The sequence below is a fragment of the Mytilus galloprovincialis genome, chromosome 12 (genome assembly GCF_965363235.1).
Source record: "Mytilus galloprovincialis chromosome 12, xbMytGall1.hap1.1, whole genome shotgun sequence".
Lineage (NCBI taxonomy): Eukaryota > Metazoa > Mollusca > Bivalvia > Mytilida > Mytilidae > Mytilus > Mytilus galloprovincialis.
The window spans coordinates 49,769,484-49,825,337 of NC_134849.1; the positions used below are offsets into that span (position 1 = coordinate 49,769,484).

General features: G+C 31.7%; 2 protein-coding genes and 1 long non-coding RNA gene across 3 annotated transcripts; 1 reads left to right on the forward strand and 2 right to left on the reverse strand.

The window, feature by feature from the left end:
* Positions 1 to 5,626: 5,626 nt before the first annotated feature.
* LOC143053694 (uncharacterized) lies at positions 5,627 to 31,163 on the forward strand. The gene is made up of 6 exons (XM_076226482.1): positions 5,627 to 5,747; positions 8,092 to 8,115; positions 8,647 to 8,751; positions 11,100 to 13,952; positions 14,438 to 14,478; positions 31,074 to 31,163. Exons 1-6 carry the CDS (start codon positions 5,627 to 5,629, stop codon positions 31,161 to 31,163), a joined length of 3,234 nt encoding a protein of 1,077 aa, XP_076082597.1.
* Positions 31,164 to 33,843: 2,680 nt separating this feature from the next.
* Positions 33,844 to 44,017, reverse strand: LOC143053696 (uncharacterized). The gene is made up of 4 exons (XM_076226483.1): positions 41,149 to 44,017; positions 36,338 to 36,375; positions 35,536 to 35,581; positions 33,844 to 34,272 (listed from the first exon to the last, which is right to left on the reverse strand). Exons 1-3 carry the CDS (start codon positions 44,015 to 44,017, stop codon positions 35,570 to 35,572), a joined length of 2,919 nt encoding a protein of 972 aa, XP_076082598.1. The 3' UTR covers positions 33,844 to 34,272; positions 35,536 to 35,569.
* A 787-nt stretch (positions 44,018 to 44,804) lies between these two features.
* On the reverse strand, positions 44,805 to 47,299 carry LOC143054095 (uncharacterized). Its single transcript, XR_012971564.1, has 3 exons — positions 47,015 to 47,299; positions 46,576 to 46,599; positions 44,805 to 44,915 (listed from the first exon to the last, which is right to left on the reverse strand). It is a non-coding gene; the product is annotated as an uncharacterized LOC143054095 (long non-coding RNA).
* Between the last annotated feature and the right edge of the window lie 8,555 nt (positions 47,300 to 55,854).

Sequence of the window (55,854 nt, forward strand, 5' to 3'; positions counted from 1 at the left end):
CTGAAAATAACAATGTTCATAACTGTATTATTTTTTCTGTCTATGTACGCGGGTTATTTAAAGTGTCCACATTTTTTATGTTATTTCGAATAAGCAGAAAAAAATATTATAGTCATTTCTTATAATTTAATTCTTAATTTCATTTTAACCCGAGTAAATCATGAAGAAATGTTGATGACGTCATGTTCACATGACAAAATTATGTCTATGGGATGATAAACAAAACGACGTCAGCCAATCAGAAGACGAGTTACATCCAAAGTTAAATTATATAAATATAATGGCAATTCAGTTTGCACTTAAATCAATCATTTATTCATTTATTCATTCATAGTTGTACAAACCAAATAGTCAATTTCTATTTATTGAGGAACAGATCTTGTATATTCTAAGATATTTAGCATTGAGTGTAGGTTCATCGCAAGTGATATATATATACACCTCGACAAAAGTTAAGCAACTAAATGTTTTTGCTTCTATTTTTTGTTATATAATTGTATTTGATACTGCTTTGTTTCCATAAATTTCGTAAATTTATTTCTAATCGACAGGTAAGAATTCAAGAAAAGATTTTAATCCTAGGTATCTTAAAAACAGGTTTTCCAAAGCTACATGCATGTTTTTCATGCAAGTTTCGTTAAAAAAAATGTAAGGTGTTTCGCGTGCTTTTTTGTCAGTGTATACAATAAATATTCGTATGCCCCTTTCGAAAGTTTAAAATTGCACAGAAATGACTAGTCATTGGTATGCCCACTACTGGTTTGAGTCATCGCAGAATATCTGTTTAATTTGGTGTTGCACACAGATTCATTACGAGCAGCCTTGATTGAAGAATGGCGAGGAATTACTGTTAGAACATTACGTTGCTTAGTTCAAAGCATGAGACGAAGTGTGAATTACTAGTAATTTTTCCAGAAGGGTGGAGAATATACTCGCTACTGACATACATTGTATTTAAATGTATTCACAAATTGTCACTCTCGAGTTTTGAAAAGAATTTTGTGTAAAGTGCAGAGCACATTTGTCAAATATTTCGGTATAAATTGAAACATTATCTTGTATTTTTGTTTGCCACTTTGAAACCTAATGCCCAAAATGAAATAGTAAAACATTCATTTATAACAACACTCCAAACTTTCCTTCGTCAGTTACCATTCTGTATGTTACCTTATAAAAACACTCAAAACTGTCCTTCGTCAGTTACCATTCTGTATGTTATCTTATAAAAACACGAATTCCGTTCATTGTATCGATATTTCGATTAGTTATAAATTCAGTAAAATATGATTCTAAAAAAATAGCAGGTGTTGCTTAACCTTTGGAGTATTGTATATTTAAGAGTGTTGATATTTTGGTATGAGTATGCTATACGTATACGTAAATGCTTTCCAAATCTACAAGAACTGGTGTGAACTGAAGTTTCTAGGTTTGAAAAGCTAACGAATGTTTGGTTAAACGTTAAAAACAAATAGTTCTTGAATTTTTTGCTGTAAAATGATTATCTTACAGTATCAGGGGTTTTAATGTATTTTGATACCACACTATTATAAGAAATCAGCTGTATATATCTCCCAATTGATACGATATTCCCGTGCTTGCATTTCCTATCATGATTTTCTTGATAGAGGGTTGCTGCTCACAAGAAAGCTATTAAACCAAAAGTTCCAAATGGTGAAGTTGAAATCATCCCTTCGTAAATTTTACGGACGCCATCACGAGTTGGTTGACCGTTATGGAATAACCGTATCACAAATGATATCGGATATGTTCCTTACGTCGTAACTACAATCCCCTTCCCTTTCCTGAATGTACCGAATTAGACTATTTACCGGATTTGTTATCACTGCTTACCCTTCCGGAGCACCTGAGATCACCCCTAGTTTTTTGGTGGGGTTCGTGTTGTTTATTCGTTAGTTTTCAATGTTGTGTCGTGTGTGCTGTTGTTTGTTTGTCTTTTTGACTGTCCTTTTGGTATCTTTCGTCCCTCTTCTGTATATTTTTGGAAATTGAAATAGATGTGAGTAAATTAAAACCTCTTATTAAAATGATAATGGGTTATCTCAAGGTTGTAACTAGATAGACAAACGATTCTTTTACATTTATGTAGACCAAATTATCGTCTAAAATTATAAATTCAAATCAATGCTTTTTCTCTCCTCCCCTGTTTTGTTTTAAATTAAAGTGAGTCTACGTGAAGAAACAGATACTGCCAAAACTAAGTTTTAATCAAAAGAAAAAAAATGAAAATAGTAAGAACACATGTTTTAGGCACTCATAATCATCTCCTGTACAAAACTACCAACAATTATACACTATATGACAAAGTACTCTTTGCACAGAAATATTTGTAATGTTTGGGAATTTTCTGTCATCAAAGGTTTCAAGAAGGTCCAAATATCACCTCTCTTATGTAACATTTATTTTCCTTCATATCCAAGAGACACCTTTGCTTGAATTTTGTCTACACATCCTTTTTTTTTTTATGTAAAAATGATTTTAAACTTTTAAATTATATTGTTTTTTATTCAGTTTTATTCATATTTTGTTTTTGTAAGTATTGAGGTGTAATGAGTACGACAACAACGTGTCCAATGAATATAAATTTATCTGCAGATTTATATTATTTATTTTGCAGACTCACGAAACTGTCGATCGTGTGAAGCGACAAGTTGGTGCGTATTACATGATATTTACAAGAAATTAACCTGTAACTTTACTCTTTACAATTAATGTTTATTCAGCGACCAGTCAGCAACAATCTATAATTAAATTTAAAAGACTTTTGTTTTGATGCATGCTATTTGATAGTCTGTTTTAAAGCCATTTAAATCATATTTGGCGATCTTATTTTTTTTCACTTAAATTTGAACCTTTACTGGAAGACATTCATTAACCTAACTTTAAAACCTTATATTGCACAGAACTAAGACATGATTATTTAGAAGACACACCAATATGTATATGTACGTCCTAATAAATTTCTTTTTTATTATATTTGTTTTCGAAAATCCATAGAATCAAATTGATTTTTTTCTTTTAATATTTAGTATCGTTAATATACAAATGTAACCGTCGGTATCAGACAATAGAGTCTATATCTATATTTTGACTAGTAGTTATTATAAATTAGTACGCCAGACGGGCGTTTAGTCTTCATAAGACTCAGTATCGTGGCACGGTACTTGTCTATCCCAAATTCATGTATTTGGTTTTCATGTTATATTTGTTATTCTCGTGGTGTTTTGTCTGATGCTTGGTCCGTTTCTGTGTGTGTTACGTTTCGGTGTTATGTCGTTGTTCTCCTCTTATATTTAATGCGTTTCCCTCGGTTTTAGTTTGTTACCCCGATTTTGTTTTTTGTCCATGGATTTATGAGTTTTGAACAGCGGTATACTACTGTTGCCTTTATTCATGAATCAGTGACGCTCATATCAAAATATTTATAAAGCCAAACAAATATAAACATGTATTTGATAATTTGACTAGATTATCAACTAGGATTTGCTTTCACATGATATTTATCATATAAATAACCCCAATGTTATAACTAGATTTGATCAAATTTAAAATTTAAAAAGACATGAAAAAGCTGAACTGGAAGTGATTTTTTGAATTTCTTACTTTTTATTCCGTTGCTTGGCGTAATGATTATTTGTATTATTTGTATTTATGAATATATATGTACAAGTTAAATTAAGACTCGTTAATGTATCATACTGTTTATTTGTTTATTATACTATACATAATGTACACAATCATAGCACATCTTCTCATTTGAAGACCATCATAAAATAGATGATCATACCACATGTTCTTATTTGTAGACAATCATGATATAGATGATCATACCACATTTTCTTATTCGTAGACAATCATAATATAGACTATTGTATCACATGTTCTTATTTGAAGACAATCATAATATAGACGAGCATACTACATGTTCTTATTTGTATACAATCCTAATATAGACAATCATACCACATCTTCTTACTTAAGAAATAATCGATGCAAACTATACTTTATTGTAATTTTAACATGGGTAGCATTATATTCGTGATTTGGTTTTGCCCGAGCGATAGTGAGGGCTAAAATAACACGGAATATAATGCCTACTCATGTTAAAACTACAATAAAGTATAGCTTGCATCAATTATTTCGATTCTGATTAGGACAATTAAGGTAATTTCTTCGTCCGATGTGTATAAGGATAAAACGATTGTGTAGGCTCTTCCATGAATCTCCCTTTTTGTTTGTAAACAAGCAAATAGCTGGCACTGTGATTTTTCAGAGGGAGGAAGTTTTGAACAGCCAGCATGAACGGTTGTCGTATCTAGGTCAAATATGTCAATTTCGAAATGCAACACATTACAGTCATAATAAATGAATTAGTAACAACATGTGCAGCATTTAAGAGTTTGGAATTGTTTTAAGTTAATTAAGAAATAATTCATGGCAGCCGTAGATTTGTTTTCATTTAACCATGGGTTGGGCATTTATAATAGATTATTTTACCCTGAGCATTAGCGAGGGGTAAAATACTAATATAAAAGCCCAACCCATGGTTAATGAAAACAAATCTACGCCATGAATTATTTCGATTCTAATCGGACAAATTCGGTAATTTTATTAACTGTGAAAGCCCTATACATACAATACTGTTTTGGCTGTTCCGTTTTACCCAATTTTGATAATATTATAAATATTATATAATTCAAATATAATTACTTTTTTAATTGCATTTTTCACTTATACATTTTCTTCCAATGTAGTTTTATTCGTTCTGAGGCGTACACGAAGCTTTTTAATGAACGCCCGGTATTTACATTTGATTTTTTGTTTACGGAACTATGCTTGTGACGTCACCTTGTTTGGTTGACATGCCAAGACAATAACATCATTTCGCGGAATTTTCGTTTTATGAAATTTAACTATGAAAAATAAATTGAAATGAGCTGATTTGATTATTTTGCTGTAGAATAGTAAGAGATAAATATATTGTATCCGAATCTTGGCCTTCGTAAACTGGGGGTTTTGAAGTCGAAAATTCAGAATATCTGGTAGTTTAAATAAGTTGGTCGTAACGCGCAAAAGCCGTTTTTGTGTATTACTGCGTTTGCGCTAAAGGTAGATATATCGTGATTATACTGGTTAACGATAATAGGTCGTCATATTAGAATGAAATATATTAAATGCATGCCAATTTGATAAAATTCATTATTCTGCAGTAGTCAGTGTCAAAAATAATTATTGGATTTAGAGCAGGGGTTTATTCATAAAGCAAAAGAAGCACTTCATATTAGAATTGTAAACAATTATTATATGGACTATCATACCACATCATCTGAAATGTAGACAATTATAATATAGACTATCATACCACATCTTCCTATATATATATATATGTACAATCTAATATAGACGATCATACAACATCTTCTTATTGTTGTACAATAATTTTATACAAACAGTGGCTATTACCCGATGGCAAAGACATTGTGATCCTCCAGTTGCATTGACTTGTAATCCCGGACAGTACATGCATATAATAACAGCATTCTATGGAGATGTTGACTGTTCAAATCCAGGTGCTTTTTTTGTGACTAGTGAAGCTAGTTGTGGAAAAATGGTCGATATTAGCTATTGTGAAAAACAGACAACATGTGATATATCAAACTTTACCCAGTTTGATCCATCTATGTGTGGGACTGGATTAAGTGATAGTCTATTTGTGCACCATGATTGCTGTAAGTAAATTTGGTGTTCATTTTATTAAAATCTTGTTCCAAAAATTGTAAATCTAATATAAAGATGTATTTGATAATTAATAGGGAAAAAAATCAAATGTATCACCTACATCAGATTCGAATTTATGTCTGTTTTCTTCATCTTCAACCATGTTTTGTTTGTAAAATAATTGTGCACTGAGTTTGTTTTCGTTTCAGATTTTATATTGTAATGAGATTGTTAACTTTACCATATTATTCAAATCGAAGTGTTTACTAATTTTACCATATCTCATTCAAATTAAATCGGAGTGTCAACTTTCCCATATCTCATTCAAATCGAAATGTTAATTTTACCATATATCATTCAAATCGGAGTGTTAACTTTACCTTATCTCATTCAAATCGGAGTGTTAACTTAAACATATTTCCTTCAAATCGGAGTGTTAACTTTACCATATCTCATTCAAATCGAAGTGTTAACTTTACCAGATCTCATTCAAATCAGAGTGTTAACTTAAACATATTTCATTCAAATCGCAGTGTCAACTTTACTATATCTCATTCAAATCAGAGTGTCAACTTTACCATAGCTCATTCAAATCGGAGTGTTAACTTAAACATATTTCAATCAAATCGGAGTGTTAACTTTACCATATCTAATTCAAATCGGAGTGTTAACTTTACCATATCTCATTCAAATCGAAATGTTAATTTTACCTTATCTCGTTCCAATCGGAGTGTTCACTTTACCATATCTCATTCAAATCGGAGTGTTAACTTAAACATATTTCATTCAAATCGGAGTGTTAATTTTATCATATCTCATTCAAATCGAAATGTTAACATTCTCATATCTCGTTCAAATCGAAATGTTAAATTTACCATATCTCATTCAAATCGGAGTGTTAACTTCAATTTATGTCCTTCAAATCGTTGTGTTAACTTTCCTATATCTCATTTAAATCGAAATGTTAATCTGACCATATCTCATTCAAATCGAAGTGTAAACTTTACCTTATCTCATTCAAATCGGAGTGTTAACTTTACCTTATCTCATGCAAATCGTTGTGTTAACTTTCCTATGTCTCATTCAAATCGGAGTGTCAATTTTACCTTATCTCATTCAAATCGGAGTGTTAACTTTACCATACCTCATTCAAATCAGAGTGTCAGCTTCATTATCTCACATCTTAATTAGAGTGTAAAATTTATTATGTCACAGATCAAAGTGTAAACTTTTAAAATTTATGTTAGTTTGAATATGTCTTGTTCTATCAGTACTTAAAGGGACACTAGCTGTCAGATTCATGTTCCCCGATTTGACTCAAATTCTCGTATATGATTTATTACATACTAAAATGTATATCCAAATTACAATAAGTCGGAAATAAACAATAACAATGCAGGGACTCGATAATATATAGCAGCAGTTCATGTGTATTTTAGTCTAGACGACTTTTAATAAACAATCGAGATGACTCAGAAGATTTAGACTGCAGGCGGATGTATAAACATTTATATAAATTAATGTTAGCAACCAAATACAATTGAATTTTTTAAGGTCTGTTTGATTTCATGTAATCATCGTTTGTACATATATAATATTTGTTTTGTGGTTCCAATCAGTCAACGAAATGGTTCACCCTTCTATGTTTACATTATTTCCCTTTAATAGCTGAACACGCCTCGTACATACTTTGCCCATTTTAATCAAAAGGGATACATTGAATATCACATGAATACGGATTCACATGAGGTCAACACTAGGATTTCCTTCCCTAGGTGACCAATTGTCCATTCTATGTCACGACACTTTTCTTGAAAATACGGGGTTTGCTTAGAAACCTGAAAAATATTTTTTTTTTTATGTATACGTTTTCAAATTCTAAGCTAGAAAAGATTGTCAGAAAATATCAACGTTTTGAATTCGGCACAAAACTGTTGAAGGTTTGGTTAATCTCGCACTTCCCAATTTCAAAGCCCCATACACAATGTTGATTGTTTTTCTGACATTGGCCTACTATTTTTCAACATAACTTGAATATACCGTATAGAGGGTTATTTTCGCGGGTGTACAATTTCTCGATGATTTTCATTGAATAACGTATACAAATATTTTTACTGCAATTATTTTAGCGGATTGAAAACTTTTATCAATACCTTTGCATGTGCCGTTTTGAATTGGTGGAATTTTTTTTGGCGATTTTGTTCTATCCGCGAAAATAAGCGAAAATGTGCACCTCGCGAAAAAAAACCCGCTATACAGTACCCATATACAAACACTGTTATCTTTACTTATAAAAAATATAATAGCACTTAACACTAACTGAGAACGTACAGTTTGACATTTTCTTTGTTTCAGTAACACCAGTTCTAGAAATTCCAGGTAAGCGTTTCATACTGCAACACAATAATACATTTAATTAAGCTTTAAGGGACATCTGTTTTCAATAACATAAATCAGAATTGAAATCTCGCTAAAACTCTCTAAAATTTTGTTTTAAATCCTATGAAAGGGCAACATAGCAGAAAGCATTTCCACATTCGAATTTATGTTCTCCTTTATGCATATATCTTACAGGACTCATGTTAGGAAATCATAATGTCACAATAGAAATTGTGTAGAAATAGTGTACAATAGATTTAAATAATCTTAATAAAAGCGTTATCTCATGCAACTTGATTTATATAGGAATCTTCTTTCTAATATTTTTTTCTAAATTACAAGTTCCATTATTTGTACTTGTTTGAAATCTCATTTCTTAATTGTTAAAAGTCTATTGACACTAATTTAACAAGAAACGATAGACTTCGAAGGCAGAAAAGTTTGTGTTATAATGTACATTTATACTGATTTGGTCTAGTCCAAATCTCGAGTTTATACCTATATGTTTTGTACATGTTTCCCTATTATAAGGATCACCGGGACCACAAGGTATGCCAGGCATGAAAGGGTTGCTAGGTGATAAAGTGAAAGGATCAATAGGAGATAAGGGAAACACAGGAATAGTTGGCGCTAAAGGTATGTAAACATCCTGGTTCTTGGCGCTGAAGGTATGTAAACATCCTGGTTCTCGGCGCTGAAGGTATGTAAACATCCTGGTTCTCGGCGCTGAAGGTATGTAAACATCCTGGTTCTCGGAGCTGAAGGTATGTAAACATCCTGGTTCTCGGCGCTGAAGGTATGTAAACATAATGGTTCTCGGCGCTGAAGGTATGTAAACATCGTGCAGGCTCTCGGCGCTGAAGGTATGTAAACATCCTGGTTCTATTACTCGCATTTCTTGTATTTTGTATCCTAGTTCTAGGCGCTGAAGGTATGTAAACATCCTAATTCTATTACTTGCATTTTTATAATATAGACATATGATATATTCCTTGTACACAACTGACCATAACCGAAAGAATTAAGTATAATTCCTACCAAACTAGCTCAAATTAAACAGATTTTTTATAAAACCTAAATCCTTTATTAATCTGTGAAATGATTGTAAAATATTGATTTCGTCAAATCCTTGAATTTTAAAATCTCTTATTAGTTTACAAGAGCAAAAGGTGTTAAAACTGTATTTTTATAATTGTTTTATTTATCATTAATGTTTTTAGTTTGATTAAGCTCTACAACAATACACAAAAATATACACATTTGGTTTGTTATGATGTTATATTTTACTAAATTCCAATACAGTACTGTTAATTTAAATTTCACTCTTTGTATAATACATAAAATCCACCTTGTGACCATTTAACATACATATATTGTAATGTAAGCATTTTTAGTATAGATTTCGAACCTCTAACTTCTCGTTGGGATATTGTCACCCATAGAGTGTGACTGATCATGAGATATATGACCTTATGGTCTAAAAAAACGCATGAAACTATGAATTTGCAGCTTCTACCATAGGCAATTGTCGCAGAAAAACATTTGCTTTATATTAAGCACAAGGTACTTTAGTCGCATTTTGGAAAAATGTCAACAGGTCGCGAAATTCCGTTATATTTCGATTTTTGTTGTTGTCAACACCACTCAAACTTGTTTTGCCGTAAATCTAAGTTGATTTATCTACACAATGGTGTATAGGTTACACTCCACAGTTAGGTCTGTAGTTTCGCATTTTGGCCCCTGTGGATTTTTCAAATATGAGAGCTAGTGTGCAATAAAATTCATTTTTGGATAGCCGAGTATTAAAATAGCTTTCGTATTGGGTTTATATGAACATCAAGATTATTTAATGTATGTAATATAAGCTGTTTTCGGTATGACAGTCAGTATTGGCCTGTCCATACCATATTATTGTAATGTTTTTTTCCAACTTTTTGTCGCACGAACTTTGTGATTAGATTTTACGAAAAAATGAGGCGAAAGACAACCATTTTTTATTTGATCATAAGGAAGATTAATGTCAACAGTTTCTAAAAAGGCATCACTCAAAGGCATTGAAATTATAGTTTGGTCCAAATTTTGGGGGGGATATGTGACATGTTCACCCCCTTTTTGCAATATTTTATGGTAAATAAATGCAGAATGTTGCCATAGATACACATAAAAGGAATTATTTTTCACCCTTTTAACTTTCAAAATCAAATCTATGGAAAATACTGATTACATACACATGCACATATACAACACAAACAGCTAGGTTAATGTATTAGAAATCCAGGAATAGGAGATGATAAAACATTTCGTGGCTCATTTTTTTTTAACTGTGGAGCGCTACCATAATACGCATACCTTTGCTGTCGGAATCATCCGTAGCAGGCCTACCCATGCCTGAAAACCGTAATTATTTCGTCTACTCGATTGAAAATATAAACGCAGGTTTTATATTACCTTTTGGCTCATTTGCATTTGCAAAGTTCATATATCACTTAAACATAATTCTATCTGTATGGAAAATCTTTTGATAATAACTTAAGGCATAAAAGGAGCAGTCTAATTTGTATAAAGCTAACATTGCCGGCAATCTGAACCATCTGTGTAATTACTAATGGTACATATGTAATGGTTTTTTTTTTTAAATATATATGACTTGTAGCTACTACAGTCATATGGTTTGCTACGTTCAAGAGCAGTAGCATGTAAATACTGCTTTTATAAATAAGTTTTGAGTTGAACGATAGATAAACTGTTCTCAGATATAGACAAATTTCTTTTTTGTTTCATGAATAAGAAATAATCGACGAATCTAACTTCCTCGGATAACAGTAACTGAATTTGTCCGTTCGTTTGAGATTGGGTCATGTTGCACCTCAAATATTCATAAATCTTTTGATGTTTGGATGGATAATCCCTCCAAAATCTGTAATCCAGAAAACCTCTTTGGACACAATTCGTTAAGTGCAATTATAATTTACCTTTCTTTTAAGGAATAAAAGGACCAGACGGTTTGCAGGGTACAGTTGGCGATAAAGGTGACAAAGGTATTAAAGGAATGCAAGGAACTGAGGTGGGTCCACCTGGTACTAAAGGCAAAATGGGACAAAAGGGTTTTATAGGAAACAAAGGATTGAAAGGTTATAAGGGAATGCAAAACACTGGACAGAAAGGACACAAAGGAAAGAAAGGTTACAAAGGACAGAAAGGAAATCAAGGTTACAAGGGACGTAAAGGAGAAAAGGGATTCAAAGGATTGACAGGACACAAAGGGTACAAAGGGCAAAAAGGATATCAAGGTGAAAAAGGCGAAAAAGGATTTAAAGGCAAAAAGGGAGAGAAAGGTCAGAAAGGATACAAAGGACAAAAAGGATATAAAGGCTATAAAGGGAAAAAAGGATTCAAAGGGTTCAAAGGACATAAGGGTTCAAAAGGACACAAAGGAATGAAAGGAAACAAAGGAATCAAGGGACACAAAGGATACAAAGGTTTTAAAGGTAAAAAAGGAGTCAAAGGTTACAAAGGTCTAAAAGGTCATAAAGGGTTTAAAGGATTGAAAGGCAACAAAGGATTTAAAGGACGAAAAGGAGCAGAGGGATACAAGGGCAACGAAGGTCATAAAGGTTACAAAGGGCAGAAAGGGTATAAAGGTGGAAAAGGTACCAAAGGAGATAAAGGCATCAAAGGATATAAAGGATATAAAGGGGGAAAAGGAAGCAAAGGTCATAAAGGAAATAAAGGATTAAAAGGTTTTAAAGGAAAAAAAGGATTCAAAGGATATAAAGGACAAAAGGGATTTAAGGGAAGCAAAGGAAAGAAAGGAAAGAAAGGCTATGCAGGAAAAAAAGGTACAAAAGGACAAAAAGGATACTTTGGAAGCAAAGGAGTGAAGGGATACAAAGGATTCAAAGGACAAAGGGGATACAAAGGTATCAAAGGGGGCAAAGGTTATAAGGGTACCAAAGGTCATAAGGGATACAAAGGAAATAAAGGTATCAAAGGATTAAAAGGATACAATGGACAAAAAGGAACTAAGGGGTATAATGGACAGAAGGGATACAAGGGCGTAAAAGGAAATAAAGGTTATAAAGGTTTGAAGGGCCATAAAGGTTATAAGGGTTTCCTTGGACAAAAGGGGGATAAAGGCTTTAAAGGAAACAAAGGATACCTAGGTCAAAAAGGAGAAAAGGGGTATAAGGGGCTAAAAGGACAGAAAGGATACAAGGGTTATAAAGGACAGAAAGGCAATAAAGGGAATAAAGGCGTGAAAGGTTATAAAGGTTATAAAGGACAAAAAGGGAATAAAGGTTACAAGGGTCAAAAGGGAAATAAAGGATACAAAGGAATGAAGGGACTTAAAGGTTACAAAGGACAAAAGGGTTACAAAGGTTACAAAGGACAGAAAGGTAAAAAAGGACACAACGGACAAAAAGGTAACAAGGGATACAAGGGAATGAAAGGATACAAAGGAAGAAAAGGAATTAAAGGGTATAAAGGAACCAAAGGACTTAAAGGTTATAAAGGTGAAAAAGGACAAAAAGGATATAAAGGTTATAAGGGAATAAAGGGAGAGAAAGGTTACAAAGGACAAAAGGGGATCAAAGGATATAAAGGAATTAAAGGATATAAAGGTTACAAAGGACAAAAAGGGTATAAGGGAAACAAGGGAATAAAAGGATATAAAGGAATAAAAGGACAAAAAGGATCTAAAGGACTAAAGGGACAGAAAGGATATAAAGGCGGCAAAGGTACTAAGGGATATAAAGGCAACAAAGGACAACAGGGATACAAAGGATCCAAAGGACAAAAAGGTACTAAAGGATTCAAAGGACTGAAAGGTTATAATGGTAACAAAGGACAAAAGGGATATAAAGGAAGCAAGGGAGATAAGGGTTACAAGGGTTACAAAGGTCAGAAAGGAATCAAAGAAATCAAAGGTCAGAAAGGATACAAAGGCAACAAAGGCAACAAAGGCGTTAAAGGATACAAAGGTCAAAAAGGAACCATGGGTAGTAAGGGAACAAAAGGATACAAAGGTTTCAAGGGAGAAAAGGGTTACAAAGGGAACAAAGGAGAAAAGGGATATAGAGGAAACAAAGGAATGAAGGGACACAAAGGATACAAAGGACAAAAGGGAATTAAAGGTTACAAAGGAGAAAAAGGTTACAAAGGTTTCAAGGGTCAGAAAGGATATAAAGGTACCAAAGGCACAAAAGGTTATAAGGGATATAAGGGACAAAAAGGATATAAAGGAAACAAAGGACAGAAAGGATCAAAAGGTTTCAAAGGACAGAAGGGACATAGAGGTAACAAAGGAATCAAAGGATATAAAGGAAACAAAGGACTAAAAGGATATAAAGGACAAAAAGGTATCAAAGGATATAAAGGACTAACAGGTAGCAAAGGTTTTAAAGGACAAAAAGGAAATAAAGGGTACAAAGGAATTAAGGGATTAAAAGGTTTCAGAGGCCAAAAGGGATATAAAGGTTACAAAGGTCAAAAAGGATATAAGGGTAATAAAGGAGTGAAAGGCAGTAAGGGATATAAAGGACAAAAAGGATACAAAGGATTTAATGGGGGGAAAGGTGAAAAGGGTGATAAAGGGACCAAAGGATATAAAGGTTTCAAAGGCATGAAAGGATATAAAGGATATAAAGGTTCTAATGGACAGAAAGGTTACAAGGGAAATAAAGGATACATGGGCGATAAAGGTTACAAAGGACAAAAAGGAATAAAGGGATTGAAAGGATACAAGGGAGATTTCGGGAAGAAAGGATTTAAAGCAGTCAAAGCAGATAGAGGCCCCAATGGTTCTGTTGGAATAGAAGGTGGTCAAGGACTGATGGGTAAATATTACATACTAAATCATCATTTATTAGCTTTAAGGGACAATGGTGCTTTAAGTATTTACTTGTTAAAATAGAGTTTTATAATCCTGGTACCTTTGATAACTATTTAATGATTCACATAGATAAGATTTGGCAATGAGACAATTCTCCGTTCAAGTCACCATATTTGATAGTAAACCATTATAAGTCAAATTACGGTCTTCAACACGGAGCTTTGGCTCACACCAAAAACTATCAAGGGCAACAAAAAAAAAGACTAGTGTAAAACCATTCAAACAGGAATCTATATATAATCCAAAACGAGAAACACTTATGAACCACATCAACAAACGACAACCATCGAACATCAGGTTCCTAACTTAGGACAGGTGCAAACAAATGCAGCGGGTTAATACTTTTTAAAAGGTAACAACCTTTACCTGTACCTTAAACAAGAAGTTGAATATCACTTCTTTTAACTAATTTTCTACAACTTATTACAGGTGATCGGGGTGATAAAGGATTTAGAGGCGATAAAGGATTGGTAAAGTTTACAGCTTTTTATTACTTATCATATAGTATTGTACAATCAGACAAAATATTAATGATATGGACTATTTTCGATTAAGCTTTAACATGCTCTTAACGACATCACCACCCAGAGAAGGAGACTGCTAAACCAAAATCAATCTTATCAGATGAGTGGTAATACCTAAAATGTAATTAAAAAATGATAGCAAAAAGACAAAATTCCGCGCAAAATTGGAAACAGAATTGAAAAAAAAATTAAAACGAAAGGCACACAACTGTCATATTCCTGACTTGATAAAAGCATTTCCTTATGTAGAAAATAGTTGAATAAACCTGCTTCTTACTGATGATATTGGCAAACATTTGCTAAGCTCACAAACTTCAAAGCTAGCTAACAAGAAAATTACTATTTTTATCAGATTGATTTCTACTGATTTAATTATTTCTCTTATTACACTGAAGTGATTCTGCAGGATTGACATTGTCAGTAATTGCACTTTTATTTTTAATATACTGTAGATGATAATTAGTCTCGCTAAATATAAAATTAAAATAAAAAAAAACGACCATCTTTTTTTAAGTTTGAGGATTGCTGCATTGCTTATATTTAGTATTTGTTTTTTTATTTGACGAAGTCTCAAAACGAATCAATCAAGGATAAAACGTTAAGATAAATTTTCTATTTGTTTTGTTTTCGCTTTTTATATTGTCTGACTAATTTGATTGTTAGTCAGTTTTTACAGTGAACAGTTATAGGGGAAATTATAATTTGTATTTAACTGTGTCATACGTCAGTGATTGTGATTGTAAATATTCACACACGAACATTACCTAAACATTATAATAAGTATTTTTACTAGTTTGTTTAAGAAGAGGACTTACTGCTAAAAGCATTTGATGAAATTTTAAATCGTCTTTCTTTTAGGCATTATGTTGTCTGCCAATTTTCGACTATAGTTTTCATTGCAAACTTGGTAATTTTGCAATTTTGGTAGGCTAAAATAAAAACTTGCAAGAAAGTGTTAAGACTCGTCAGTTGTTTAAGTTGCCTTTTGATAACATATCAGATGTTTTATGGATTTATAACTTACAAGTAAAATAACAAAATTACCGAACTCTGAAGAAAATTCTAAACGGAAAGTCTCGAAGCAAATGATAAAATCAAAAGCTCAAACATATCAAACCAATGGATAACAACTGTCATATTCCTGAATTGTTACATGCATTTTCTTAAACCTGGTTGATTGCTAGCTAAACATCTATCATCCTGTTTAAAATTTGCATACAAATGTGAAGGTTAATAGTTATGAACTGCTCTTTTCATTTTCAACTGCATTCAAATTGATCAAAAATATCTCCATCGTATATAAACGTATCATTACGATGTGTACGATACTAAACTGGTATAGCTATCACGAGGTATGGTGGATAGACTAGTTTGGGAAGTAAAACACATACAAAAGCAACAAGGAAGACATAACAGTTCAATTACCGTAAGTCAATTTTGTCCGATGGACTGGCAGATCACACCTTAGAATTTATATCTATATCTTGTGAAATGACGAATTTTCATAACGTAAATTCTGTCGCAATTGATTTAAATTCACCAGCAGTGACACGTATCTGTAAGTTGTTTTATGAAATGTTAAGACATATAGCCTCGTAAACGATGCATTTATTTTTGAATAATAATTATACTACCCTTGTCATTAGTTTGTTTAAGTAACAATTCTTCTCGTCTCGAAGTTTCACCAATTGAGATTAAAAGAATTTGGTTGAAAATATGTCTGTCCTTCAGTTTCGTATATAGTTTGTCGGAGTTTCTCGCTGCATTGAAGACCTGTTGATGACCTTCTGCTGTTTTTTTCTTCCATGCATGGTCGGGCTGTTTTCTTATTGACACACTCCCCATTTCCATTCACAATTGAATGTTCAATTTAAGTACGACACAGCAACATCCAGTTGAGCACATTTGATGCATTTACCACAATTTAGTTAGGTATAATCAGACGAAATGGTGCAATTTTGGTACAAGACATAGTTTGTGGTCACTATTTATTTTTTATAACGTACGAAAAACGTAAGCATTATTAGTGACTTTTAACTGTTGAGATCACCGAATAGAAAATAATCAGAAAACAGAGGAACAACAGTTTATAATGTTCTTTATCTCAAAGTCGGAGCGGGACAATTGAATTAACCAAATTAGAACATGTTTTGGTGAAACAGCATGTATTTTATCTCAACTACTGGTTTGTTTTTATGGAAAACAAAACAAACAAACAAAACATGCGTTTAAATTTATTTGCAGAAAGCTGGATGACAATAGACAATAGACATCAGTTATAGTTTGTATATAGTAGGTAAAGTATTATATATGTTGTTTGCACCAAGAAGATGACATGTTTAAATATACCTGTTTTGATTATATGACATGCACTAATTTAATCGTTCGGCCATTTTAAAAAGTTTTAAGATTACAAATTAGATACATGCACCTTTTACTATAAGTTTCGTGCATTTTATATGATATTCTAAACATTACAAGCATACATTAACAGATCGATGATGTCGTATACGTATATTAAATTGATATCCACGTTGAACGCATATCTTTGGAAGGTTGCTATTGTCTTGGACATGTGATTTTGAATATTTTCAAAATCTTAAAATAAGATAGACGTTAGAACTTCTTATGAAACAGAAAACAGAAAACATTCAATGATAAAAAAAATTTGGACATGCAAAATGTGATTATTATCTTGTGCATTAAGAGAAGATTATTTATGTCTCTGTATTTAAGTGGTCGCTTTCAAATTCAATTGCTTTGAACACGAATTTGATATAACGTCGTTACCTTAAATTTCTATATTTTGGTAACATTTTATAATTGCCTGTGATGATGGCCCATTTTAGAGAGAAACAATAATGCAAGAACTACATCAAATTTCAAAGTTATGTTTCCGGATTATATAAATCGAACGATCCGAAAATGTTATATGTGTCCCACATAAAGCAAAGGTATAAAGTTAAGAATTTTGCTACAAAATCAACGAATATTATTTTTGGTTATCAGAATCGTTAATAAGATAATGATTTCAATTTTCACTTTTATAGATATAATCGGCATATCTCTAATATCAACCGTATTGACGATGATGTAAAGAACACAGATTACAGACATGGACATACAACTATACTTCAACTTCAAAATGGAGCACATTTATAGCTGAATTAACAACATTCCGACAAAGATAACAATTTCACTTTAATTATATTCCTACATGCTGTTATATAACAAGCAATTATTAAAAATAATAACCTATTATATGGTACTGAGCAGGATTTTGTTAAGTAGTTGAATAATGGTTAACATTTTTTTCTAATCCACACCATTGTTGATAACATTGGTGAAATAATGAAACAAATTTTCAATCACACTTTACTGCTCTTAGCGAAAATAAACAACTTGGACGGATGGATTTTGTTTTCAATGCAATCTCAGGTGTAGTAACCTGATGTATTTTATCGTCTTATTTTTGCCATCTTAACCTTCGGCTATTTGCTTGCTGCATTTTGATAAAATCAATTGTATAAATGTAAATAATAAAGCATTAAAATTATTGTTGGATTTTTTTTTATTATTATTAAATCTCGTAAAAAGTAAGCTAATTTTAGAAGAGGAAATTTTAATGGTATCATTGATTTTCTTTACTATCAATAGCTTTAAGTAATAAGTTAATTAACAAAAATAACGCAATCCAAGGAAAAAATCAAACCGGAAAGTCCCTAAAAAATGGCAAACTAAAAAGCTCAAACACATTCAACGAATGAAAAACTACAAGAATATTCCTAACTTGGCAAACGCATTTCCATATGTAGAAAATGGTGATTTAAATCTGATTTTATAACTAGCTAAACCTCTCAAAAAAGATTATTTCAGCTTCTCAATTGTGAACTTTCCATTTCTATGTAGCAACATTCCAACAGCGCCTGCATATGGAGTATATATCTCCAAATTGATACGATATTCCCGGGCTTGTATTTCCTATCATGATTTCCTTGAAAGAGGATTGCTACTCACAAGGAAGCTATTAAACCAAGAGTTTCAAATGGTGAAGTTGAAACCATCCCTTCTTAAATTTAACGGACGCCATCACGAGTTGGTCGACCGTTATGAAATAACCGTTTCACAGATGATATTGGATATGTTTCTTACGTCGTAACTACAATCCCCGTCCCTTTTCATGAATGTGAATATGTTGTTTGTTTCTTGTGTATAATTATTTGTCAGTTTGTCTTTTTAAATTTAAGCCATGGCCTTGTCAGTTTTTTTTCGATTGACGAGTTGACTGTTCCTCTGGTATCTTTCTCTAAGCAGTTTAACCTTTTTTTAACTGATTTTTATAAACCCGCTACATTCTGTATGTGCCTGTACCAAATGAAGGCAACAGTGATTAGATGTACTGCTGTTCAAAAGTCATAAATCGATTGAGAGAAAATAAATCTGGCATACAAACAAAAACCGAGAGAAACACACAAACTACAAGATGAAACAAAGGAACAACAGCGACACTGAAGTACAACAAAAACAAACGCCAACATACATGGAAATGTCAAGCCAAAAGCATGTAGTTCAGTGGTTGTTATTGTTTCATGTCAAATTATGTTTATGGTGTTTTGTTTTGTTATTGATTAGGTCGTTAGTTTTCTTAATTGAATGCTTCATATTTTTCATGTTTGGGTTTTTATAGCCTACAATACAGTTTAGGGTTTTGTAATTGTTGAATGGCGTTGCCTATTATTACTGACATCCACTCAATATAAACTTTCGTGGATAGTTGTACAAATGTATCATTAGCAATCATATCTCACCTTCTTATTCTTTATACATATATATATCTGGGGAAAACTCAGTTAAATAGTTTAACAGAAAATTAACATATTAATGATAGTTCATGGTCACCCCTGTGCTAGTGATACCCTCGGAATCGAAACGGCTACAAGAATATCGAGATATGGAGCCAAGTGGTGACAAAAACTCAACAAATATACCAGGCTTTTATTTTTATTTTGTCTACATAAGACTTATCTGTGGAGTTCAAATCAAAATGGACTAAAGCAAATCTAAAAAGACGATGCTTATTAGTAACACACCTACAAACTGTGTAATCAAATGTGTCTGTCATGCTGATAGAAGAAATTCAACATTTGGTATTAAGATATATACTATTCATGTAAGGCTTCTGATCTCTTTACAGTAGCTATGAAAGAATCAAAACAGCTGGAAAAAAATAGTAAACCTAAGTCTTTAGTGTTAATTACACTAATTGTATAGTTTTAAAAGTCATAAAAGATTGACGAACACCCTTATTTTGGATTTAAATAGAATTATTAAAAAGTTAAACAAAACAAGAAAGGAAAATCCACTGATTATTCAAATACCGATTTCATTTATCATTGTCCTTTAAACTCATTCAACTTCAACTTCCTCAGTTGACATAATGCGTAGTGACGCATGACTGAAAACTCCGTTGAAAGTCTTTTGTTTATAGGTTTCTTCGTATTGGAAACATTTCAATAAGGTTATGGACGGATATCACCAAACACATATGAACGTTTCTTTGCTATAAATCGATTGGTTAAAGTACAAACACATAGAAAATATGGTCTTTAGTATTAGTAAGTAATTCTATCGTACTCAGACAATTTTCTTATGTTTTGTTTTGTTTTGTTTTTTCTTTTATGGCCATTATCTAGCTTATCGACCAATTTTTGTCTTCTGCTGAGAGAACTTTTACCACTAACCCCTTTTGTAGAAAGTTAACCAGATATGCGCACTGGATGATGCTAGATAAAACTGCCCACACTGATGAAAAGAATTATCAAATTTCATCTACTCAATAATAGGAAAAGTTCATTGTAAACGTTGCATATTATGTATTTCTTTAAGTCATTTGAAACGAGTCGCTGGTAATTACAATGATCAGAAACTATTTTACCAGTGCATGCATATATACTGAAATGAGTTGTACGTTTTTGATTTATTTTTGTCGAATTCAAAGCAAAGTAAACAAACTGGGTGAAGCGTCGACGTGTACCAATATTGACCTTGAGAAACGCGTAAGGAGCACGCGAATAATACGTGAAAAGCTAGAAAATGTTTATTTTCTTATTTTCCATGTATTCGAGATAAATACATGTATATTGTTAATGTTTTTTTGAAACAAATTTAATGACATTCGGCCAGAATGAACAGAAAAATATAAGTAATCGATGTCAATTTATTTCAAGAGAGACATGTTACAGTTGAGCATTTTAAGTGAGTCACTATGGGCGTCACATCTTCAATAGTTTGAAAATTTGTTTGTTGTTTTCTTTACTTTGCAATCAATGCGATAGAACATTAATCCAGTGATTTTTCTGGTTAAAAATTGTATATTACCATTTATCCTTATTAGATATAAAGTAAAACAGCAAGAGGTGCAATTATTCATAAATGCTTTAGTCAGCGAAAAGAATATTTGAATAATAATAGATCTATAAGAGACATCATCGATAGTTAATAACATAAGCAACACGACGGGTGCCACATTATGAGCAGGATCAGCTCACCCTTCCGTTGCATCAGAGATCATCCCCAGTTTTTAGTGGGGTTAGTTTGGCTAAGTCCTAAGTTTTCTATGTTATGTCATCTGTACTATTATTTGTGTGTTTGTCTTGTAATTTTTAGCCATGGCGTTGTCAGTTTATTTTCAATCTATGAGTTTGACTGTCCCTCTTGTATCTTTCATTTCTCTTTTACTGATGTTCAAAACACTGACTTTCGTTTTGAAAAGAAAATCGAGGAAAACAAAACATGCAAAACTTATAAGTTAGTTTTATGAATTCCAAACCAAACAGGACGAAATAGAGTCACCGAATAGCAAATTAACAATAGCTTAACTTGGAAATAAAGGTTAAAGATCTTATTTCAGATATCCTTCAAATTTAATCAAATTTAAATCAATAGATCTTCTTGCATTCATCAATAAGTACCCCAAACTTAATCTCCAAAGATGTGATGGCATGTTTCTTGAAAACGTAGATCCAGTATTTGCAAATTAATATAAATTCACAAACATTCAAATATCTTATAAGGATATATATTAGACAGAACAAAATAATTTGATCCATTTTTACTCAATTTAGATATAATTGAAAAACATGGATCAATTACGCTATACGGACTGCATTTAGGTGTGTTCTTCCTGTACGTTGTATGCTCTAACTGAGTAATCAGGTAGAACACTAAAAACGACACTAAATGATATAAGGTTTTACGGTCATTATCAAGAATTGATTAACGATGCTAAGTGTCTCAAATCATTTTTGCGATCTAATATACCAGTAGTACTTTTGTGAGATTTTACCGATTATGTATTATTATAAATTGTGTGTTTTACCGATTGTTACATTTTGTCTGAGTTTGAATTTCCATTGCTTCATTTCTTCCGAATCGATATACGAGAGCTGAACATATCGGTATAATAATATTACCTTAAATTTTGATTTAGACATAGTTCATCAAATGTGTGATTTTTTTTCATCTTATCGAAATTGAAGATTCCACAGACAAAGGTATATTACATCTAAACAAAATATTTATATATATATACTGAATGATTTTGATAAAAGACAACGAATTGTAGGTCTCATTATATACGTATAAAACGTGCCAAACAATTCAAAATTAAAATAATTTAACACGTTTAGATCTTATATCAAAGATAAATAGCACATAATTGAGAGGTGAAAGAGCAGATTGTTACTCCGAAGAAATATTGTCAACCGATGTGAAGTACACTTAAGCTTAAGTTAATGTGGTTGACAGTTTTGACTTTTTTCAAACCCTTTACTACACGCCAACAAAATCTCTTCAAACCAAATTATTCTGATATAATAACACGGTCTATTGAAATGTGTGATTGCAAGATAATTTGCATCAAGTCATAAAAAGTCCTTTTTCTGTAATAAAAGAAGAAGATAGGTATTCTAGATACAGACACTGGAACTATAATGAGACAAATAAATCTTTTTAATTTCTCCTTAACATAAACTTTGAATTTTCTTCAAGAAAGCTTCCACAGTTTATAGTTATTCCTATCGACGACAAATGTGAACTCTTAGACCTGTTCCAGTTTTGTTTTGAGTCATAGTTTAACGCCAAACTCAGTAACTTTCTTTTAATACAAAACGTATTATCACGTATTGAGACCTTGATAATATGTTTTGCTTTTGATAATCGAGAATGATCTTATTATATCGCATAGTATACTGCTGACATTTGCAGAGGAAGCTGACTTTAAAATACACATAATAAAGAGAACAATCATTGTCCTGTTCTATATTAATATATTCAAGATTCTAATAAGAAGCTATTGATAAAATTCAACGAGGAAAAACCCTCTTAAAGCCAACTTCATAGGGTTTTCTCCGATTGTTATTTTGATCCAGGAAAATATATTACTTATTGACTTTATAGCGTTTTTGTACTTTTCGGGTTGTTTTTTTATTTTGGTGTGCTTCTTGTCGATATATTGAGTTAAACCCTTTCAATTTCAATTTTTTATGTTGTTCATATGTTGTGATTATATATCTTTGTCCAAAGGTTGAACGCTCCCACACATTTATAATCCCGCCTCATTATATATATGCCTTTCGGAAGCCATGACTATCTGGTTTAATGGCTGGTGTTAGTTGCTTACTGCCATATTTGTTTTTGTTAATTGTTTGAGCGTAGGTTGTTTGTCCCAGGTTTTGGTTATATTTGTATTGCTTAGTCTTAAGTTTCCTATGATGTGTTTTGTGTACTGTTGGGTTGTTGTTTTGGGGCTTTTTCTTATTATTTGCCATGACGTTGTCAGTTTATTTTTGACTTATGAGTTTGAATGTCCCATTGATATATTTGCCTCTGTTTGGCAATACATTCTGGTTTTTGCTTTATGTTGTGACTTATAAATGTTTATGTCATTGTTCTGTGGTCTTGAAATAGATGTCTCCTCTTTAATCATACAACAAGCTTTATTAATCATATGCTCTAATTGTTTGAAAAGCTGAACTGGAAGTCTGTTTGATTGATGGTCTTACTTGAATTATTTATTTGTGTCTAGTTAACAATGATATGTTCGTTATATACGGGCTTATGAGGTAAGCACTTTTGTAGTAATTCATTTCATTTGTCTTTAGATTTCATTTGTCTACAGTTTAAACTAGTATTTGTTATAGATTTATAAAAATGATGTATAAAAAGCATCAGATCTTTGATTATTTTATCAAATTTACTAAGGTGATCGAAAAATTATAGTTTTCTTCAAATCATGCTCTCCTTATTGTGACAGATAGTATATTGCCATATATATATGTCATTTGTGAGTTAATTGTATTGTTTGGTTGTCATATTTTTGTGAGATCAATAGTATCCAACAAATTTATTTTCAAAAATGTTCTGTACTTGAAAAGAAATACTGCTAAAAGGCAAATAAGCATTGGAAATCACAAGGCAAACAATTTGGAATTTTATCTACCTTTAGTTTAATTTATGGACTTTTTTTTTTACCTAGGTCTTAAGAATGACAACAGAATTACTGAAGTGCAAACGTTTTATTTAGATTGTCATATTTTGTCACGATTAAGCGTGTTTTTAAAGCTAGAACGTATCAAGAAAATTCTCGAAACAAATATTTCTGTGGTTAATTAGAAATGATCGAAAAAGCTTCAGAATCGAATATTATTAGTTACACAGTGTGGAATTGTCCTAATACGAGAATTTATCGGGTCAATAAAATTCATATCTGGTGAGGCGAAGCCAAACCCGATATGAATTTTATTGACCCGATAAATTCCGTATTAGGACAATTGAACACTGAAGATATACTTTAGAAAAGAATTGACTTCTTTTTGATAGGAAGAAAAGAGGGAGATGATAAAAACTCTTTGTATTTCTCTTAAATCATCTTAAAGTTGAAATGAGAGAGAGTAAAAATCAATTCAATACTTTTATTAGTCTAGCACCTTTATTCCTTGAAATAAAAAGCATTTACATATGTGGCATTGCTTTTAACGTATGTAGATTCAGATGTTGTTTAAAATATGTTCTATCAAGTTAATGGCCTTATCTATTTCTTCATTCGTATGAGATGGAAATTATTCAAGTTAATACGATTGTTTAAGACACAAGAAGAAAAAAGAAACAATTGTTATCTGTACTTTGTGATATGTTTAACTATTTTGATATGAGCGTCACTGATGAATCTTATGTAGACGAAGCGCGTCTGGCGTAATGAATTATAATTCTGGTACCTTTGATAACTATTTGCCTGGTTATTATTTATCGTGTTAATCAGATCATTGTCTTTAAGTACTTACATCAGAACAAAATAAAATTAGCTTCGAATTCTTTATTCTTTTTAAAAACAATTGATGATCTTGTTTGGTTTTTTTTTGTCAAAGTGTACAGCTAAGTTTCTAACCAACTTTAATGTATGAACTGTAAATAAGTAAAACAGAGTACAAAAGTACATGATAATAGATTAGAATGTGCGATCCATGTCTATATAGTTCTTTTTCGATCAGCCATATTATAAAATATTTTGTTTGTGGGTTTTTAATTATACAGCTGTGTTGATAATGATATAATGAACGCATGATATTCTAAAATGGATTAGAATAAAATTCATAATATATAATATTAATATATGATTATTTTGTTTTTTCTTTATTGCGATATCAGCATATTTTTGTTCTGGAATGTTTCATAGGATTGTAGTACATGTAATACCTAATTTTGTGCGTATCATTGAATTATGAGCAAATAATGTTGCTGAAGTCTGTTAGTCAGAATGAGTGAAATAAGATTTATAGAAACAGCCCTACGGAATATCCATTAGTTATTATTAAAAGGACAACAAATAAAAAGTAATTCATTGCAAAAATATCACCACCTACATGGATTGATAGTTATGCCTTTAAAAACTTTTTTATATCTGTCATGGCTTATAATTTTCGGTAAATATAATTAAAATGACTTAAAATGGGTCTTATATATTCGGTTTTTGGTGAACCAGGTATCCCTCACTTGAATTGAAAAATGTTAAAAATGTCAGTATCTATTACTATATGGAAAAGAAGATGTGGTATGATTGCAAATGAGACAACTCTCCAAATGAGACCAAATGACACATAAATTAACACTATGGGTCACCGTACGGCCTTCAACAATGAGCAAAACCCATACCGCATTGTCAGCTATAAAAGGACCCGAAATGACACATGTAAAATAATTCAAACGCGAAAACTAATAGTCTAATTTATGCACCAAAACTGAACAAAAACAAATATGGCGAGTTAAGCTTACTCCTGGATGAAATATTAACAACATGATCGATTTAAAACATTTAAATTCCATTGGCCCCATTATGGGTTTGTATATGCTTCTGCAAGTTATATAGTAACTTTTTATCGATCATACATCCTTTACTTTACTCCCCATTTTGTAGACAGGTGAGTATGAACAACCTATTACTGTGATGGATCACAGCAGACACACCTGCATGGTGAGAACAAATGGTAGATACCAACAGTTAAATGTGTTGAAAACAATACCGCCAATATGCAATGCTACATGCAGACAACCGACAATTACAAGAACATACGGTAGATACCAACAGGTGATTGGGTCTAAAACAATACCGTCAATATGCAATGTTACATGCAGACAACCGACAATTACAAGAACATGTGGTAGATACCAACAGGTGAATGTGACTAAAACAATACCGCCAAAATGCAATGTTACATGCAGACAACCGACAATTACAAGAACATGTGGTAGATACCAACAGTTAAATGTGACTAAAACAATACCGCCAAAATGCAATGTTACAAGCAGACAACCGAGAATAACAAGAACATACGGTAGATACCAACAGGTGAATGTGACTAAAACAATACCGCCAAAATGCAATGTTACATGCAGACAACCGACAATTACAAGAACATACGGTAGATACCAACAGGTGAATGGGTCATAAACAATACCGTCAATATGCAATGTTATATGCAGACAACCGACAATTACAAGAACATGTGGTAGATACCAACAGGTGATTGGGTCTAAAACAATACAACCAATATGCAATGTTACATGCAGACAACCGACAATTACAAGAACATGTGGTAGATACCAACAGTTAAATGTGACTAAAACAATACCACCAATATGCAATGTTACATGCAGACAACCAACAATTACAAGAACATGTGGTAGATACCAACAGTTAAATGTGACTAAAACAATACCACCAATATGCAATGATACATGCAGACAACCGACAATTACAAGAACATGTGGTAGATACCAACAGTTAAATGTGACTAAAACAATACAACCAATATGCAATGATACATGCAGACAACCGACAATTACAAGAACATACGGTAGATACCAACAGGTGAATGTGACTAAAACAGTACCGCCAAAATGCAATGTTACAAGCAGACAACCGACAATTACAAGAACATGTGGTAGATACCAACAGGTGAATGGGTCATAAACAATACCGTCAATATGCAATGTTATATGCAGACAACCGACAATTACAAGAACATGTGGTAGATACCAACAGGTGATTGGGTCTAAAACAATACCACCAATATGCAATGTTATATGCAGACAACCGACAATTACAAGAACATGTGGTAGATACCAACAGGTGATTGGGTCTAAAACAATACCACCAATATGCAATGTTATATGCAGACAACCGACAATTACAAGAACATGTGGTAGATACCAACAGGTGATTGGGTCTAAAACAATACCACCAATATGCAATGTTATATGCAGACAACCGACAATTACAAGAACATGTGGTAGATACCAACAGGTGATTGGGTCTAAAACAATACCGCCAAAATGCAATGATACATGCAGACAACCGACAATTACAAGAACATGTGGTAGATACCAACAGGTGATTGGGTCTAAAACAATACCGCCAATATGCAATGTTACATGCAGACAACCGACAATTACAAGAACATGTGGTAGATACCAACAGGTGATTGGGTCTAAAACAATACCGCCAATATGCAATGTTACATGCAGACAACCGACAATTACAAGAACATGTGGTAGATACCAACAGGTGATTGGGTCTAAAACAGTTCCGACAATATGCAATGTTACAAGCAGACAACCGACAATTCTAATGCAATTATTTTGTAACAATTGTTCTGATTGGATGATAGTAAGCGTAAAATCCTCTATCTCCTTGTCTGTAACTAAGGAAGCCGACATTTTGAATTTTGTAATGTATTGACATGTTATTTCTACAATAATAAACAAAAAACTCACTTGTTGCGCCTAAAAATCTTCTTTTTGTCAAATTTTATTACATTCTGAAGCGGCACAGAAGCCAGAAAACGCCCATTGTTTATGTTTGACGCCGGAAGCATACCTATGACGTCACCTAGTGTAGGCACCAAAGAAGATAACATCTTCTCGCGGAATTTTCTTTAATGAAGATTTTACACTGAGATAATGATTGAAATTTAATTATGAACTTGTTTTGCATTAGAATAGAGATAACTGTTGCGGACGTCCATCGGTAGTTTTACTGTCGCAAATACCCATTTACCTGTCTCCGCTCCGCGTCGCCAGGTAAACTAAATTTGCGACAGTAAAACTACCGATGGACGTCCTTAAAGCTTCAAATACAATACAGTTATCTCTTAATTACAAGAACATATGGTAAACACCAACAGGTGAATGTGACTAAAACAGAACCGCCAATATGCAATGTTACAAGCAGACAACCCTGAACTACAAGAAAATATGGTAGATATCAACAGGTGAATGTAAACAAAACAATACTGCCAATTTTCCCAGTAGACAACCCAGAACTACAAAAAAATATTGTTGATATCAACAGGTAAATGTGAATTAAATCATCCTGTGAAATGTCCTAGCAGACCAGACATCAGTTAAGAACCTGTTAAAGATATCAAAAGGAAATGTGGATAATACAATACTTTAATTGATCACAATTATGCAAAGTACACGATACAGAAAAGATCTTTCGCTGATTTGTTTCATAAAGCTTTGACACAGAGTCAATTTATTTATGCATCATACGAACTTACCGAGGTGGTTCTGTTTAAAACTAACCAGTTTCGTGTAAAAACACAAAAGTTAATTTTTCAATACGTTTCTTAAAATATCAACTTTCACCCGCATTTTTGGAAAGTTCCCTTTAGTTTATACGCCTTCCAATTCGTCAATTAAATTAAAGTTGAATGCAATAAAATGTTTGTAAATTCATACAACTATGCGAAGTACAAATCCATAGACACTTTTCTTGCGAATACAAAGTAAAATAACAAAAATACAAAACTCAAAGGAAAGTCAAAAACGGAAGGTCAAATGGCAAATCAAAAGCCCAAATACATAAAACGAATGGAAAACAACTGTCATATTCCTGAATTAGTACAATCATTTTCTTATGTATATAGAAAAAGTAATTCCTGTAGTTAGTAAAACCTCTCACGTAACAAATGCGTATAAACAAATTATACCGTTGATTTGTTCTTGCACCTTTGTTATGTAACTTTTTTTTTAAAGTTAAACATTGTTTGAAAATAAAAAATGGTAGTCTATGAGATCGCTTTTTAGGTAAAAATGAAAACCGTTTTTTTTAAATGCTTGTTGTCTTGATAATTTGATAATTTTAAATGAAATATTAGACAAAACTTAACAATGCTGACGTATTAATAAATCGACGGACATGTAATTTACCTAACATTATGCGAACTAACTAAGTAAAGCCCCCAAAGAAAACGTAATTTTCATTGATTACAGAATAAGGAAAACAAATCGCAAGCGTTTGAATACTTAGTAAATATAATTCATTTTCTGAATGTGTTTACATTTGTCAATTTGTTATATATGCAATCAACAAAATCAAACAATCTCCATCTCTCGATGGCAAAGCAGTGCATGAACAAAACTTGAATATTTGATAGCTAGTTGGTGTCATATGACAAGTTTTGCACTTGTTTAAAGAAAGCTTCCTACAATTTCTCACCTTCATGAATCATGATTAACCTTAGCCGTATTTGACTTAAACTTTCTTAATTATTTGGTGTGCAATGCACTTTAAAATCCTACATAGTTTTTAGTTAAACTTTTTGTAATTTGTTGCGCCATTGATGTGGACGTAACGTGTGTTTGCAGTGACATTTAAGCTTCGCATCTTTGATGTGTTTTTAGTCTCCTCTCAGTGTTTAACACAATGTCGTCATAAATGAAGAATGAAATTTCGTTCCATTATTTAAAAACATTAAATTATCAAACATTGTTAGGTTGTATTAAATCTGATATTTATTTAGAATTATGTGAATATGAAATTACCTCTTTTTAACAACAGTACAACGTTTAATGAAGTGAGACATACACATGATCTGCATCTGTAAATACATATACTGGCAATATTCTACTTTTAGTGCAAGCATTGCCTGAAATCGAATTCCATAGCCTTTTAACTATTTCCACTTATTGAAGCGTTCTCTATCTTTAAAATTTTCAGAATTCAACAATATTCTAAAGAGAAATGCCGATACATGTAGCCCAATGCTTTACATTTGGAACCAATTTGTCTTATTGTCTAATGAGCATTTACATTATATTTCAATGTAAAATATATGAATTCTCATAGTTATTCATAGCTACCCAACAAACTGCTTCAGAATATGTGTTTTAAGATATTATTCTCGATCTACACTAATCTCATAAAGAAATACAATTTGTTCTTATATCAGATACCATGATCATATCATTGGGTGTTTTCTTCGTATTTCTTTTTGTCTTAATTTTGTTTTTTAGTTTGCCTAATTAGACAGTTTTGTTACAATTCAAATTTTCGAAGATAAAAGATTTTTTTCACTCTTCGCATGTTTTATTTTCATTATCTTTTTGATTTGTCGAAAATGATTTATCAAAACATAATTGTTTTTCCTCTGCTTTAGTTGTAACATTTATTAAACTGTGCGACAATTTAGGAAATTTTTCTGATTTGAAGGTAATTTCACTCTTTCTTGGTATTAATTTTATTTTACTCTCTAAACTCATATACAGATACAAATCACTAATACAGTCTCAAATATGTATTTCTCTAATACAAAGATACTTCAATTGGTCACTTGTGGAGAGTTGTCTCATTGGCAATCATACCAAATTTTCTTTTTTATATTCACAATAAATATAATTGAATTACTGTTTAGTGTTTTCATTTTAGAAATAAGGGGACATGACATGATTGACAAGGACACACCTGTCTACTAGATACTAAACCGAAATAGATGTTAGCAACTATAAAACACTCTAAGCCTTCAACAATTCACAAAACTCATGCCATATGGTAAGTCATAAAAGACCTTGAAATAAAAGCATTTGAAGAATTTAAAACGTGAAAACTAACAGCCTGTTTTTCTATACCAGTATAGCTCAACACTCTGCAATATCAACACTGTTTTTTTCTCTAAAAAAATCTATATGTCTCATAAATACAGAACAATAAACCAAAAAAACATTTTGAAGACAGCGGAATAACGACACCCACTGAATTACGTGATTCTGACTTTGGACAGATTCTTAAATAATGTTATGAGGCTAAACATGTTTTGGGAACACTCCACCCTGCATCAATTGTCTGTGTTCTCGCTCTCCATTCGATAAAGTTTTTTTATACAGAATTGTTGTTGACAGGATGTGTACAAGCAATGCTTAGGATCATGGTTTTCTAGGTTTTAGCGTTCCTGATGAGGTAAATCTTGAAATGAGCTTTTGATGCACAAATATAAAGTGAATATCTCATCGTTATCGTTGATGCCACTCCATTCATAGTTTTAATGACGAACATAGCTTTTAAATGAAAAGAACACCACATTAAGTGATTGTGTTCAAAATGCTTTAGGGATTTGCTTTCACAAAAAATGCCGATGACCAATTTTCTATACCAGTATAGCTCAACGCTCTGAAATATCAACACTGTTTTTTTCTTTCAAAAAATCTATACGTCTCAAAATTGCGGTTTGAACTTTGTTTTCAATTTAGACTTGTTTATATTTTTTCGTATGGGCTTGTATTATATTTGCCTTCGTGTTTATATGATCTGTTCATCCTATTTCGAATGATTCAAAATTCACGAGTCTATCCTCAGTTGAGGTTAATTTTAAGGCCGTCCAAATCCCGTTTCGATTCCTAACATAACTGAAGAGACATTAATTGTCGAAATCCGGATATGGTGTTCAAATGTTTGCACCTCACGTTCAACAAACGGATCACCAGATGTAACAAAATGGATCTTAGGTATCGATTTAAAACCAAACAAAAATTATAAACCTGCAGATAAGATGGTATTCCGCAAGCAAAATGTGCATCCGGATTTTCCATAATTAGCTGTAACCAGCAAGAAACCCATGCCAGGGTATATCAGCAAACAGAGCAAAAATTGGCAGAAATGATTAATGAACCATTTAATTACATCTTTTTTGTTTTTGTGTTCTTGTTATGTTTTGTTGCTATGGATACCTTAAATAATATATATGCATACCTAAAAAGTACAGGTAAAATAAAATTCTTTTTTTTTATATATATTTGCGAAAAGATTTAAGAGACAGAATGTTTTCCATTCAATTGCCTTGCATATAAAATGAAATAAGAAATTAGAATCTTGAATGATTTATCTGTATGAAATGGGATAAAGACTATTTATATCAATATATTGTCATGTTGCCATCTTGAAATATGAATGTATATATAAAAAATGCAGAGGGCTTTTATTTATATCAGTTCTATGCAATTGTCCTCTTTAAATTTCTGTAAAAGAATTTAGAATGGGATCGTCAAAGACGTTTTGAGAAAACCGGTTTTATATTTACCTCTTTTCAGTGATGTTAGTAATCGAAACAGTATTTGGAAGGCCATATAATAAACCTCAATTTAATATAGACTCATGAATTTTGAAGAGTCGAAATAGGATGAACGGAACCCGAAGTGTGAGCAATACTAAATTACACATTTTTTTTTATTCAGATCAATACCAAACATATTGAGTCCAAACAGATAACACGTTTTAGAGCATAACCGTTTAAGTCATACTATAAGATTTAAGAACTCGTTTAATATATATAAAAAAAAGATGTGGTATAATTGCCGGTCAGACATCTCTTCTTTATCAGAGACCAAATGACATAGAAGATAACAAATCGTTGGCTATTTCCTGTTCTGATTGTTTTGGATTTCAAACTGGGTAATAAATGTATTACTGGTGAATTAGTAAGTACTTTCAGATCTGTACTTAATGTCTTTGTTTGTTGTTAGGAATGTATAAACCCCCAGCAGCGTCCACCCTGTGCTGCTTTTAAATGATTTTTCTGCCTTGTATCAAGCTGATGAGTTACGCCCTTTTAAATTTTTAATGATGGATATGTTCCAATTGTTGTAACCACAATACCGTTCCATTTATCCTCGAATGTGATCTACCGAATAAGACTTAACAACTTATGTATACTAACAAGTTTAGCACAATATTTGCGAAATGTGGAACATGATCTGGTTACCCTTTCGGAGCAACTGCGATTATCACAAGGACTGTTTTAAAGGGCTACGTGTTTCTAATACATTAATTGTTTATTCTTTGTGCTCAATTAGTGTGTAACACTATCCTATATGTCATGAAAGAGTTTGTTTCAATTTCAAAATTTCAGGGTTGGAAACCTTTGACATGACCGAGTGTCCAGAACCTGGTTGTGTCTTTAGGTTAGATAATAATCTATCAGATAAATTGCATGATATCTAATCACGTGATATAACTTATCAACATATTGTAAAGGAGTAACACGGCAGGTGTCGCATGTAGAGCAGGCTGTGCTTACCCTTCCAAAGCACCCCCAGTTTTTAGTGGGATTCGTTTTGCTTTGTGTACTGATTTATTTGTTGCTTTTAATTGCTTTGGTATCTTACGGCTCTTTTTTCACGGATTATTTTTAAATTTAAAGCTCGATAAACAACATCACTGTACAATTATTAAGGTGTTATTCCGTTTGTAATAATCGTTTTTCAGGTAAAACAAAACTTTAACGAAATCTTGTTGATTTAATCAATTGACTGCAATGCGTCTCGAGAATTGAATATCATAAATCGTTAATGCTGAATTGAAAAAAATGAAAAGAAAAAAATCCATTTAAATGCTTTATTAAATATACACTTTGTACATGAAATCAATAAAATGTAATAATAAATAGCTGAATATACCCATTAATTTTGTATCGTCAACTTGCTAGCTAGATTTAATTTTATATATCATGACTATAATAATTGCGTTATAGTACATTATGGAATGGTCCAAGTATTCATTTATTTACGCATTATGAGATAATTTTAATGGTTTGTAAATGTAACCGAGGACAATTCTATTATAAGTACTCATGGAAATGTATTTCAATATCCAAACTGTATTTTATATGTATGTGTGTGTAACAATTCAAAATGAAACCATCAGCACTTGAACGGAAAACATTTTTGAAAATCCAATACATATGGACCATTTGAATATTCTATCTCTTAAAAGCGGCAACACAGATATTCATATTTCACATTTTATTGTCCTTGATTCTTTTGTCTGTCCATTTATCAGAAAACTATTAGATAAACTTCACACTGTAGAATATAAGAGTCTGAACTGCCAATATGCTGTACGGATTATATCTGTGAATACAAATATTAGAAAAATATTTCAAACTGATTATAGTCTGAACGTCATTAATGATTTAGGTCAATGTGATACCAAACTAAGAATGGAAAAACATAGGTCATATGATTGTCATTGAGTGACATGTGTACTATATCTAGCTCTAAATAAAATAGATAAGGAATGAGTTATCGAAACAGAAATTACCGAGTCAAAGATCTGCAATAACCACTACTTTACAGTGATAACATAAGCACATTATTAAACATAAAATATGCGACAACCACAAATCGGGATTCCGACTTGAAACAGGCATATATTGATGTGGTTAGGTTAAACTAATACCTTCAGTTCCAAACTCTTTCGTATACCCGTAGAAAAGAACAGGCACCGTCAGATCTCGACCCTTCCATATAACAGCGCTAATACCTTTAGATCTAAACCCTTCCGTATAAAAGAACAGGCACCGTCAGATCTCGACCCTTCCATATAACAGCGCTAATACCTTTAGATCTAAACCCTTCCGTATAAAAGAACAGGCACCGTCAGATCTCGACCCTTTCATATAACAGCGCTAATACCTTTAGATCGAAACCCTTCCGTATAAGAGAACAGGCACCGTCAGATCTCGACCTTTCCATATAACAGCGCTAATACCTTTAGATCTAAACCCTTCCGTATAAAAGAACAGGCACCGTCAGATCTCGACCCTTCCATATAACAGCGCTAATACCTTTAGATCTAAACCCTTCTGTATAAAAGAACAGGCACCGTCAGATCTCGACCCTTTCATATAACAGCGCTAATACCTTTAGATCTAAACCCTTCCGTATAAGAGAACAGGCACCGTCAGATCTCGACCCTTCCATATAAAATCGCTAATACCTTTAGATCTAAACCAATCCGTATAAAAGAACAGGCACCGTTAGATCTCGACCCTTCCATATAACAGCGCTAATACCTTTAGATCTAAACCCTTCTGTATAAAAGAACAGGCACCGTCAGATCTCGACCCTTTCATATAACAGCGCTAATACCTTTAGATCTAAACCCTTCCGTATAAGAGAACAGGCACCGTCAGATCTTGACCCTTCCGTATAACAGCGCTAATACCTTTAGATATAAACCCTTCCGTATAAAAGAACACTAGGCTAGCAATGTAATTGCAAATATTTTTGTTCATTGCATATGCCTTTTAAATTGCATCAAAAATCATTTAGATAATTTCTCTTTTTGTTCATTAAGGTTTCGTTTTGATGTAAACTACTAATATACAGTACCTTGTTTATGTACATTCAATTTGTTCTTTGACTCCTACATCAGAGCCTAAATGAATAAAATATCAAACACTTTGAAGAAAGATACGTTTTCATCTATTGTGAAGCGAACTTTTATAAAGATAAAACGATTGAAAATTGCACCATATTTTCAATATTGAGACTGACAGCTATCCGACTATTTCTCTTAAAACTTAGCAGCAATTTTATCATATCAGGTCTTACGATATCTCATACTCCAATATTTGGTGTTCTATTACGTAAACAACTTGGTTTTGGTTTCTCTTCTATTTTCTTATTATTTGTAATAAAAAAAGTTAAATAATCAGGATGTTGGTTTCTAAATGACGTTGCATGATATGTTAAATTGTTTCGTTTATTTATGACGGCATGAGTTGTTCTCATTGTTGAAGGACTATTATTGCTCACATCTACTTTATTTATGTTTGAATATTTGCCTCATTGGCAACCATGCCAAATTATAGATGTAGAGTTTATTGTGATATAAATGACTTTCATTGACCATAACCAGTTTGTTAGAGTGCGTTGGCAATTTTTAATTACATGTATTAACGTCTAAAACAATGCAACTTATAAAGCACCGTTATTCTCCTTTAGATTACAAAAATAGACCTCACTCACTTAGATTTTTAATGTGTGGATTTGACATTGACACTATTGAAGATCTTATACTAAAGTTCTAATGCATTTTAATAGTGACAAATTATTTTCTATTCTTTATGCAAAATAGCAACAACAATATAAGGTCGATTTAATGTCACAACTATGTAAAAACTTAACCTACCCCATCTGGACCTCTTTTTCCTCTTCGTCCTACTTTTCCTAAAATATTTAAACATATAATTATGTCAAGAAATGCAAATAGTCTGATGTCTAGTGATATTCATTTCAAGCAGCTATATGAACCGACTTGGAGTCACCAACTAAGACATACAGAACCACTCACTTTTTATGAATTTTAAAATGTCAACCCTTTCATATCTTTTTGCAATCATTACACTTTTACCTATATCAAGATATTGAATAGAGACATAACCTAGATTTTATCAGTACTTGTTGCATTTACGACTATGGTTTTAAACACATCTCTATAAAACTACTTAGTAAAACATCTTTATGAAGACGAAACGCTCTGAAAAAGATTACCCTAGCTGTATTTGGCACAACTTTTTGGAATTTTGGATTCTCAAAGCTCATCAACTTTGTACTTGATTGGCTTTATAAATATTTTGATATGAGCGTCACTGATGAGTCTTATGTAGACGAAACGCACGTCTGGCGTACTAAATTATAATCCTGATAACTATTAAGTCTTGGATTTAAGTGAGGCCTATTTTCAGACCAAAAATATCAGTTTTTCACTTTCATTTTCCTATTCCGGTTCCTCTCTCCTGTTTCTTTTTTATCCAATGCTCTGTTGATTTTCAGTTGATACCATACATTACTACGTCCATATTTTCTTTAATATTTTATAAAACTCAACAATTCAAGCTCTGTGAAACAATTGTATGATGCAATATACTATATAATCGATATACACTTTGATTCTTGGGGATTCCTTTTTATTTTCTTTACGTTTTCGCTTCCCCTTCTAACTCTCGTTATGAAGTGTTATCTAATAATCTACTATTACGTGGCTATGGCGTTTGACGTTGACTGCTACTACTTAGTTTATATTACTACGCGTACTAATGTTCTGCTAGTACTCTTATGTGTGTACAACTAGAAATGTGTTCTTTTTCTAATTGTAAAGTTTTGTTGATTGTTTCTTTTTGGGTTTTGTACAAGCAAAAAGTTCAATATTGATAGATTCGTGTTAACAAATACTATGTATGAAATAAATCTTTATTAGCCCTTGCATGATTGTGTAAAGATATATTTCATTGTTTATTAAGTTACGGTGTAGTGCGGGGAAAACTAACGATTTATTCGCATTCTCATATGATTGAAATGGACGATAAAGACAAGCACGATTTATGTTCGTTTTGACTTTAACAATTATAGCAAAAAGACGCAGTTAAAGTTCAAGATAAAAGAACTAAAGGCTCCCAAGAGCCTGTCTCGCTCACCTTGGTCTATGGAAATATCAAACAAAGCACACTCTCATACATTGTAGACGATAATAGACCATGACAACAATCTCTATTTTGTTGATCGTGTATCAATGGTCTTTTAGTCTGTTTAGTTTCATTGGCTTATCATAGATCTTGTCTTAGTGATCGCTTATGTGATTTAGAGTGTTTATTTATCTATCATAATGAGGCATAACAGAAAACAAATGTTTTTTTCTCTAAATATCATAGTTTATACAAGGTAAAAATTAAAAACAAAATAACGGACGACAACGACGACTATGGACGACAGGCGCAAAGTGATGAGAAAAGCTCACTTGGCCATGTAGGTCAGGTGAGCTAAAACACTTATTAAACGCAACACCTAATTGACTACGTAAAATATTTTGATCAAATATTTACCGGTAGCCGGTATCTTAAGGAAGTATATTTTTATGATAAAAATGGAAAAGAATAAAGAAAGTTATAAATGTATATTAATAAAGAAAACTTAAACAGACATCAATAAATGACATCAACTAAATTGAAATGGATAGTAGTAAATGACATTAAGCGAACTAAAATTGATATAAGTAAAGGTAATAAACTAAAGTTAACTAAAATGGTCATTAGTAAATGACATCAAGTAATCTAAAACGTACACTAATAAATGACATCAAGTAATCTAAAATGGACACTAGTAAATGACATCAAGTAATCTAAAATGGACACTAGTAAATGACATCAAGTAATCTAAAATGGACACTAGTGACAGACATCAAGTAATCTAAAATGGACACTAGTAAATGACATCAAGTAATCTAAAATGGACACTAGTAAATGACATCAAGTAATCTTAAACGTACACTTATAAATGACATCCAATAATCTAATACGGGCACTAGTGACAGACATCAAGTAATCTAAAATGGACACTAGTAAATGACATCAAGTAATCTAAAATGGACACTAGTAAATGACATCAAGTAATCTAAAATGGACACTAGTAAATGACATCAAGTAATCTAAAATGGACACTAGTAAATGACATCAAGTAATCTAAAATGGACACTAGTGACAGACATCAAGTAATCTAAAATGGACACTAGTAAATGACATCAAGTAATCTAAAATGGACACTAGTAAATGACATCAAGTAATCTAAAATGGACACTAGTAAATGACATCAAGTAATCTAAAATGGACACTAGTGACAGACATCAAGTAATCTAAAATGGACACTAGTAAATGACATCAAGTAATCTAAAATGGACACTAGTAAATGACATCAAGTAATCTAAAATGGACACTAGTAAATGACATCAAGTAATCTAAAATGGACACTAGTGACAGACATCAAGTAATCTAAAATGGACACTAGTAAATGACATCAAGTAATCTAAAATGGACACTAGTAAATGACATCAAGTAATCTAAAATGGACACTAGTGACAGACATCAAGTCATCTAAAATGGACACTAGTAAATGACATCAAGTAATCTAAAATGGACACTAGTAAATGACATCAAGTAATCTTAAACGTACACTTATAAATGACATCCAATAATCTAATACGGGCACTAGTGACAGACATCAAGTAATCTAAAATGGACACTAGTAAATGACATCAAGTAATCTAAAATGGACACTAGTAAATGACATCAAGTAATCTAAAATGGACACTAGTAAATGACATCAAGTAATCTAAAATGGACACTAGTAAATGACATCAAGTAATCTAAAATGGACACTAGTAAATGACATCAAGTAATCTAAAATGGACACTAGTAAATGACATCAAGTAATCTTAAACGTACACTTATAAATGACATCCAATAATCTAATACGGGCACTAGTGACAGACATCAAGTAATCTAAAATGGACACTAGTAAATGACATCAAGTAATCTAAAATGGACACTAGTAAATGACATCAAGTAATCTAAAATGGACACTAGTAAATGACATCAAGTAATCTAAAATGGACACTAGTGACAGACATCAAGTAATCTAAAATGGACACTAGTAAATGACATCAAGTAATCTAAAATGGACACTAGTAAATGACATCAAGTAATCTAAAATGGACACTAGTAAATGACATCAAGTAATCTAAAATGGACACTAGTGACAGACATCAAGTAATCTAAAATGGACACTAGTAAATGACATCGAGTAATCTAAAATGGACACTAGTAAATGACATCAAGTAATCTAAAATGGACACTAGTGACAGACATCAAGTAATCTAAAATGGACACTAGTAAATGACATCAAGTAATCTAAAATGGACACTAGTAAATGACATCAAGTAATCTAAAATGGACACTAGTAAATGACATCAAGTAATCTAAAATGGACACTGGTAAATGACATCAAGTAATCTAAGTGAAAGACATCAAGCAATCTAAAATGGACTATGGTAAATGACATCAAGTAATCTAAAATGGACACTAGTAAATGACATCAAGTAATCTAAAATGGACACTAGTAAATGACATCAAATAATCTAAAATGGACACTAGTAAATGACATCAAGTAATCTAGAATGGACACTAATAAATGACATCCAATAATCTAATACGGGCACTAGTGAAAGACATCAAGTAATATAAAACGGACACTAGTAAATGACATCAAATAATCTTAAACGTACACTAATAAATGACATCCAATAATCTAATACGGGCACTAGTGAAAGACATCAAGTAATATAAAACGGACACTAGTAAATGACATCAAATAATCTTAAACGTACACTAATAAATGACATCCAATAATCTAATACGGGCACTAGTGAAAGACATCAAGTAATATAAAACGGACACTAGTGAATGACATCAAGTAATCTAAAACGGACCACACTAATGTGTGACATCAAGTAAATATAAATGGACATAAGTAAGGGAAATCAAGAAAATTTAAATGGTCTTTAGTTTGACCTTTATCTTTAAAGAGTGGTATAAGTTCTTGGGAAGTTATAATCACAAGATGAAAAAACATTTTGTTGTATTTGTGATCTTAAGGTAGCACAAAGGTTAGTGCAACTCGTACTATAGAAAATAATGGGAGATATTACTTCATCGGCAATAAGTATATGGGTATAAACTCTTATAATTCTCTTTGTTGAAAGTTTGAAACAAAAATGTTTTCAATAAAGCTTAACCATTTAACAAGTGGAACAGACCCTGACCGACAAAATACGATAGTAAATAACTGATTAGGTTAAAAACTTTTAAACACAAAATGAGGTAGGAAAATATATTTCGTAGATTATAATTTCTTTATATAATTGACCATCATTATTCATTTCTATATAAAAAAAAAAAAAAAATTACTGTTAATTAAAATACTGTTAAAAGTACCGCAGACTAGTAATCATTGAATAAAACTTATAAAAAAATATTATTTTACTTGCTTTAATGATTATTAATCAACATATATAAAGGGATTTACGGAATTTTCTGAAACTATCAAAAATGTACAAAGCAATGATTAAAATCTGTAAGGATTAGACACTAACAGATATAAGTAAGGACATACCCTTTATTCCTTTTTCTGATCCTTTGTCGCCTTTCTCTCCTTTAAAGCCTTTGGGTCCTTTTGCTCCTCGTTGACCTCGTTGTCCCTTAACTCCTTTTAATCCTTTATAACCTTTTTGTCCTTTGTAACCTTTTTGTCCTTTAGTACCTTTGTATCCCTTTTGTCCCTTATTTCCTTTATGTCCCTTATAACCTTTGTATCCTTTCATTCCTTTATAACCTTTCATTCCTTTTTGTCCTTTGTATCCTTTATTTCCTTTTTGTCCTTTCATTCCTTTGTATCCTTTGTAACCTTTTTGACCTTTTTGTCCTTTATATCCTTTGTATCCTTTCTGTCCTTTTAGACCTTTATAACCTTTGTGTCCCTTGTTTCCTTTCAATCCTTTGTATCCTTTAATTCCCTTGGTTCCTTTATACCCCTTTTGTCCATTATTTCCTTTGTATCCCTTCAATCCCTTTGCACCTTTGTGTCCTTTTTGTCCTTTGTATCCTTTAATGCCTTTCTGTCCCTTACTTCCTTTCAAACCTTTTTGTCCTTTTAATCCTTTTAATCCTTTACTTCCTTTGTGTCCCTTGAATCCTTTCATTCCCTTGATTCCTTTTAATCCCTTTTTACCCTTACTACCTTTGTATCCATTTATTCCTTTACCTCCTTTATTTCCTTTCTGACCTTTGTATCCTTTATATCCCTTTAGCCCTTTTTGCCCTTTGTGCCCCTCTGTCCCTTTATATCCCTTTTCACCTTTCATACCCTTAATTCCTTTGTATCCTTTTTCTCCCTTTTGTCCTTTATAACCTTTGTGTCCTTTGTTACCTTTGTGTCCTTTGAATCCTTCTAAACCTTTGTAACCTTTTTGTCCTTTAAAACCTTTTTGTCCTTTTTTACCCTTAAATCCGTTATATCCTTTCTGGCCTTTCTGTCCATTGTTTCCTTTGTATCCTTTCATTCCTTTAATACCTTTATATCCTTTTTGTCCTTTGTTTCCTTTGTTCCCTTTTCGACCTATGAATCCTTTGTTTCCTTTCTGTCCTATACTTCCTTTGTATCCCTTTTTTCCTTTTTGTCCTTTATATCCTTTATGTCCTTTATTTCCTTTGTATCCTTTTGTTCCTTTCTGGCCCTTGTATCCCTTTTGTCCCTTGTTACCTTTGATTCCTTTCTGTCCTTTATATCCTTTATTTCCTTTTATTCCCTTTAATCCATCATAACCTTTTTGACCTTTATGTCCTTTATTCCCTTTCTGGCCTTTGTAACCTTTGAACCCTTTCTGTCCTTTCTGTCCATGTAGGCCTTTTTGTCCTTTGTATCCTTTTAGTCCTTTCATACCTTTGTAACCTTTAACTCCCTTTTCTCCTTTATGCCCTTGTATACCTTTAATTCCTTTGTATCCCTTTTGTCCTTTATAACCCTTTTGTCCCTTTTTTCCTTTGTTTCCTTTTTTCCCTTTATAACCTTTATTCCCCTTTGTTCCTTTTTTACCCTTATACCCTTTATGGCCTTTATTTCCTTTGCCACCTTTATGTCCTTTGTATCCTTTCAATCCTTTAGAACCTTTGTTCCCTTTAAACCCTTTCTGTCCTTTTTCTCCGTTATATCCTTTAATTCCTTTGTATCCTTTATTCCCTTTCAGACCTTTAAATCCTTTGTTTCCTTTTTGTCCTTTAAATCCTTTATATCCCTTTTGTCCTTTGTATCCTTTCTGTCCTTTATGTCCTTTATTTCCCTTTATTCCTTTCATACCTTTGTAACCTTTAATTCCTTTCTGTCCCTTATTTCCTTTTAACCCTTTTTGTCCTCTATATCCTTTAAGACCTTTCTGTCCTTTAAATCCTTTATATCCTTTCATTCCTTTGTGACCTTTGTAACCTTTTTGACCTTTATATCCCTTAAATCCTTTCTGTCCTTTGGAACCCTTTCCACCTTTCTGTCCTTTCTGTCCTTTAAATCCTTTATACCCTTTCGATCCCTTGTACCCTTTATTACCCTTCTGCCCTTTGTAACCCTTGATTCCTTTCATTCCTTTATGTCCCTTATAACCTTTCTGTCCTTTAAGTCCTTTGTATCCTTTTTGGCCTCTGTAGCCTTTAAGTCCTTTTTGTCCTTTGTATCCTTTAGTTCCTATCTGTCCCTTGTATCCCTTTAATCCCTCCATTCCCTTAGATCCTTTGGAACCTTTTTGACCATTTAATCCTTTGTTACCTTTCTCTCCTTTATTTCCTTTATATCCTTTATGTCCTTTATATCCCTTCATACCTTTATTACCCTTGTCTCCTTTATATCCTGTATGTCCTTTGTACCCCTTATAACCTTTCATGCCTTTGTTTCCCTTATACCCCCTTTGTCCTTTAAGTCCTTTATATCCTTTCTGTCCTTTATTTCCTTTGTATCCCTTTATTCCCTTTTGTCCTTTATATCCCTTCATTCCTTTAAAACCTTTATTTCCTTTTTGTCCATTTTCTCCTTTGTATCCCTTCATACCTTTATTTCCTTTGTTCCCCGCCATTCCTTTGAATCCTTTATACCCTTTTATCCCTTTAAAACCTTTCTTTCCTTTGTAACCTTTTTGTCCCTTTACACCTTTTACGCCTTTTATTCCCTTGTATCCTTTTTGTCCTTTTTGACCTTTGTATCCTTTATTGCCTTTAAGACCATTATATCCTTTCGACCCTTTGTTTCCTGTTAGTCCTTTAGATCCTTTGTTGCCTTTTATACCGTTGATGCCTTTGTGACCTTTCATACCACTCAATCCTCTCGATCCTTTCGATCCTTTTGGTCCTCTAAATGGCGATCTATCTCCTCTCTGTCCCCGTTTCCCCCGTTCACCTGTCCCGCCGCTGATGATATTTGTCTCACCTTTGGGACCAGTCATTCCTGTAAATAGTTATCAAATGTACCAGGATTATAATTTAGTATATATCGACATCCTTTGTCAAATGTGACTAGTTTTCTAAAGATCTTTACAACGGTTTATCTTGTTCTCATTAGGCGATTGAGCAGGTGATAGTTCATCTCTTAGTTATAAAAGAGAATATAAAGGACAAATGGCATAGAAATTAACATTTATAGGTCACCGTACGCCATTACAGACCTGTATTTACAAAGTGCAACCAAAAAATGTTAATTTGAATGTATATGTGTGCATGATTATCAACAGTTAACTGAATGATTCCCTTCGGTACTTTATATCTGTGCGGGCTAATTAAAAAAAAGTTAATTTGACGGAATGAAACGATAGAAAATTAAAAAAAAAACGGTCGTTTTTAATCTGAACTTGAATTTACATAAAATAAAAGTGAAATTAACAACGGTATATATTTAAAATAAACCTTCCGAATTTTCAACTTTTGTTTTTTACAACACAATATAAATGACTAATATTTGGTGTAATATACAAAATTCCTTCGGATAATTAAATTGTAAAAGAAAATACAAACAGATCCGACATCTTCCTTTAATACAACTAATATACAATTTTAAATTTTAAATATCGATATCTTTTTAGTACGTGTACTTTTGTGCATAAGTTGAACAATTATTTTCAAAAAATCGACTTAACCATAACTTACAATGTTGAAAACATGAGCATTCAAACTGCTGCTTTATATATATTCTATTTGGAGTATTTAATCGACCTGTGAATGTTGTAGTTATGTAATTCTTACCCTTCATTCCCTTCATTCCGTCTTTTCCCGTATTTCCTTTGTCACCTACGCCTGTCATACCCTTCATTCCTATGGGACCAGGAAGACCTTCAGGTCCAGGAAGTCCTACAAAATACCAATATGTATGTAACCGAAGTTTTCCTCAAAGTCGTTTCACCAGACATGTGTTTATCATGTGTATGTGATTCAGAAATTATACATGTCAAGATCACCACACAATGTCTGTTATTTTAACAATATAATAATAATCATATTCATAAACAGAAAAATGATGATGTATCAGACTTTAGTTGACCAATGATTAAAATTATCAAATAGTGTAAACATTAAACGATCCATTTTATTTTGATCTATTGTCCTTTTTTTCTTATAGTTGCTGTAAATACTCAATTATCAAATTATCCAGGGTTCACTAAAATATTATTGCAGTTTCATTTTTGTACATTTCAAAATAAACAATTTTTGAAAATCAGATATAAATGTAAACTATGTGCACGGTAAAAACATATATAAATGTAAACTATGTACACTGTAAAGACAGATATACATTGTAAAACAGAGATAAGTGTTCCAAGCATACACAGTTAAAGCAAAGAGAAATGTAACACATGTGCATTGTAAAAACAGAGATAAGTGTACCAAGCATACACATTTAAAGCAAAGAGAAATGTAGCACATGTGCATTGTAAAAACCGAGATAAGTGTACCAAGCATACACAGTTAAAGCAAAGAGAAATGTAGCACATGTGCATTGTAAAAACAGAGATAAGTGTACCAAGCATACACAGTTAAAGCAAAGAGAAATGTAGCACATGTGCATTGTAAAAACAGAGATAAGTGTACCAAGCATACACAGTTAAAGCAAAGAGAAATGTAGCACATGTGCATTGTAAAAACAGAGATCCATGTACCATATGTACACTGTTAAAACAGTAAAAAGAGTATATACAACCGATAACAGGAAAACACACAATACTCTTCAAAGATATCAGGCTGCGAAATCGATACCCCAGTGCATTTGACTATTTATACTTCTTAGTTCAATTAGAACAATTAGAGGACCAAATCAAATACGCCGTTTATGAACTTTAAAAACTGAATTACATTCCGATAAGTTGTACTTAAAATAATGTATGCAATATATGCTTAAGGGTACACAAACCTTATTATTTCAAATAATTCACCTCTTCTTTAACAGTAAATTTAATTAAATTGATCATATCTATGATATTTCAGGTCACCACAATATTTATAATCCCTAATTTTGTGATGCCGTCGGGGACAAACAAATATCACAGACACCACCAGCCACCAAATCCGACTCACCAAAGACAAAAAACAACGATAAACATATAGTCATGATTATAGCCCGAATTGACAAGACCTAAAATTTGGTCACGTCAAATCAAATTTCTTTTGCATAAACTGCAATCTTTACTTTGTTGCTTAAATGTTGTCAAACTAAAACAAACAAAAAATATCGTATTGCTACTCAAAGGGTAAACACAAGGCACAGCTAGAGAGAATCATTTCCCGTCAAATGTTCAATTGATTATATAAACTAAAAACATTGACACGGATCTCCCAGCTGTATAATTTTCGTCATTCATATATTATCAATTTATAACAGTTTTTTTAGAAACGTTTTATATTTCATAACCAAGGAGCGATCATCCTCAAAAATGTATTTTCATTAATATGTTTTCAATGACATTCCTAAAGTCTGGCTTGAACTATTTTATATTTTGCTTTGTTTATTACCCACCTTCAATAATCAGCAATGGAGGCACTGAAAAAAAATTACAATATTAGACTTTCGACGAAAACGTAATACATATATAAAATGATCAAATAGATAATATTACAATTGCAAGTAATAAGCTTCAATTTTGAATTTGTAAAAAGCATGCATGATGTATGATTTAAAAATGCACATATGGAATTAGAGAAATTATTTATGTTAGTCGTAGAGAAGCATACACTAATTTGTCGTCGATTATACGCCAAGAATGAAACTTAACTTTTAACCTTAAACTTTATCGATTGAACAAGAAGCCGGACACTACTTTCGAGTTAAAATCCTTTTTCAGACAAAAATATATTTGGATATTAACAGGGCAGGTATTGCATGTATTACTCAATATTTTTCATATAATGCACTACTAGTTTGCTTTCAAATATACGATATAAAAATATACACTTACCACAATCGTATTCAAGATATAGATTTTTAGTTGGACAGATGTCGTTGTTATTTAACACGGTATCAGATACAGTGATAGAGCATATTGTGAGATTATTGCAAATATCTGACACGGCGACAGTTACAAATTTTCCACATGCTGGCAATGCTGACATAGTCTCAATTGGTATCATTGCATTGGAGGTACAGTCTATATCTCCGTAGAATGCTTTCAGTATATGAAGAGTATTAGGCTCATTACATGGAAGCGTCGTCATTGTTGCACCTTGGCAAATACTCATGGTATCCACAGGAGCTAAAACAGAAATGTATAGTATAACATAAAAAATAGTGGTTTTAGTTAAATAGCATTAACTTATTTCTTAGTTAAAATGTAACAGTTGGTACCTCAAGGCACCACACTTTGTGCTTTCATCATAATGAGTCATCAAGTGTATCATTTTACCGAACAAGATTTCTATGAAATCCACATATAATTTCTTATCATATCTGGCAAAAAAAACTATAAATGGATGCATACTTTATTGAAAGGCTTGTTGCATTGTCTTATTTTAATATGTTCTTTTTTGAAGGACTATTGTTTTAAGAATATATTTAGTTGTCAATAACTAAGATAAACTACCATACACCATGTATTCATAGATGAGAAAGACGACAACATTTCCATACCATACATTTTTTATATTGTAGTTCTGTAAAAATAATGATATTCATGTAGATTGTTCTTGCGTATTAAACAGCTCCTTAAAAGTGATGTTAAACTCTAAAACATATTTAGATGATGACAACAAGTGATACATACATATTTAAAGTTATAACGTATAACAATTTCTTGTTTTCAGTGTGTCAGTTGAAAGTAAAACAACAAAAATACCGAACTCTAAGAAAAAATTGAAATCAAAAAGTCCTTTAATACCAAATGGCCAAATCAAACGCTCAAACAAATCAAATGAATTTAAAACAACTGTCAAATTTCTGATTTGTAACGGTCATTTCCTGATGTAGAAAATAGTAAAATAAACCTGGTTTTATAGCTAGCTAAACCTCTCACTTGTATGACAGTATCTTAAAATTCCATTATATTGACTGCACAAAACAAACAGACAAAATAGATCAAAATGAAAATAGAGATACAGCGGTCAACTCTACCGTGCTAAAATGATCAAGTACAAAGTAGTAGGCAAGGACGTTAGTTAAATAAAAAAAACTACAAGAAAGAAAAAAATAATTGGAAACAATAAAGTTGGGAATTTTTTAAACTCTTACAGGATGTTACCGGATTATCGAATTTGTTCGAATAACTCCATAAAAATAATGTATGTTGATTACTATTTAATAAAATATTAGTAGTTGAAACATTGTGGACAGGGATGTATCATAGTAACACATTAAATAACATTGAAGAAATTCGTTTTACATATGCAAACCTCAGTTAGCATTGACAAAATATCATAAGATATATTCTGTCGTATGTAACTACCTGTAAAAGACAGTACGCGAATGCTTGGCGATTTTCTCAAATTGATTTCGTTGTTTTAGTTGAAGCTATATCATATATATACCTCCGGTTTATATGATCCGTTCATCCTATATTGACTCTTAAAATTCAAGAGTCTATCTGAAATTGAGGGTAAATTATATGGCCTTCCAAATACCGTTTCGATCCCTAACATCACTGAAGAGACATATATTGTCGAAATCTAGATCTGGTGTACAAAAAAAATATTGACACCTTGTGTTTGTGGCATGACATCTTGGTCACAAGTTTATCGTTTTCTGTTTAGTATTAAATTTATATTAAGAACCATGTTGTTGCATCTCGTGATCAATTTTATTTGGCAATCGCCAATGGCAGTCAGCAGGGTTTAAGAACATCAGTTGTTCGACCAGTTAAAATATACTTTTTCACTTTTTTTGGTCTTTTGGAAAATGTTGTTTGTGCTGTATTTTAGACCCTTCTACAACGAAATTTGTTTTACATGCACACGTATAGAAATTGCGGTTTTTATCCAACGCAATCATAGGTTTGAACGTAGTTTTCAATTTAGACTCGTATATATATATATATATATATATATATATATATATATATATACGAGTCTAAATTGAAAAAAACCGCAATTTTTATACTTGTGCATGTATAAACAAATTTCGTTATAGAGGGGTCTAAATACAGCACAAACAAATTTGCAAAAAGACCAAAAGAGTGAAAAAATATATTTTAACAAAACGCATTTGACTATATATAAAGCGTATTTAAAAAAAAACTATGATTCTAGTTATTAGATATTTCTGAAGGCCTAAAACCAACTTTATATAAAGAATATTATCAAAGAGCTTTTCTATAACAGATGATGACAAAATTGAAATACTTCATCAGGAAGCGAACAAATGAAAAACAACGATTCAAATAAATATACAAGGCATTAAATCACTAAACCCCCTCAAAGATCTGCTATCGCTATAGTCTTCTAAAAACACGGGACATCGATGTAAAGTTTATATTGAAAGGACATTTTTGCGTATATAAACTTGCTAATTGTCTAAATAAAAGTCCTTCACCCTGATAGATACTGGTTGACGGGGGACCTAAGATGATCATATTCGATATCAAAGTCGAACTTGAGTTCGAGGTAAAAGGAAATTTTCAGGTTGTTTTAAAAGAATGGATATTTTGAGGTATGAAACATCTGCTTTCACACTAAAATTTTATAATAGAAAAATGATAAGTGTCATCAACAGCATATTTCCCATGTATCTAGTGATTTATATAATGTAAATAATTATGATGTCTAAAAAGTCTTTATTTCAAGACGTCATAATTATTTGGAGGCAATTTTGTAGAGGAGCACGCATTTGTACACTAAAACTAATAATTTTAAATGTTTTTGTTTCTTCATAAATATAATGAAAATCACTGGATTATACAAAACTGTCTTTTACAATTTACAAGTAGTCTTTAAAGCATTGGGAGTGAATGCGCTTTTTTAATGTATTTTATGTTTCAGTTTGCAGAATTGTAAATAGTATTCTGCAAATAGTATTCTGTACCTTACATTCATATCACAAATACATATACTTCATAACCACAAATATGAAAATGTAATTTAACCGATATTTAGGTCATACCTACCAGCCCTTTTCTGGCGGATCAAATCTTGTTTGTCCTGTGAAATATTAAAACATATATAAACTTCTAATTATTGTGTTGTCAATAGTATATACCTACTGAAGGTTACGACATCTTTTTATTATTTGGTTGTATGTGAAACACATTCGGGTTTGATTTCAGGAGGAACTCCTTATTAACGGGTTCGATACCAACATTAATACCTCTTAAATTATAAATAAGAGAACAACATAATATGAGTTAACTTGAATTGTTTAGACACTAAATGTCAGTTTCAAAAAATTGCTTAAAGAACGAGACTAAATACAGCTAGGATAAGATATTAGATTTTTTTTAGAAAACCACAGAAAAAAATCGGAAGTTTACTTATAAACTTTTATAAACAAAAGCCTAATTTACAGCAAACACATTCGTATATGTGTTTATATTATTTTAAAGAACTTCTTATAAAAAATACCTATAAAGCGTTTTATTATGTTTTGTATATATCTTACATCAAAGAGGATTGTTGTGTGATATTGATTCAGTATAGGAATTTGCATGCATTAACCAATCGTAATTTAATTCTTAAATAAAGAGATCGAACGAACCGTTGACTGAAATTCTTTGTTATCCTCCAAAGCATTAATCATGGCAGGCTTTTGCAAATCTACCAAAAAAAAGTGTAAGCTATTGATAAATGAAAAGTGAAAAAAACTTGTTGGTTGTTTTTCTAGAACGAAATGAGTTTTTTTTTTTTTTATCTGTGTGTCAATTTAAAGGAGCGAAATATGAGATACGAAGTCGTCTTCGTCACATTTTTTTTTAAAATGCATACATGTTCAAGTTAATCGAATCTGTCGAAAAACTAATAACATTCGGACGCCAGTCAAAGGTATTGAGAATGACTGAAACGATTCTGTCATCAAATCCTATATGGCACTATTCCTTTGTAAGTATCTAAGCACTCCAATTATTCCCCCGTGCGTATATTGATTAGATTGGTGTCTAAATAAGGCTTCTCGTCTCATTATTTGATAGGTTATAAAAAAAAATGCTCTTCATATAAAGTCGTGCTATTCATTCCTTTGATATAACAAGGCAAACGTTTAAATCTTTAAAAATTATATTTTGAATGATTTCAATCTCTATTATCTAAAATAAACTATTCAAACCGTTCTGGAGAATTCTATGTAATTGTGGTATTGTAACGAAATGCGTGCAAACATTACATTAATTGTTTGAGTTGTAAAAAATAATTTCTGAAAAGTAATGGACTCGTGTAATTCTTATAGATCTTAGGCTTACCCAAGGCATTTACAGCGACCATGGTCCCTACCACTAAAACAATCAACCACCGCACCAAGTTGTCCATGGTCATGGTGGTGCCGGTCTTTGTGCATATGGCGTCGACGTTAATGTATTTATACAGAGAAATAACTGATTACCTTTCAAACATTGAGGGACAAATATTTTTCTATTTGACTTTCTTTAATACAAAAATAATTAACGCAATCATAAATGTTTTATTCATTAATTCATTAAATGAAAATATTTGTAAGCATATCTAATAATAATTGTATACATATCATCAAATTTGATTTCGATAAACATTATCCAAGATGGCACTTCTCCATATTCAAAAATCATTTAATACATATGGTCGTTTTGTTTTATACAAGGGCACAACACGGGTTGATACATTTTAGAAATGCTTAAGGTTTCCATTCATATATCAAATAAAACATCAAACAGTCATTCATGTTCTATTAGATAGAATATGTCGACGGCACAATCTTGTGCCATATGAATAAAGAAGTAGGTGCAGAAGTACAAGCAAATAGGCTATTAGATAAACAAAAGAAGGAAGACTATTTGTGCTATAATATATATATACTTTTTGTCAGATCTATAACACCCATTCCATGCTGGAATCTTAATCTTATTAGAATTGTAAAAGCCATGGTAACACACAAATGTGTACATGCATATTATATCGTGTCATGACGCACCATAATATGATTTTCGGAATGTTGTCCTCAATGTTCTTTAACTTCGTACTTTTATTGGTCTTTTAACTTTTGTATTCGAGCATCATTGATGAGTCTTTTGTAGAAAATGTCCGTGCAATCACTTAGGAACCGTTAAATATACAAAAAATATATTATAACTGTTGTCAAAATGGAGATCAAGTTCGATATTGAACATTTTCTTTTTTTGTACATTTGGAGTCATTGCTTATTATTTCATTTTGCACAATATTCACTCTTAACATTGCACTCATTTGTGAACAGATTTCACCACCTGACACCTTTGACTACATTATATAACTCAAAGTTAGATTTTCAAGCAAAATCTATATGGTCATATACAGTAAATTTAATATAAACCAATTACTAGTACTTAATTAAGGGTCTTATATATGATAATTTTAGAAAATGGACATAAAAGTAACAAAAAAGCAATTAAATACAGGAACAACATATTAGAGTTATTTGTAAACCTCATCCGAAAAAAACATTTACAATTGCTTATTGTGCTTATTGGATAAAAGTTCGCGAATGAATACTTGTTCTGACAGAGATGCATCCAATTTGCCGTGCAATTTAGGTGAGCATCCTAGGTAGATCATGAACTAAAAAGTTCTTTTTTATTGATGGAAGTAATTTGTATGTGAACAATTTGTTTTATACAGAAGCTAGACTGCATAATAGAATTGGTACAAGAAGGATAACTCGAAAAATTCTTGCTTATCAACCAACTCTCTGATCCATCTAATATTTCTTACATCATTTTGTATACTAAATACTTGTATGAGGTTTTTTTTGATGAAATTCGACAGACACTAAGAAATCAAATATATCATCTAACACTTGCGCTTATAGTTTGCAGTGTTCTGAGTAATAATTCGTAAGTTAAATAATTCGCAAATTTAAAGAAATGTGACTAATTTGATCAAAATTATCTGTTGACAATGGGTTACACTAATGACTGGACCGAATGACAGGACCGAATGACAGGACCAAATGAAAAATGCTAATAACTTTTTCATTTCTCAAAGGATTGATCTCAAATTTGAAATCTAATAAGATTTCATCATTTGATAAATAGATTTAAGAAAAAAATTAAAAATTTTTGTAAGGAACTTTAGAAAACGTGACATGACCAACTCTGATAATGACAGGACCAACATCGAGAATGACAGGACCAAATAAAAATGCTAATAACTTTTTTTATTTTTCAAAGGAATTATTTCAGATTTGAAATATTAAATGGTATGTCATATTTTGAAACCAAAATGTTATAAAAAATCTAGATTTATTTTCAAAAACTTTCGAAAACGTGACATGACCATCGCTGACTGACAGGACTAACCTCGACAATGACCGGACCAGATGAAATTGCTAATTTCTCTTTTATTTCTCAAAATATTTTTCTAAAATTTAAAATATAAATAGATTCCATCATTTGATAAATAGATTTAAGAAAACAAATTAAAAAAAATTGTAAGAAACTTTAGAAAACGTGACATGACCAACTCTGAAAATGACCTGACCAACATCGACAATGACAGGACCAAATAAAAATGCTTATAGCTTTTTTCATTTTTCAAAGGAATTATCTCAGATTTGAAATATAAAATGGTATGTCATATTTTGAAACCAAAATGTCATGACCATCGCTGACTGACAGGATCAACCTCGACAATGACCGGAACAAATGAAATTGCTAATTATTCTTTTATTTCGCAGAATATTTCTCTGAAATTTAAAATATGTGAAGCATATACCATTTTATACATAAAAAGCTTGCTGAAATGTGACCTGGTTATAACGTTGTCAATAACAGGACAATCCTCGGCAATTAATGACAGGACCAAATAAAAATGCTAATTATGCATAACATTTGTCAGAATATTCCTCTCAAATTTGAAATAATGACAATTTAGACCATTTTGCACATCATTTAAGAAAAATATAGAAAAAAAGCATATTGAAAGCTTGCGGTTGTGTGAACTGACCAACATCGGCTATGATCTGGCCGATGAAAAAAATCATAATTTCTTTCTTATTTTACTGAAATTGTTCAATTCTGATCAATAATTAGTAAGATATATCTTATAAATTCAGGAAAATATATTCTATGGTGGTTAAAAATATTGACCTAGCTTCTAAACGTATGTTGGCAGAGAGTCACAGGACAAAAAGACACGAATGATTACTATATTTAAGAAAGAGATCTTGAAATATTTATATGTAATTACATATAATCATTTTATAGTTTAAGAGATAGTTCATTAACCTATAGATAAATTAAGATTTATTGAATTATCATCATAATATTTCTTGACATCATGAAGCCCAATTTAAGCCACTTTGGAAAGGTATCAAACCTTTTAAAGTTGTCCGTGAAAATGTTTGAACTACCAAGAAATCATGCATGCAAGAGTCGGGCATACTTCAAAAAATGTTTATTTGTTTATTTATTATGAGGGGGGAACTATCAAGATATACCCTGCATTATACTCAAGCATACATGGAAATAATTATTTACTGTTCTGAAAATATTAATAAAATAACGACATGAACTATTATGTGATTTTAATTACTGTCATCACAATCTTTATTGGCTTTATCATCTTATTTATGGCTTATGTCAAACCTTTTGTTTGTTTCCTTATAATTGTTTTCAGACGTGTCAGATTATGACCGGTAATTAATATACAAAATATTCTGAATGAATGAATGATCTTTTTTCTCATCAAACCCACCAAATACATAGTTACAGAATAACAATGATATTTATAACATAGATAAATAAACATATAGTTGTACTAACCAGGAGGATACTACACTCACAGAAATAGATTTAATAAATCTACAAAGTTTCTCAGGCTCAACTGCAATATTTCTACAACTCGGTTTAATACAATATACCAATAAAAAGTTCAAATAACGCGGTGGGCGTTCGTAGACCTATCGTTTTCCCCAAGTAAGCTTTTTTCCCTTATTTTCTGAAAACTTTTAAATCATTCAATCTTAATCTTTTAATTATTATTATTAATTTCAACCAGGATTTCTAAAGTATTAACTATGGTCATTTCACGTTTTCGCAATAAAAAAAATCTTTAATTGATGTATTAAAAGATGAGATTTTATTATATTTTAAATCTGACATAATTCCTTTTCAAAATTAAAAAGTGAATAGCATTTGTATTTAGTCCTGTCCTTGTTGAGGTTTGTCCTGTCATTGTCAGTGTTGGTCAGGTCACATTACAGCAAGCTTTTAATATTTTTTTTCTATATTATTCCTATCTTTATGTATAAAATGGTTAAATCTGATTATATCTCAAATTTCAGAAAAATATTTTTTAGAAATAAAAAGTAATTAGCAAATTCATCTGGTCCTGTCATTGTCGATGTTGGTCCTGTCATTATCAGAGTTGGTCATTTCACGTTTTCTAAAGTTTCTTACAAAACTTTTAAATTTTTTTCTTAAATCTATTTATCAAATGATGAAATCTTATTAGATTTCAAATTTGAAAATCAATCCTTTGAGAAATGAAAAAAGTTATTAGCATTTTTCATTTGGTCCTGTCATTCGGTCCTGTCATTCGGTCCAGTCATTAGTGTAACCCGTTCCGTTGACAATTCTGAGATATTTGGCACGTGAAGGGAAGGTCATGACCCAAAAAATAATTAGTCGGAAACTGCCTTTTTGTATATTCAAAA

Coding starts and splice junctions, on each gene's coding strand:
- LOC143053694 (XM_076226482.1), top strand. CDS start 5,627: ATGGTCGATATTAGCTATTGTGAAAAACAGACAACATGTGATATATCA. Junction 8,116..8,646: donor ACCAGTTCTAGAAATTCCAG/GTAAGCGTTTCA, acceptor CCCTATTATAAG/GATCACCGGGACCACAAGGT. Junction 13,953..14,437: donor AGGTGGTCAAGGACTGATGG/GTAAATATTACA, acceptor AACTTATTACAG/GTGATCGGGGTGATAAAGGA.
- LOC143053696 (XM_076226483.1), bottom strand. CDS start 44,017: ATGACTGGTCCCAAAGGTGAGACAAATATCATCAGCGGCGGGACAGGT. Junction 36,376..41,148: donor ATCAGAAAAAGGAATAAAGG/GTATGTCCTTAC, acceptor TAAATATTTTAG/GAAAAGTAGGACGAAGAGGA.